Below are 72,089 nucleotides of genomic sequence, written 5' to 3'. Positions count from 1 at the left end.
GTCGTTGATCAGAGGAACATTGTGAGAATTTTCAGGTAAAACCCTAAAACAACCGTCAGGGACATCAGCAACCACCTCCAAAAGGCAGGAGTGAAGGCATCACCACCTACAGCTCACCGAAGAAGACTTCATGAACTAAAGTAGACGCCACACCAGGAGAGACGACTCATTAGTAAGAAGAATAGGAATACGACCCACAAACAAACCACTCAACGAGGTTGGAACGCCTGGAAAAGTTTCAGACGAGATCTGAATCGTACGAGGAGAGGTCCGGTTTAGGAGAAACATTTATAATTGAAGAAACAGGGACACTGAGGTGGACGTCCTGCGATGAGCAGAATCACATGAAACTTCAGGTGAACTCCTAATCCCTCAAATCCATCCCAGGAGGCGGAGCTTGGAAATGCTCCAAGACAGAGGAAAAACCTCCATAAAACCAGGCCAGGGCAGTTCTGATTAGTATTTAACCTTGTGGTCATTTTTGTGAGCAGAGCACTTCTGTGCTGTCAGACGAGTGGAAGATGGAAACATTCAGTCTTCTTTCCAGCTTCATGATTTTTACATATCTCCTTGGAAACGGAATGCTGGCTAATTCCTTGATTTTCATCCACCAAAACAATACTATCCTTGTGCTGTGTAGGCTAATTTCATTATATGATGTCACTACGCCCGTCGCAGCTGTTGTAAAGATGCCATGAGGAGGCAGAAAAGGCGGCTAAAGGATCGCTTTAAAAATACTCCTACACACGGTACGATTTTAGCGCCCGTACAAGATGATGGAACCTGGACCTGCTTAACCTCCGTTATGAAGTCCAGAATGCTACACACACTGAACCATGATGAGAACTGAGCTGGACAGGAAGGTTCTCTACTGACCACTAGGGTCCAGATCCAGACCTGCAGGTCCTCTACTGACCACTAGGGTCCAGATCCAGACCTGCAGGTCCTCTACTGACCACTAGGGTCCAGATCCAGACCTGCAGGTCCTCTACAGACCACTAGGGTCCAGATCCAGACCTGCAGGTCCTCTACCGACCACTAGGGTCCAGATCCAGACCTGCAGGTCCTCTACAGACCACTAGGGTCCAGATCCAGACCTGCAGTTCCATTATTATTTCATAAAACAAGGAAACAGCTGATGAGCGTAACAGCAGCAGCAGGACGTCACATGTAGGATTTATATTTGCAATATGAGTAACTGGAGAGACGCAGACATCCACAAGCTGCTCAGCCTCAGAGCCGAGGACACCATAAACCGGCGTACGTCCGGAACCACAAAGGATGATTGTGTTTGAACAACTGGACACAAAAATACACAAAAATAACAAACAGGGCGTACACCGATGCATCAGAGGTTAAACACCTCTGATGCCACGACTACGACTCTTCAGACTGATGGACGGTCTCACCTTGTGGAAAGCTTGCTCTGGATCTTTTTCCATATCCCAGATTTTCCGATGAAGCCGACTGGTAGGAGCTCCGTCTGCAGAACCAGCGTCCACACAGGGTTTATTGGATGTTTCCACGATTACAAGCAAAATCAAACACAAACAACTTCTCAAGGTATTTGTTGTGTTGTTTTTTTCTTCCAGAGGACATGGTTTTCTTACTTCATTGGAGCAGGTTCATTGTTGAAGTTGTCAGGTAGATCTTTGGAGACGTCACTCTTCGTAGACAGACAACTGGAGGCTGCAGAATTCACTCCTCTGAAGTAACGACCTCTGAAAAACCCAAAGATCCTGATCTTCACATCTTATCAGTCAATGATCACACAACTGACTCCTTCTGCACAAGGTAAGTAGGAACAAGGCAGGAACCAGGAACCGGGAACTTAACCGATAACCCATAGGAGACACATCACACCAAAAACAGCCTGAAATAGACAGACTTTCTTCTGATTGGTCAAGTATTCTCAATTTAGTTTTTTGTTCCATCCTTCTCTCATAAACATCTCACATTTAATATCCACAATAACTGAACTGAACTATAGGTCAGAAAATCTATATTTCTACTTTGTCGTCCTTATTTTCAAACTGAATCAGTCTTTACAATCCGTCAAACTGCCTTCAAAAACACAGCAGCAGGAAACTTCATGGCCTCAGCTTCTAACGGTGGCCTATTCCATCTATTCTAGTATTTATCAAGTCCTGCAGAAGCAGAGGTGATGAATCTCCTCCTTTTGTCTTTATTGACAGTAGTTTGTGCAACTTTTTGAAGTTAGATTTTACACAATAATAACGTGGGAGTTGACAGATGGAGATTCTTGTACAAGCAGGCATTTTTACAGACTTTTTTATACAATTACAAAACTAACACTTACAGTTTGTTTGTAGGGATCCAATCTACAAGGTGTACTGACAATAAATGACTATTCTATTATATTATAGTCTATATTCTAGGTGTGTCCTACTTAAAGTAAACTGAAATCAGGACTAAAAATGCTGACCATAATTCTTATATCTGGATACATTTCACACATTTTTAAGGTTTCCTAAAAACCAGAGAGAGAGAAGGAGGAAGTGGGAAATAACCCTACAAAGGGAGGGGTTTTCTGCCTCTGAATAATGAATACAATTGTAAATTGATAATATATAGATATATATATTAATAACGTAAAAAATAATTTGAATTATTACATGTTTAACATATAATAATTCAATTTTAGTATATAACTGATATTCTTATATACATATATTCCTACACACACACACACACACACACACACACACACACACACACACACACACACACACACACACACACACACACACAGAGAAAATATAAATTCATGATGAGTCATAAAATCAGTTAACAACAGTTGTCTTACTTTGTGTCTGAGGGTCCAGGTTCTTTACTGAATCCTGGAGGTCGTTCCATGGACCAGTCACTCTTCATAGAGAGACAGCTGGATCCTGGAGACTCTGGTCTCTGACTGCAGTACCGACCTCTGCAAACACAAATTCACATCAGTCACTCATAATATTGATGTTGACCACTGAAGACGATCTACACCAGGGGTCTCCAACCCTGGTCCCGAGAGTCCTGCATGTTTTAGATGTTTCCCTGCTTCAGCACAGCCTCATACAAATGACTGATACAAATGACTCTTCAATCTTGTGTCTTCCCTTCTGCCTTCAAGCAAGCTCGGGTCACCCCACTGCTGATAAACCAACGCTCAACCCTGCCCCGGTGGAAGACTACCGTCCGGTCCCACTGCTCACATCCCAACGTCCTGAATTCCCTGTTTCAGTAATTTCTAATGTCACTAACAATTACTAATGTCCTAAAACTGCTGCAGACTCTCCTGGACCAATCTGGAGAGGTGGTTTCATCCTGAACCAAACTCTGATCTCTGAACCAGCAGGACCACGCGGTTGAGGAACACAGAAGACACAGTTGTTGAAAAACAGGAACAAGACGGAGAAAGTGATGTTTGAAGAAACTAAAACATCAAATAAACCTCAGTCATAGAGTCATAAAATCAGTTAACAACAGTTGTCTTACTTTGTGTCTGAAGGTCCAGGTTCATTACTGAAGTATGGAGGTTCATATATGGACCGGTCACTCTTCATTGAGAGACAGATGGATCCTGGAGACTCTGGTCTCTCCTCCCCTTTCTCCACACAATCATCCATCTTCTGGACTTCAGTCATTCAGAGACATGAACCAGAAACACCGACCATCTTTGAATCTGTAGACAGAAACCTTATTAGAACTTTATTAGATTTTACATTCTTTCACCCACTTTACATGACTGACTTTGTCAAAACTCCTGAGGTGGAAAAAAGAGGTTTTACTGATACTGACGATAAGAGAGAATTGAAACTGAGTCGCCTCTAATTTGATGTCAATCTGTGAAGCCGAGTATTCGCCTGGAGAAGATATGTCCTGTTTCATTAAAAAGTCAAAGAACGATTGATGAAGTTATCCAAGAAACCACTTCTTCTCTGATTCACACTAAAGAGCACAAGCCTGAACGTTACCTTGTCGTGTTCAGTTTTTCTACACAAAAACATCAGTTTATTCTGGATCCAGTCATGAAGGTCAGTCTGAGATCAGCGGTGCGTTTCCCAAAACCACCGTTGATGACGACGATGTTCACCACTAACATAGTTGGACCCAGGCATGTAGGGATGGGAATTGATAAGATTTTATCGATTCCGATTCCATTTTCGATTCTGTTTAACGATTCGATTCTTTATCGATTCTCTTATCGATTCTCATTTGAAAAAAAGGAGAACAAACAGGTGGATTAGCATCAACTTTGTTTTATATCTTTGAACAAAAAAATACAAGTGAGGTCTTAAGACGTCCCCAGCCTTGGGCTCCTCGATGGTGCCAGGGGGTCCCCACAAAATTATTTTTAATATAAAATAATAATAATAAAATCAATATTATTCTGTAGAAATTAACTAAATACAACAAATTATTCTGTGGCAATTACACAAGAATATTCAGTAACATGTTCAACACCACAAACTTAGTCACTGCTCGGTGACATTCATCTATTCTGGCCTGATACTCTCCCCTGCCTTGATGAAAGGAGAAGCTAGCGGTAGACTTAGGGTTTCCACCTTTCAGAAATAGAAATAAGGAACACCCCGATTTCAGCAGCACAGGCGCCAAAAAAAAGGGACATCCCCAAAACTTCTAAAAAGCATAGAAATGTATTTATTTTATATGAAAAACAAAAAGCTTTGATTTAAAGTTTAAAGTGCTTTAATAGCATTGAACTTGCAGGACTGTACAGACAGCCAACCACACTGGTAACTGAAATAGCCTCCTATGCTACGTATCAGCCAAGATGTAGAATATAGCCTACAGGTGAAGAATATGGCGTAAAAGTCAATAATTCAACTTAAAAGGTGAAACTAATACATGTATATTACATAGTCTCATTACAGGCAAAGCAAGAAATGTTAAGCCTTTATTTGTTATAATTTTGATGATTGAATTGTTTATTGATTTCATAATATATTCTAATTTTTTGAAATTTTTTATTTTGGGTTTTCATAAACTGAGACATAATCACCAAAATTATAACAAATAAAGGCTTGAAATATCTCACTTTGCATGTAGTGGGAAATAATATATTTGTTTCACCTTAAGTTGAATTTACTACGAATGAAGTTTTGCAATATATTCAAATGTTCCGACCTTCACCTGTATATTATGACATAAATAAATAAGAGCATAATATGTGTCTGTATTGGTTCAATACGCAACGCAACTTTTAATTCCCAATTACGGAACAATTCCGTATTTCAAGGGACGGGTGGAAAGCCTGACGAAGGTTCACAAACACGGTTGTTAAGTTGTTTGGTTGTAACGACATATCTGGACCTGCGGGGAGAAGATTAGTTCCTGGTTGTTACTTTATCAATGATGGAAGTCGTAGTCGATGGCAGGTGGGAACCCACCGATAGAAGTTCACCTTTATCTTCCAGTCCATCATCCGGTTCACCTGGAAGAACATCTGCTGCTGTTGTTAACCTTTATGATGTTCCATTTGGACCATGAATGTTCTTAAACTCATTGTTTGTCTACTGATCATCCAGCTAAGGTGTTTCTGTCACTTTTAACTGTATTTTATTCGTAACAAAGCTTTAAACCTCAGTGTAATAGTAGATGTGTGATGTAGGGTGTTGGGAGGAAACGTTGACCAACCTGTGAGTGTGTCATGTGATCAGAGCCAGAATACTTGTTAAACATCCCAGACAGAATTCAAAGATATGAGCATAAAAATGAGTGAACGAACATGTGTCATGGTGAGCTACAGTCATGCTGGTATGTTAGGAGACTGGAAGCTAGCAGAAATGTTCCTGCTCTTAAAACAACCTCATTTACTGATTATTTCACAAAGATTTGATTGTAAATTGTTCTTCTGTTTTATTTGAAGTACTAATTTCTCGTCTACATCAAAACTAATTTAATAGCTGTTAATATCAGGGTATTTGTAATATCATGTATTCTGATGGATTTATTCCATCCATCCAATTTCTATAGCTGTTTAATCCTGTACAGGGTCATGGGGGTCTGTCTGCGGGCATCTATCCAGCTCATTACACCTGAAAGACAGGATTTATTGATTTATCTAAGATGTGATTTTATTGATAATCATGTTGTGGTGGTTGATATGGGACTGCTTTATGTAAAACCTTAAAGATAAACTCTTAAATTCTCTGCTGAAGGCAAATCAAACACATCTGGAAACATCGTTCATCATGTTCTGGGTCTCTGGAAAGCGCCTAGGTACAACTTCTGTTGTAATAGACGCTATATATAAATAAAATTGAATGGAATTGAATTGTTTCAACGTTGGAGCTTCAAACTAACATCGTTCAAACTTCCATAAAACAACAGTTTTCAATAGAAACAGTCTTTGAACAATATTCCGTTTTTCAGTATGAACTGTTCTGAAATCACCACATTCCATTTAACTGCATGTTCAAAATAATGCAGCAAAGTTTTGGGAACAAATTCAATCAAATCTGATCAAACAGTAATTTCCAGCTTGGAGAACCTCTATAAACCTTACGCATCTGTCTGTGGAGACAACGTGACGCAGCAGAAAAACCCTGGAAACAAGGTGGAAGTCTTTTTAACTCACAGAATACCCAAAGTAACACCTCTGGGAAGCATGTACATTGAATCCAACTTTGTGAGACTAAATACAGTTTACCGACATGTTAAAATGTAGATAAAACAAAAACCAGGAAGACAGGAAATGTTCAAAGACAGGAAGGTCATCACACACATCTGTCCAGCTGACCTTATGATGACCTTCTATACTTCTGTTATGTGTTTCCATCTGAACCCAAACCTCAGATCTCACTTCACACCTCCAACCAGAACCACAGAAATGACATTTAAACAGCAAAAGAAGAATGAACAAACACTAACCTGGTCTCCTCTGCTGCTCCGTCCACGTCAACATGGACTCTGAACTCTGAATACTTTTATGAGTTAGACTCAGAGATGCTCCTCCTCTCTACAGGTACAGGAAATCACGTGACTTTCGAGAAGAGTGCGCTCGTGTGTGTGTGTGTGTGTGTGTGTGTGTGTGTGTGTGTGTGTGTGGTATAGTCTTATCAAAGCTCCACCTGAAGTGTATCTATAGTGGGGGAGGGGGAGGGAGCAACCGCGAGACCAGAGGCCAACGAGGAAGAACCCGGAACCCAGACCACCAGCAACCCCACAGAGGGGAGAAGAGGGCGGGAGGAAAGCCACCGCCAGCGAGGCCCCCTCCACCTCGACTGGGGCCCCCACAATTTATTTTTTTTGGCAAATATTTTTATTGACTTTTTCAATTGCAGTACAAAGACACAAAACAGTACAAAACAGAACATGGCACATTAATATGTACAAATAAGCACTTGAAGAAATGTAGAGATTTAAGTGGTCTATTTTACTGTCGTGGTAACAGACTGATTCTCATCATGGCGTTTAAGGAAAAGAGAAGGATAACGCTAATGAGTGACCAACATGTACATACACAGCTGGAAACACATTGTGTACTTAGAGAACGCTCCCATGATCCAAAATGTGATCAGTGACCTTATTAGAAATAAACAAGAAGTTGCATATATAAAAATAAGAATAATTAAAGCTGCAAGCAGCGATGAACGGGCCCTCGCACTCACGGCCACCGCCCCCATAAGCATAACAGAAATGACACCACCCAAGACTTCCTATGTCAAACCATTCAAAAGATATAGCAGAAAAAAGGGACAACAAATCAGAAGAAGGGGGGGGGGGGTTAATTCAGGCCAATGAAGGTCAAGGACTCATTACAGAGTCCCATGACACCACCCACGACTCTCTATGTCAAAACATTTAAATGTTATAGCAGGAAATAGGGACAACCAATCAGAAGAAGGGGCGGGGCTAATTTTCACCAATTATGGTCAAGGACTCAATACCAAGTCCCATGACACAACCCACGACTCTCCATGTCAAACCATTCAAAAGTTATGGCAGAGAAAAGTTTTCTAGGGGGCGCTGTTGAGCCGTTAGGCCACGCCCATTAATGCAAACCATAAAATATCAAATTTATCGCCAGGCCTGGCTTGCATGCAAAATTTGGTGACTTTTGGAGAACTATCAAATATGGACCAATCAGATGAAGGGGACGCACGCTTTTTGGCATCTAGCGTCGCCACGGTAACACTTTTGAAAGAGAAAAGTAATGCGCGTAGTCGCAGGATAGAGACGCACATTTTGATGTATAACACACCTGGGTGCACGTTACGGTTCGGGCCGTATTAATTGCCGAAGGAATGGCATAAATTGCGCCAAAATTACACAATAAATTAAAAATGGCTGACTTCCTGTTGGGTTTGGGCCATGGCTCCAAGAGACTTTTCTTTAAGTTGTCCCATGATACAGGTGTGTACCGATTTTCGTGCATATACGTCAAACCGTATTGTGGGGCTTGAGGCACAAAGTTTTCTGGGGGGCGCTGTTGAGCCGTTAGGCCACGCCCATTAATGTAAACCATAAAATATCAAATTTTTCGCCAGGCCTGCCTTGCATGCAAAATTTGGTGACTTTTGGGGAACTATCAAATATGGACCAATCAGATGAAGGGGGGCGCGCTTTTTGCCGTCTAGCGTCGCCACATTAACACTTTTGAAAGAAAAAAGTAATGCGCGTAGTCGCAGGATAGAGACGCACATTTTGATGTATAACACATCTGGGTGCACGTTACGGTTCGGGCCGTATTAATTCTCGAAGGAATGGCTCATATTGCTCCAAAATTACGCGATTTATTCAGAATGTTTAAAATGGCCGACTTCCTGTTTGGTTTCGGCCACGGTGCCAAGAGACTTTTCTTTAAGTTGCGACATGATACAGGTGTGTACCGATTTTCGTTCATGTACGTCACACCGTATTCTGGGGCTTGAGGCGCAAAGTTTTTTCGGTCTGAACCAACCAGATGAAGGGTGGGCGCGCTTTTTGGCGTCTAGCGTCGCCACGGTAACGCTTTTGAAAGAGAAAAGTAATGCGTGTTGTCGCAGGATGGAGACGCACATTTTGATGTATAACACACTTGGGGGCACGTTACGGTTCGGGCCGTATTAACTGCCGAAGGAATGGCATCAATTGTGCCAAAGTGACACGATTAATTCCAAATGGCTGACTTCCTGTTCGGTTTCGGCCATGTCGCCAAGAGACTTTTCTTCAAGTTGTGTACTGATACAGGTGTGTAGCGATTTTCGTGCATGTACGTCAAACCGTATCGTGGGGCTTGAGTCACAAAGTTTTCCGGGGGGCGCTGTTGAGCCATTTTGCCACGCCCATTAATGTAAACCATTAAATATCAAATTTTTCGCCAGACCTGGCTTGCATGCAAAATTTGGTGACTTTTTGGGAACGTTTAGGGGGGCAAAAAGGCCATCCTTTCGTCAGAAGAAAAAGAAAAAGAAAAAAAATTCCTACAGATACAATAGGGCCTTCGCACTGAAGGTGCTCGGGCCCTAAAAAATATTTAATATAACTGTAGACTCCAGAAATTGCATAAAAGAGTCCTAAATCTTCTGAAATGTGTTATATTTCCCTTTAACAACATATGTAAGTTTCTCTAAAGCAAGGCATTGCAGTAATCCCTCAACACAACTCTGCCTACTTGGTCTGTGAACAGATTTCCATGACAGTGCAATTTTATGTGTAGCTTCTAGAAGACAAAATACCACCATCTTCTTCCTGCTAGCGTTCAAAGTACAGCTTGCAGGGAAGCAATCAAAAATACAAAGCTTGTGACAAAGAGGAAGTTGCTTCTTGATGAACAGAGATATAATTGTGATAATCTCTTTCCAAAATGTTTGAATGAGGGTACGTTCCCAGAGGCAGTGAAACAAGCTACCTTTCTGTATACCACACTTGACACAAGTTTCTGATGTATTACGGTAAATGCGGTGTAGTAACTCTGGTGTAATATATGTTATCATCACGCATTTATATTGTAGGAGTTTGAACCTTGTTTATTGTTTGTACTTGGCACCGGTGACATATATCCTACCATTCTTCTACAGTGATTCCTTCAATAAGGTCTGAACACCATGCTAATCTTTTATCCACTGAGGATTCTTTTGATGCAGCTATAATATTCTGATAGAATTTTGAGATTAGTCCAGCTGTACCATCATAGTTCAAAACTATGTTTTCTAAAGAATTTAGACCAGGAAGGTTGCTAATCAATAATTCCACCAATTAATTAGTCTGCCTGAGTTTCACCTTCCCTTATGACATTATGACCTTTAATTAAAAATATTCATATTTTAGATTGTAGTTCATCTTCTACCCTGTCAAACACAATGACAACTAGCGAAACTTGATATCAAAAGCATCCATAGTGAAAAGGAAAATAATATTCAAATGATGTCATTTTTGTTGCTTGCCAAATTGCCGAGCGCATGTGCCCCCACTCCCGGAAAAAAGTTCAGGCTCAGGATTTCTTTTTTAACTTTAAGCCTTGCACCTGTGAAGTAATGACAAAAGCTTGTAGGTGGAAAACTTTTGGAAATAGGAAAAACTGTCATTACAGTTAGTACTGTAATAAAGATCCATGTGTCAAATAAAATACATGCATTGTATTATATTTGGGGACTCTTATATTATTTAAATATACTTATACGAGGAAAAAGGTTCGTATTTGATTTTCCTTTTTTTGTTGTTTTGAATCGCTTTATAACCATGTGACGTAGACATAATCAATACAGGACTCAAATGAAAAAATAAATCAAGTCTTGTTTATTTATACAACACATTTAAAACAACCTCTGTTGACCAAAGTGTCGACCTACTAAAACCAATTTTAAGACACACTTCTTTATTCTTCATTTGAACACTTTTTATATTTTAAATAAATGTTTACATTGGAAACAATTATTTTTCTTGGGCATTTTTTTTGGACAAATGGGAGACAGAACCAGAAACTCTGATCTGTAACGTGATTTTGATTTGTTGACAGTGAACATAAGAAGTTTACATAAAGAAGTGAACACAGGATTGATGAAAATATAAAAGTTGAATTCAAGGAAAAAAAACAGGCCTGCGATAACAATGCTTCAAATACGGTTTAAAGCTCACATTTCTCCTTCAGCATTTGAGCTTTTTTTTGTTTTCTTTAATGTCAGAAAAATATGAAGAGGAACTGGATCAAAACAGAATTTGAGACAAGCAGCAAAAGCACAAAGTGACACCCTTTAAAAAAAACTATATGAATAAAAGAAAAAATAAACAGTGAATTCCCAAGTCTGATCACACATAAAATACAAATAAATGGTGAAAATTTCTAGTTTCATAAAATGAATTACTTTGTTGAGTTAGGGGTGCAACGATTGGTCGGCGTTGTCCACCAAAATAGATGATAAAATTGTCTTAGACCAGTGGTTCTCAAATGGGGGTACGCGTACCCCTGGGGGTACGTGAAGGCACTACAGGGGGTACGTGAGATTTTAAAATATACATATATTTAAAAAGTAGCATCCATGCAAAATCCTTTAAAAATAATTCATAAATAATTGAGGAAAATATAAGTCTAAATTCATAAAATGAATTTTATCTCCAGGAGTAGGCTATTCAACTTATTCTCCTAAAACCGCAGAGTATCCCCCACACCAGGATGGTTCCACCTAACCTGTCAAATGCCACCTGGCTTCACCTGTCAATCACTTGGACCAACGATGGAGTCGTGGTTGAAGCATAGCAGCAATATTTTTATGTTTAATAAATCAGTTACTGACTGATGGCACAGTGCTCTGTTTTAGCTCTTTTTTTTACAACCAAAAGTCCTTTGCGCTGGTTAGGGGGTACTTGGCTGAAAAAATATTTCACAGGGGGTACATCACTGAAAAAAGGTTGAGGACCACTGTCTTAGACGACTATTGTCGGCAAAAAAAATTAACAGAGTGAGGCATGTCCCTCCCTTTCTATCTATGCTGAGAATTGCACATGCGCTGTAGAGTACAACGCACGGTAAACAATATGGCAGCGACAGATGCAACATCACAGTCTGGCAGTAAAGATCATTCAAAGATGTATTTTTGAATGAAATTAATTAATTTATAATTAGTGCATCATTCAAACAATCTCATGCAAAATCTAAATAAAAATAAGAGCCATTTAATAATTTTGGGTCATAATCCGATTAGTCGACTAAGCATTTCAGTAGTAGTTGACGAATTGACAGAATAGTCGTTATTTGCAGCCCTAGTGTCACTATAGTCCCAATGTATGTAGAAATGAAGAAAATTAAGCCACTTTATTTTCTCTGCAAGAAAACCCCAACTCTCCATCCTGTCTCCCCTCCACTTGTCACGGGATGGATATATTTGATTAGTCATTGCAGCCATTATGAGGGACGGGCCCCCGTCATTTCAAAAGTTTGGACGCCCCAACATTTACCAGGTAAATGTCAGTCCACTCAAAGCCTCTTTCACCAAACAATCTATTCTACCTGATCAATAACAGTACATTCACATCATCGAAAGTCACCTCCAGGCTTTCCTGATTATCTACAGAAATTCACTGCACACAAACGTAAACAAAAGTATTTTAGAACCTGCTTCATCAACCGTCTTCGCCAAAAGTTTACGACGCAAATCTGAGACATAGTTTGTCTTCACTGGTACTTCTGGTTCTTGTCATGGCGGCAAGTTCTCTCAGTAGAATTTCTTCTGCAGAAACACACATGCAGGTACAAACACGTCAGTGAGACATCAACATACAACAATATCGGTTGTAAGACATAAAATAAGGTTTTCATATCTTTTTACCCGTACCTGTCTTCTTGCTGTAGAGAAAATAAAGTACAGTTACTCTTTTGACCATCAAAACGTCAAATGTCACAGTAATAGTTAGTCTTGAAATTATTTCATATTAGCTTCTATATAGACGTTACGGGGTTATTATGTTATCCCTCACTAACCTGAGTTCAGGCGAGGCAGCATCACAGCCAGAATTGCCAACAGTATGAACACCAAGAAGACAAGAGCGAGGTTCAGCATCCAACTGGATGGCTCTTCCGTGGAGAAAGCAGATAAAGAGATGTGACAATCTGCTGCCACCAGGTGGTAACTCACAGTACAGCAAGAACTGAGATACCGCGACCTCTCCTTACCTTCGACCTCCAGGATGAAGCTCTGCCTGATGGGCACTCTCAAGGACTGATGGGTGACGCTGCACGTAAACTGCCTCCCCGAAGACTTCAGAGACGCCTGCAGGTAAAAGAAAGCCGCCACGGAGAAGGTGCTGTCCGTGTTGTGTTTGTGGCTGGACATCAGGATATTCTCCAGCATCACGGGAAGCGGCGCACCGACCCGCTGACGCGACGCTCGCGGGTCCTGCTCATACCACGTAATGTCCACATCCAGAGGATAGTAGCTCTCTGCCTCACACATGATCTTCTGCTCCTTCCCCTCCTCCATCACCAGAGTGGGACCCACGTTGAGAGAAACCCGGGGCGGCTCTGAGGACACGAGGCACGACAATTATTACTGTTGATTAAAAAATTCATAATTATTTGTGCATGTGTGTATTTCCTTCTTTGCTGGTGTAATAACAGCAAAGCGTTCTGATTTTAATTTTCAATCTATGAGTAGTAAAGGATGAAAAGAAACAGTTTACCTACAGGCTTGCTGTTTTACTTTGCTATTAAAAGCACAATCTTATATTCCTGTTACACAATATAGTGTGTAACAGTATTAAAACAGTAAAGTAAATACTAATTATCCTCATAATGTAAGAAAGAAATACGTTTACTTGGTGATCTAAAAAAAATAAATGTTTTAAATCCTCACCTGTAACACAGGACACCTGAAAAATCTACTTTAATAGGCAAGGCAAGGCAAATATATTTATATAGCACAATTCAACACAAGGTAATTCAAAGTGCTTTACATTGACATTAAAAGCGGCAAGACATAATTAGACAGTAAATAACAAATGAGTTACGGTATTTTAAAAAATTAAGAATAATATGATAAGAAAAGAAGTAAAATGATAAAAAGCACAAGCTGTTAAAAATAAGGGCAGTAGACAGTAATACAGTGACAAAGCAATTGTACACTATTATTTCTGACCTTATCATGTGATAACTTGTAAAGAGCTTAAAAATCACTTTAATCAGTTATTGTTTTGACATTTTTGGGCCATTGACAAAACGAAGCACATAAACTTCTAATTTCAAGACAATGAAAACATAAATAATGTTTTGAATTTCTGTCAAATGATTGTCCTAAATGTTATTATGGCATTTTTATTTGGGGAATATTTTGTCTGTGACAGCTATTTAATCTGCATCTACTGGTAAAGGTAATAAAATCCAACAGATAACTTATTATATATTTATATGTAATTAATAATCATCACTCTGTGACTGTTAATCATGTCCTGCTCAAGGCTTCTTCTCTCCTAAAGGGGAGTTTTTACCTGCCATTGTTTATGTAATAATTGATCGGGGGTCATGTTCTGGCCCTGAAAGATCCTAGAGACAACTTGTGTTGCTTTATAAATAAAACTGAATTGAAATTGAAATCAGAGCTTTAAATATTAATAAGATCATTCAGATCATTGCTTAGTCTGTGACTAGGAATGGGCGATATTTTACCGTTCACGATATACCGTCAAAACAATTCGCCACGATAAGAATTTGTCATCTTGCGGTAAAAATGATAAAAATAAAAAGGAAGGAAGGAAGGAAGATATGAGCCTGAAAGAAATAAAGAAAGATAGATAGATATGAGCCTAAAAGAAAGAAAGATATCAGCCAGAAAGAAAGAAAGAAAGAAAGATATCAGCCAGAAAGAAAAAAAGAAAGAAAGAAAGAAAGAAAGAAAGAAAGAAAGAAAGAAAGAAAGAAAGAAAGAAAGAAAGAAAGAAAGAAAGAAAGAAAGAAAGAAAGAAAGAAAGAAAGAAAGAAAGAAAGAAAGAAAGAAAGATATGAGCCTGAAAGAAAGAAAGAAATGTTTCTGAAATGTGGTGATAGATTTATAGTTACAAAGTTGGAGTTGAATTGGTATTTTTTTTATCGTCATTTTTATCGTTATCGGGATAAATGCCAGAAATTATCGTGATACATTTTTTAGTCCATACCGCCCATCCCTATCTGTGACCTGTGACTTTTCTCCCACCTTCAATGTGCAGATTGACGTCCAGACTGGCAAACAGTGGAACGACAGACACGGAGCAAATGTAGGTTCCTTCGCTGATCATCTTGGTGAAAGGCAGCGTGTACGAGGCGTCTCCTCCCGCCAGGCCTTTCAGCGCCACACCGGAGCCGTGGGTCTGCCCTGAGCGGCTGACGTGGCTGAAGAGCCTGGACCTCTCTCCGCGGTGCTGCCGGTGCCACTCCAGCGTCACGTTCGGCCCGCGGTGATCAACGGCAAACTGGCAGTGGAGCTTTTGCTCCGACCTCAGGCGGGCGTTCACTACTGGAGTCTGGGTTTTGATCACCATGGCAACTGTGGAGAGAGACGGGACCAATACAGTGCTGCACAGAAACCCATTTACAACAGGACACAAGCTAACTTGTAAAAAAAAATAAAATGGTGATTGGTGAAGTTTGGGGAAATGCCTGTAAAACATACAGGACTGTCTCAGAAAATTAGAATATTGTGATAAAGTCCTTTATTTTCTGTAATGCAAAAATGTCATACATTCTGGATTCATTACAAATCAACTGAAATATTGTAGGCCTTTTATTATTTTAATATTGCTGATCATGGCTTACAGCTTAAGAAAACTCAAATATCCTATCTCAAAAAATTAGAATATTCTGGGAATCTTAATCTTAAACTGTAAGCCATAATCAGCAATATTAAAATAATAAAAGGCTTGCAATATTTCAGTTGATTTGTAATGAATCCAGAATGTATGACATTTTAGTTTTTTTAATTGCATTAGAGAAAATAAAGAACTTTATCACAATATTCTAATTTTCTGAGACAGTCCTGTATATTCAGTCAATTTTCATTTGGCAAAAAAGAGCCATAAGAATAATCAGTAGAAAACGATATAGTAGACTATAGTATTCTGCAAATTTTGTTTAAAGCTCATAAAAAAAACTTTACCAATCAACATTTAGAAAAGATTTGAAAAAAGAGAAAGCAAGTATAACTTAAAATGAACAGAGATCTTTAAAAAAAACAAGATTCAGGACTAAATTGATGGAACATTGTGTTTCTGTGAAAGGAATCAGTTTATGGAACAATCTGAACCAAGAAACCAAAGAATCCAAATCAGAGACCAAAATACATGCCTGATCTGTTAGTTCCTATGAAGCTCCCAGACCCCTGAGGTTCATCTGGATCTGGTTTGTTGTGGTTCCCAAGAACCAGAACCAAGCAAGGTGAGGCAGCGTTCAGTTATTCTGCTCCTCACCGGTGGAACAAACTTCCTGTAGACCTGAGGTCTGCTCCAACTGTAGATCCTTTAAATCAGGCCTAAAAACATTACTGTTTACTGAAGCGAACTCTTAAATTAAATACTGCTGGACTCTACTGCCCTTATTTTTAACAACTTGTGCTTTTTATTATTTTACCTCTTTTCTTATCATTTTATTTCATTTAGTTGGTATTTAAGCATAAATAAATAAAATAAATACTCTCTGAAAACTGCAAATGAGCAGAGGTGTCAAGTAACGAAGTACAAATACTATTGTAGTGTTTCTAAATATGTTATGTGCAATTAAAAATATGGTGCTACCTAATTTGTTTTGGTGCTACTAAATGAAAAGCTAGGTGGCACCAGTGCTACCTGTGAAAAAGTTAGTCTGGAGCCCTGCCTACCACAGTAAGTCCCACCACACATCTCTTGATCTCTCTCCACTTGGTACAGACACATCTATGGTATATCGCACTTGGAAATGTAGCCCCACCATCTGCTCTGTCTCACAGGTTCCAGAGACCATTCTTGATGTAACACCTCAGGCGGGGTTACCTGGGTTCTGCACAAATAAATCAGAACCGTCTTCGTGGCTCCGCAGAGGGTACCAGACAACTCTGGCAGGCGTTTCGGACGTCATAACCCCCACAGATCACTCAGTAAATGGCTCCTCATTCAAATTGACAATCCAATTACCAGACCCCCCTTCCATTCCTCCATTAACAAGAACCTTTTCAACTATCGATCAACAAGTGTTGAACATTCGTGTTTTAATTCAATTCAGTTCATTAAACTTTTTGGTTTCTTTCTTCATATCTGACGCATATTCAAGCGTTTTGTGCAGTTTGTGGTAAAATGAGAGTTTAATCTATGTCAGTATTACAATAAATAAAAGAAAGAGAGTGTGAAATGATCTCTCTTGTGAAATAAAAGTCAGATTTGTGCTGATGGTGAACAAGAGAATAAAAAGTGCCTTGTGATGGTCGGTGACGCTCCTGGTACTGAGACTAATCACAGACAAACATTTATTAACCACAGTAAACTGAACAAGAGAAAAGATCCAAGTTTTACTGAAGAATTTTGACTTTCTTTGAAGTGTTAACAATCATCTTAATATCCAGAAAACATTTACAATATTTACTGGAACAAACACTGAGGAACATTCATTGACCAAGTCAAGTTCATTTGTGTTTAGTGTTTCATGAACAAACGCTGCTATTTCCACGGATCTATTCACTCTCTCTCTTCATCAGTGACGCGGAGAGAAACTTTAAGAACCTGACGAAGCTGAAAACACAACAACAACAAAGGAAAACTTGGAATGAAACTGAAACATGTAAATAAAAAGAAAACACCGGGGGAGTCACGTGACTCGGTGGGGGAGATGGCTGCTCTGCTGAGCAGCTCCGCCACGGCAGCATAAGACATTTATCCATCAGTACATTAGTAGTAGGCTCCTCCGACACTAGAACTCATCCAGACCTTAGACAAAGTACTTGAGGAACAATGTTGAAAGAAACTCAAGTTCAAATTAAAGGCTACATTTTGATGTACTTTTTTTTAATAATATAAAATAATATAATAACAATAAAGAATTTTTGACTTAACATGAACTAAATTAATATATGAGAAGTTTGTAGAACGCTGGAATTCAGAAACTATGTACATCTTCATCTTCATCTTCTTCATCATCACGGTCCAGTCAGAGTTTGTCCACACAAACTGGTTCTGCTTGAACCTCTGAGGACCATCAGGACACGTCTCATCCTCTCAGCACAAACACCGTCATGTTCACTCTCACCATCTCCAGCTGGAAAGAAAAAGAAGAAAGAAGAGAGGAGATAAAGTGTTTGCAGAGACTCCCTCCATCAGCTGTCAGTCAGTGATGCAGCACATCCAGGACTTCAGAGTGTTCAGAGCTGCAGTGGAGCAGTCTGTACATCCTGGAAGGCTGTCAGCTGGAATACACCTTTATTTATGGACACATGAACACAAACACAACACCGGTCCACAACCAACATCTGGATCATCTGATCCTGAAGCCTGTCATCATCCTCCTCTCACAGCTTTACTGGGGAAAGCAGCCGCTGAGAAGCTGCAGCTTCACTGGAAACACTGGATCTTTGATTTGATATCAGCTGGATTTAGTAGAAAACTGCTGGAAGCAGCAGGACCGACTCCAACCTCCACTGACCTGAAAGTCTGCAGCTGGTAGTCTGGACTCTCCACCAGGTCAGACAGCTGCTTCACATCTGCAGCCTGCAGGTTGTTGGATCTCAGGTCCAGATGTTTCAGATGGGAGGGGTTGGACTTCAGAGTTGAGACCAGAGAAGAACAGCTGATCTCTGACAGACCGCAGTTCTTCAAGCTGCATAAAGACACCAGAGAAGAAGAAACCAGAGCAGTCAGATGGTCAGTGTGGATCAGCAGGAGATCAGCCTGATGTCTGCAGGTTAGTGTCAACACAACTTTCACATCACATTCATCTGAACACACAAATAAAACATGTCTGACCTCAGAGTCTCCAGTCTGCAGTCTGGACTCTCCAGGAAACCACACAGATGTTTCACTCCTGAATCCTGCAGGTCCCTGTTCCAGCTCAGGTCCAGATGTTTCAGGTGGGAGGGGTTGGACTTCAGAGTTGAGACCAGAGAAGAACAGCTGATCTCTGACAGACCGCAGCCCTCCAACCTGAATAAAGAATAAAAGATCTGAGCTGAAGCCACCAGCATGCAGGTTCCAACAGTCCAACAGAACCAGTGAAAAAGAGCTTCATCAATATTCATGACATCATGCTGCTGCTCCAATAAAGACGTAGTGACTTCAGCTCTTCAGCTCTGCAGCTCCACCAGTGGATCCATCCAGACAAACTCATGTTGTGCAGACAAATGATTGAAGTTTCCACACAAACAAACATGTCAGGAGGAATTCTGGGACAAACGTCAATTCATTTGTATGAAGGAAAATGAAGCATTTGTTTGAATGTCAGAGACACAAAAACATGATGAACTGATGTCTAATATTTCATGTAGTAAAACTAGTTTCAAGTGTTGAACAAGCAGATGAACAACTTGTTACTGGAACATGTTGTGTTTGAATATCTCAGTCGGTACAAACGTTAGAATCTCAGTGTTGTCACAGAAGCAGGGCTGGATACGTTACCATGGTGATCTCTGGTGTGCAGCTAACCTGGTCTGGACCAGAATAACAAGCAGGACTTCTTCCTCCTGCTGCTTCATCTGATCAGTCAGCTGTCTCTCTGATCAATCAATCATTTCATCAACACTTGTTCATCATCTTCTGTGTGTTTGTTTCCTCATTTTCATCATCAACATTTACAGATAAATTGCAATTCATCATCATCATCATCATCATCATCATCATCATCATCATATTACAGGCTCCACATAGATGAGAATTAGAAAGGTGATGGCAACTTTAATTTACTTTTCTTACTTCAACACATGTGTATTTATATTTTTTTTTTTGTATATATATTTATATTTCCTGTTTCTTATTTTATTTTTTGTTTTTTACATAGTCTTTACATGTGTGCACTTTTATGGACCTGCTGCCTAGTCTCATTATATCATTATAACGACAATAAAGGCTTTCTATTCTATTCTATTTACACTCTGAAAACCATAAAAAGACATTACTTGTTGCACCTTATGTCTTGCTGTCACCTGGGTGAAATGATCTTAACAGACGTATTCAGACATGATAGTAAAAACCTAGAAAAAGATGTTTTCCATGTTCAGAGTTCTATATTTGGTAAACTTGTATTTGTTGAAATGAAATTTAACGGTAGTCAAAGGAAGCCAACGTTGGTTTGACTGATTTCAGCCACAGTAAGAAGTTATTCAGTAAATGAGCTCTACAGCTCATATGTTGGACTACTACACATTCAGTCTGTCCACTATTGTCCGTCAGACCCTCTGAGTTTATTAACAGCGTCTGGAGGACGTTTTTGAACGTATCAGCTGTTTAAGCTCCTCGTAGGTTTCCATTAGAAGCTGTTGTTCACTCGGTGAAACATCAGCAACACTCGTCCTCCATTTCTGAATCAGGACATCTGGGACCGACCTCACGGTCTGCTTAAGGAAGACGTCAACGTGCACGTACCAGGATTAGTTCAACCTGGCTTGACATAGCTGCACCTTCTCATCCTGGATCGTCTTCCTGCAGCGGAATCATCCAGGATGAACTCAGGAGGATATGTCAAGCCTTTCTCACACATCCTGGACTTCTTCTTTCTACTTTCATGCAACAAACCTCCCAACTGTCCCAGAAAAACTACATCAAGATGATCAGTGATGAAACTAATCCAACCGTGGAAAACATTTGAAAAAGCAGCAGAGAAAAGCAGCTGGAGATGACTTTGGAGGTCTGGAATACAATATGTAATCCTGGATCAATCTGGGAACTATATATTCAGTTGGTTCCTTAAAATACCTTAAGATCAAGATATAATTGACATTTTTCTGAATAGAATACTACTTATAAAAATCACATTTCAAGTATTACCTATTTAAATGTTGGTTAATATGTATTTTTCTTATTTCCCAGTAAATTCTTGTTTGTTCAGATGTTTCATTCCAAGTTCAGACACATCTCTGGTTGTTCAGTTGACCTGTCTGACACATTCAGATGTTTAGTTTTCATGTAATAAATCAGAAGAGGAAGTTTAAGGAGAAACAAACTGTTGGAGGACTAAAGCAGAGAATAAGAAACCAGAGCAGTCAGATGGTCAGTGTGGATCAGCAGGAGATCAGCCTGATGTCTGCAGGTTAGTGTCAACACAACTTTCACATCACATTCATCTGAACACACAACTAAAACATGTCTGACCTCAGAGTCTCCAGTCTGCAGTCTGGACTCTCCAGGAAACCACACAGATGTTTCACTCCTGAATCCTGCAGGTCGTTGTAACTCAGGTCCAGATGTTTCAGATGTTTCAGATGGGAGGGGTTGGACTTCAGAGTTGAGACCAGAGAAGAACAGCTGATCTCTGACATCCTGCAGCTCTCCAACCTGAATAAAGAATAAAAGATCTGAGCTGAAGCCACCAGGATGCAGGTTCCAACAGTCCAACAGAACCAGTGAAAAAGAGCTTCATCAATATTCATGACATCATGCTGCTGCTCCAATAAAGACGTAGTGACTTCAGCTCTTCAGCTCTGCAGCTCCACCAGTGGATCCATCCAGACAAACTCATGTTGTGCAGACAAATGATTGAAGTTTCAACACAAACAAACATGTCAAGAGGAATTCTGGGACAAATGTCAACTCATTAATTTGTATGAAGGAAAATGAAGCATTTGTTTGAATGTCAGAGACACAAAAACATGATGAACTGATGTCTAATATTTCATGTCATAAAACTAGTTTCAAGTGTTGAACAAGCAGATGAACAACTTGTTACTGGAACATGTTGTGTTTGAATATCTCAGTCGGTACAAACGTTAGTATCTCAGTGTTGTCACAGAAGCAGGGCTGGATACGTTACCATGGAGATCTCTGGTGTGCAGCTAACCTGGTCTGGACCAGAATAACAAGCTGGACTTCTTCCTCCTGCTGCTCCATCTGATCAGTCAGCTGTCTCTCTGATCAATCAATCATTTCATCAACACTTGTTCATCATCTTCTGTGTGTTTGTTTCCTCATTTTCATCATCAACAATTACAGATAAATTAAAATTCAGCATCATCATCATCATCATCTTACAGGCTCCACATAGATGAGAATTATAAAGGTGATGGCAGCTTTAATTCACTTTTCTTACTTCAACACACGTGTATTTATATTTCGTTTTTTGTATATATATTTATATTTCCTGTTTCTTATTTTATTTTTTGTTTTTTACATAGTCTTTACATGTGTGCACTTTTATGGACCTGCTGCCTAATCTCATTATATCATTATAACGACAATAAAGGCTTTCTATTCTATTTACACTCTGAAAACCATAAAAAGACATTATTTGTTGCACCTTATGTCTTGCTGTCACCTGGATGAAATGATCTTAACAGACGTATTCAGACATGATAGTAAAAACCTAGAAAAAGATGTTTTCCATGTTCAGAGTTTTATATTTGGTAAACTTGTATTTGTTGAAATGAAATTTAACGGTAGTCAAAGGAAGCCAACGTTGGTTTGACTGATTTCAGCCACAGTAAGAAGTTATTCAGTAAATGAGGTCTACAGCTCATATGTTGGACTACTACACATTCAGTCTGTCCACTATTGTCTGTCAGACCCTCTGAGTTTATTAACAGCGTCTGGAGGACATTTTTGAACGTATCAGCTGTTTAAGCTCCTCGTACGTTTCCATTAGAAGCTGTTGTTCACTCGGTGAAACATCAGCAACACTCGTCCTCCATTTCTGAATCAGGACATCTGGGACCGACCTCACGGTCTGCTTAAGGAAGACGTCAACGTGCACGTACCAGGATTAGTTCAACCTGGCTTGACATAGCTGCACCTTCTCATCCTGGATCGTCTTCCTGCAGCGGAATCATCCAGGATGAACTCAGGAGGATATGTCAAGCCTTTCTCACACATCCTGGACTTCTTCTTTCTACTTTCATGCAACAAACCTCACAACTGTCCCAGAAAAACTACATCAAGATGATCAGCGATGAAACTAATCCAACCGTGGAAAACATTTGAAAAAGCAGCAGAGAAAAACAGCTGGAGATGACTTTGGAGGTCTGGAATACAATATGTAATCCTGGATCAATCTGGGAACTTTATATTCAGTTGGTTTCTTAAAAGACCTTAAGATCAAGGTATAATTGTAATTTTTTTGAATAGAATACTAATTATAAATATAACATTTCTAGTATTACGTATTTAAATGTTGGAACAAATGTATTTTTCTTATTTCCCTGTTAATTCTTGTTTGTTCAGATGTTTTATTACAAGTTCAGACACATCTCTGGTTGTTCATTTGTTCCTGTCTGACACATTCAGATGTTTAGTTTTCATGTAATAAATCAGAAGAGGAAGTTTAAGGAGAAACAAACTGTTGGAGGACTAAAGCAGAGAAGAAGAAACCAGAGCAGTCAGATGGTCAGTGTGGATCAGCAGGAGATCAGCCTGATGTCTGCAGGTTAGTGTCAACACAACTTTCACATCACATTCATCTGAACACACAACTAAAACATGTCTGACCTCAGAGTCTCCAGTCTGCAGTCTGGACTCTCCAGGAAACCACACAGATGTTTCACTCCTGAATCATGCAGGTTGTAGTTGTTACTCAGGTCCAGATGTTTCAGATGGGAGGGGTTGGACTTCAGAGTTGAGACCAGAGAAGAACAGCTGATCTCTGACAAACTGCAGCTCTTCAACCTGAATAAAGAATAAGAGATGTGAGCTGAAGCCACCAGGATGCAGGTTCCAACAGTCCAACAGAACCAGTGAAAAAGAGCTTCATCAATATTCATGACATCATGCTGCTGCTCCAATAAAGACGTAGTGACTTCAGCTCTTCAGCTCTGCAGCTCCACCAGTGGATCCATCCAGACAAACTCATGTTGTGCAGACAAATGATTGATGTTTACACACAAACAAACATGTCAGGAGGAATTCTGGGGCAAATGTCAACTCATCCATTTGTATGAAGGAAAATGAAGCATTTGTTTGAATGTCAGAGACACAAAAAGATGATGAACTGGTGTCCAATATTTCATGTCGTAAAACTAGTTTCAAGTGTTGAACAAGCAGATGAACAACTTGTTACTGGAACATGTTGTGTTTGAATATCTCAGTCGGTACAAACGTTAGAATCTCAGTGTTTGCACAGAAGCAGGGCTGGATACGTTACCATGGAGATCTCTGGTGTGCAGCTAACCTGGTCTGGACCAGAATAACAAGCAGGACTTCTTCCTCCTGCTGCTCCATCTGATCAGTCAGCTGTCTCTCTGATCAATCAATCATTTCATCAACACGTGTTCATCATCTTCTGTGTGTTTGTTTCCTCATTATCATCATCAACAATTACAGATAAATTACAATTCAGCATCATCATCATCTTACAGGCTCCACATAGATGAGAATTATAAAGGTGATGGCAACTTTAGTTGACTTTTCTTACTTCAACACCCGTGTATTTATATTTATTTTTTTGTATATATATTTATATTTCCTGTTTCTTATTTTATTTTTTGTTTTTTACATAGTCTTTACATGTGTGCACTTTTATGGACCTACTGCCTAATCTCATTATATCATTATAACGACAATAAAGGCTTTCTATTCTATTCTATTCTATTTACACTCTGAAAACCATAAAAAGACATTATTTGTTGCACCTTATGTCTTGCTGTCACCTGGATGAAATGATCTTAACAGACGTATTCAGACATGATAGTAAAAACCTAGAAAAAGATGTTTTCCATGTTCAGAGTTTTATATTTGGTAAACTTGTATTTGTTGAAATTAAATTTAACGTTAGTCAAAGGAAGCCAAGGTTGGTTTGACTGATTTCAGCCACAGTAAGAAGTTATTCAGTAAATGAGCTCTACAGCTCATATGTTGGACTACTACACATTCAGTCTGTCCACTATTGTCTGTCAGACCCTCTGAGTTTATTAACAGCGTCTGGAGGACATTTTTGAACGTATCAGCTGTTTAAGCTCCTCGTACGTTTCCATTAGAAGCTGTTGTTCACTCGGTGAAACATCAGCAACACTCGTCCTCCATTTCTGAATCAGGACATCTGGGACCGACCTCACGGTCTGCTTAAGGAAGACGTCCACATGCACGTACCAGGATTAGTTCAACCTGGCTTGACATAGCTGCACCTTCTCATCCTGGATCGTCTTCCTGCAGCGGAATCATCCAGGATGAACTCAGGAGGATATGTCAAGCCTTTCTCACACATCCTGGACTTCTTCTTTCTACTTTCATGCAACAAACCTCCCAACTGTCCCAGTAAAACTACATCAAGATGATCAGTGATGAAACTAATCCAACCGTGGAACATTTGAAAAAGCAGCAGAGAAAAGCAGCTGGAGATGACTTTGGAGGTCTGGAATACAATATGTAATCCTGGATTAATCCGGGAACTTTATATTCAGTTGTTAAAAATACCTTAAGATCAAGATATAATTGACATTTTTTTTAATAGAATACTACTTATAAAAATCACATTTCTAGTATAACCTATTTAAATGTTGGTTAATATGTATTTTTCTTATTTCCCAGTTAATTCTTGTTTGTTCAGATGTTTTGTTCCAAGTTCAGACACATCTCTGGTTGTTCAGTTGTTCCTGTCTGACACAATCAGATGTTTAGTTTTTATGTCAGAAATCATAAGAGGACGTTTAAGGAGAAACAAACTGTTGGAGGACTAAAGCAGAGAAGAAGAAACCAGAGCAGTCAGATAGTCAGTGTGGATCAGCAGGAGATCAGCCTGATGTCTGCAGGTTAGTGTCAACACAACTTTCACATCACATTCATCTGAACACACAAATAAAACATGTCTGACCTCAGAGTCTCCAGTCTGCAGTCTGGACTCTCCAGGAAACCACACAGATGTTTCACTCCTGAATCCTGCAGCTTGTAGTTCTCACTCAGGTCCAGATGTTTCAGATGTTTCAGATGGGAGGGGTTGGACTTCAGAGTTGAGACCAGAGAAGAACAGCTGATCTCTGACAGACCGCAGCCCTTCAACCTGAATGAAGGATAAAAGATGTGAGCTGAAGCCACCAGGATGCAGGTTCCAACAGTCCAACAGAACCAGTGAAAAAGAGCTTCATCAATATTCATGACATCATGCTGCTGCTCCAATAAAGACGTAGTGACTTCAGCTCTTCAGCTCTGCAGCTCCACCAGTGGATCCATCCAGACAAACTCATGTTGTGCAGACAAATGATTGAAGTTTCCACCCAAACAAACATGTCAGGAGGAATTCTGGGACAAATGTCAACTCATTCATTTATATGAAGGAAAATGAAGCATTTGTTTGAATGTCAGAGACACAAAAACATGATGAACTGATGTCTAATATTTCATGTAGTAAAACTAGTTTCAAGTGTTGAACAAGCAGATGAACAACTTGTTACTGGAACATGTTGTGTTTGAATATCTCCGTCGGTACAAACGTTAGAATCTAAGTGTTGTCACAGAAGCAGGGCTGGATACGTTACCATGGAGATCTCTGGTGTGCAGCTAACCTGGTCTGGACCAGAATAACAAGCAGGACTTCTTCCTCCTGCTGCTCCATCTGATCAGTCAACTGTCTCTCTGATCAATCATTCATTTCATCAACACTTGTTCATCATCTTATGTGTGTTTGTTTCCTCATTTTCATCATCAACATTTACAGATAAATTAAAATTCAGCATCATCATCATCATCATCATCATCATCTTACAGGCTCCACATAGATGAGAATTATAAAGGTGATGGCAACTTTAGTTTACTTTTCTTACTTCAACACCCGTGTATTTACATTTAGTTTTTTGTATATATATTTATATTTACTGTTTCTTATTTTATTTTTTGTTTTTCACATAGTCTTTACATGTGTGCACTTTTATGGACCTGCTGCCTAATCTCATTACATCATTATAACGACAATAAAGGCTTTCTATTTTACTCTATTTACACTCTGAAAACCATAAAAAGACATTATTTGTTGCACCTTATGTCTTGCTGTCACCTGGATGAAATGATCTTAACAGACTTATTCAGACATGATAGTAAAAACCTAGAAAAAGATGTTTTCCATGTTCAGAGTTTTATATTTGGTAAACTTGTATTTGTTGAAATTAAATTTAACGTTAGTCAAAGGAAGCCAAGGTTGGTTTGACTGATTTCAGCCACAGTAAGAAGTTATTCAGTAAATGAGCTCTACAGCTCATATGTTGGACTACTACACATTCAGTCTGTCCACTATTGTCTGTCAGACCCTCTGAGTTTATTAACAGCGTCTGGAGGACATTTTTGAACGTATCAGCTGTTTAAGCTCCTCGTACGTTTCCATTAGAAGCTGTTGTTCACTCGGTGAACCATCAGCAACACTCGTCCTCCATTTCTGAATCAGGACATCTGGGACCGACCTCACGGTCTGCTTAAGGAAGACGTCCACGTGCACGTACCAGGATTAGTTCAACCTGGCTTGACATAGCTGCACCTTCTCATCCTGGATCGTCTTCCTGCAGCGGAATAATCCAGGATGAACTCAGGAGGATATGTCAAGCCTTTCTCACACATCCTGGACTTCTTCTTTCTACTTTCATGCAACAAAACACCCAACTGTCCCAGTAAAACTACATCAAGATGATCAGTGATGAAACTAATCCAACCGTGGAACATTTGAAAAAGCAGCAGAGAAAAGCAGCTGGAGATGACTTTGGAGGTCTGGAATACAATATGTAATCCTGGATCAATCCGGGAACTTTATATTCAGTTGTTAAAAATACCTTAAGATCAAGATATAATTGACATTTTTTTTAATAGAATACTAATAAAAATCACATTTCTAGTATAACCTATTTAAATGTTGGTTAATATGTATTTTTCTTATTTCCCAGTTAATTCTTGTTTGTTCAGATGTTTTGTTCCAAGTTCAGACACATCTCTGGTTGTTCAGTTGTTCCTGTCTGACACAATCAGATGTTTAGTTTTTATGTCAGAAATCATAAGAGGACGTTTAAGGAGAAACAAACTGTTGGAGGACTAAAGCAGAGAAGAAGAAACCAGAGCAGTCAGATGGTCAGTGTGGATCAGCAGGAGATCAGCCTGATGTCTGCAGGTTAGTGTCTACACAACTTTCACATCACATTCCTCTGAACACACAACTAAAACATGTCTGACCTCAGAGTCTCCAGTCTGCAGTCTGGACTCTCCAGGAAACCACACAGATGTTTCACTCCTGAATCCTGCAGGTTCTGGTTCCCGCTCAGGTCCAGATGTTTCAGATGTTTCAGATGGGAGGGGTTGGACTTCAGAGCTGAGACCACAGAAGACCAGCTGATCTTTGACAGACTGCAGTTCTCCAACCTGAATAAAGAATAAGATGTGAGCTGAAGCCACCAGGATGCAGGTTCCAACAGTCCAACAGAACCAGTGAAAAAGAGCTTCATCAATATTCATGACATCATGCTGCTGCTCCAATAAAGACGTAGTGACTTCAGCTCTTCAGCTCTGCAGCTCCACCAGTGGATCCATCCAGACAAACTCATGTTGTGCAGACAAATGATTGAAGTTTCCACCCAAACAAACATGTCAGGAGGAATTCTGGGACAAATGTCAACTCATTCATTTATATGAAGGAAAATGAAGCATTTGTTTGAATGTCAGAGACACAAAAACATGATGAACTGATGTCTAATATTTCATGTAGTAAAACTAGTTTCAAGTGTTGAACAAGCAGATGAACAACTTGTTACTGGAACATGTTGTGTTTGAATATCTCCGTCGGTACAAACGTTAGAATCTAAGTGTTGTCACAGAAGCAGGGCTGGATACGTTACCATGGAGATCTCTGGTGTGCAGCTAACCTGGTCTGGACCAGAATAACAAGCAGGACTTCTTCCTCCTGCTGCTCCATCTGATCAGTCAACTGTCTCTCTGATCAATCATTCATTTCATCAACACTTGTTCATCATCTTATGTGTGTTTGTTTCCTCATTTTCATCATCAACATTTACAGATAAATTAAAATTCAGCATCATCATCATCATCATCATCATCATCTTACAGGCTCCACATAGATGAGAATTATAAAGGTGATGGCAACTTTAGTTTACTTTTCTTACTTCAACACCCGTGTATTTACATTTAGTTTTTTGTATATATATTTATATTTACTGTTTCTTATTTTATTTTTTGTTTTTCACATAGTCTTTACATGTGTGCACTTTTATGGACCTGCTGCCTAATCTCATTACATCATTATAACGACAATAAAGGCTTTCTATTTTACTCTATTTACACTCTGAAAACCATAAAAAGACATTATTTGTTGCACCTTATGTCTTGCTGTCACCTGGATGAAATGATCTTAACAGACTTATTCAGACATGATAGTAAAAACCTAGAAAAAGATGTTTTCCATGTTCAGAGTTTTATATTTGGTAAACTTGTATTTGTTGAAATTAAATTTAACGTTAGTCAAAGGAAGCCAAGGTTGGTTTGACTGATTTCAGCCACAGTAAGAAGTTATTCAGTAAATGAGCTCTACAGCTCATATGTTGGACTACTACACATTCAGTCTGTCCACTATTGTCTGTCAGACCCTCTGAGTTTATTAACAGCGTCTGGAGGACATTTTTGAACGTATCAGCTGTTTAAGCTCCTCGTACGTTTCCATTAGAAGCTGTTGTTCACTCGGTGAACCATCAGCAACACTCGTCCTCCATTTCTGAATCAGGACATCTGGGACCGACCTCACGGTCTGCTTAAGGAAGACGTCCACGTGCACGTACCAGGATTAGTTCAACCTGGCTTGACATAGCTGCACCTTCTCATCCTGGATCGTCTTCCTGCAGCGGAATAATCCAGGATGAACTCAGGAGGATATGTCAAGCCTTTCTCACACATCCTGGACTTCTTCTTTCTACTTTCATGCAACAAAACACCCAACTGTCCCAGTAAAACTACATCAAGATGATCAGTGATGAAACTAATCCAACCGTGGAACATTTGAAAAAGCAGCAGAGAAAAGCAGCTGGAGATGACTTTGGAGGTCTGGAATACAATATGTAATCCTGGATCAATCCGGGAACTTTATATTCAGTTGTTAAAAATACCTTAAGATCAAGATATAATTGACATTTTTTTTAATAGAATACTAATAAAAATCACATTTCTAGTATAACCTATTTAAATGTTGGTTAATATGTATTTTTCTTATTTCCCAGTTAATTCTTGTTTGTTCAGATGTTTTGTTCCAAGTTCAGACACATCTCTGGTTGTTCAGTTGTTCCTGTCTGACACAATCAGATGTTTAGTTTTTATGTCAGAAATCATAAGAGGACGTTTAAGGAGAAACAAACTGTTGGAGGACTAAAGCAGAGAAGAAGAAACCAGAGCAGTCAGATGGTCAGTGTGGATCAGCAGGAGATCAGCCTGATGTCTGCAGGTTAGTGTCTACACAACTTTCACATCACATTCCTCTGAACACACAACTAAAACATGTCTGACCTCAGAGTCTCCAGTCTGCAGTCTGGACTCTCCAGGAAACCACACAGATGTTTCACTCCTGAATCCTGCAGGTTCTGGTTCCCGCTCAGGTCCAGATGTTTCAGATGTTTCAGATGGGAGGGGTTGGACTTCAGAGCTGAGACCACAGAAGACCAGCTGATCTTTGACAGACTGCAGTTCTCCAACCTGAATAAAGAATAAGATGTGAGCTGAAGCCACCAGGATGCAGGTTCCAACAGTCCAACAGAACCAGTGAAAAAGAGCTTCATCAATATTCATGACATCATGCTGCTGCTCCAATAAAGACGTAGTGACTTCAGCTCTTCAGCTCTGCAGCTCCACCAGTGGATCCATCCAGACAAACTCATGTTGTGCAGACAAATGATTGAAGTTTCCACACAAACAAACATGTCAGGAGGAATTCTGGGACAAATGTCAACTCATTCATTTATATGAAGGAAAATGAAGCATTTGTTTGAATGTCAGAGACACAAAAACATGATGAACTGATGTCTAATATTTCATGTAGTAAAACTAGTTTCAAGTGTTGAACAAGCAGATGAACAACTTGTTACTGGAACATGTTGTGTTTGAATATCTCCGTCGGTACAAACGTTAGAATCTAAGTGTTGTCACAGAAGCAGGGCTGGATACGTTACCATGGAGATCTCTGGTGTGCAGCTAACCTGGTCTGGACCAGACTAACAAGCAGGACTTCTTCCTCCTGCTGCTCCATCTGATCAGTCAGCTGTCTCTCTGATCAATCATTCATTTCATCAACACTTGTTCATCATCTTCTGTGTGTTTGTTTCCTCATTTTCATCATCGACATTTACAGATAAATTAAAATTCAGCATCATCATAATCTTACATCCTCCACATAGATGAGAATTATAAAGGTGATGGCAGCTTTAGTTTACTTTTCTTACTTCAACACCCGTGTATTTATATTTAGTTTTTTGTATATATATATTTCCTGTTTCTTATTTTATTTTTTGTTTTTTACATAGTCTTTACATATGTGCATTTTTATGGACCTGCTGCCTAATCTCATTATATCATTATAACGACAATAAAGGCTTTCTATTCTAATTACACTCTGAAAACCATAAAAATACATTATTTGTTGCACCTTATGTCTTGCTGTCACCTGGATGAAATGATATTAACAGACGTATTCAGACATGATAGTAAAAACCTAGAAAAATATGTTTTCCATGTTCAGAGTTTAATATTTTGTAAACTTGTATTTGTTGAAATGAAATTTAACGGTAGTCAAAGGAAGCCAACGTTGGTTTGACTGATTTCAGCCACAGTAAGAAGTTATTCAGTAAATGAGCTCTACAGCTCATATGTTGGACTACTACACATTCAGTCTGTCCACTATTGTCTGTCAGACCCTCTGAGTTTATTAACAGCGTCTGGAGGACATTTTTGAACGTATCAGCTGTTTAAGCTCCTCGTACGTTTCCATTAGAAGCTGTTGTTCACTCGGTGAAACATCAGCAACACTCGTCCTCCATTTCTGAATCAGGACATCTGGGACCGACCTCACGGTCTGCTTAAGGAAGACGTCAACGTGCACGTACCAGGATTAGTTCAACCTGGCTTGACATAGCTGCACCTTCTCATCCTGGATCGTCTTCCTGCAGCAGAATCATCCAGGATGAACTCAGGAGGATATGTCAAGCCTTTCTCACACATCCTGGACTTCTTCTTTCTACTTTCATGCAACAAACCTCCCAACTGTCCCAGAAAAACTACATCAAGATGATCAGCGATGAAACTAATCCAACCGTGGAAAACATTTGAAAAAGCAGCAGAGAAAAGCAGCTGGAGATGACTTTGGAGGTCTGGAATACAATATGTAATCCTGGATCAATCTGGGAACTTTATATTCAGTTGGTTCCTTAAAAGACCTTAGGATCAAGATATAGTTGACATTTTTCAGAATAGAATACTAACTATAAAAATTACATTTCTAGTATTACCTATTTAAATGTTGGAACAAATTTATTTTTCTTATTTCTCAGTTAATTCTTGTTTGTTCAGATGTTTTATTCCAAGTTCAGACACATCTCTGGTTGTTCAGTTGTTCCTGTCTGACACATTCAGATGTTTAGTTTTCATGTAATAAATCAGAAGAGGAAGGTTAAGGAGAAACAAACTGTTGGAGGACTAAAGCAGAGAAGAAGAAACCAGAGCAGTCAGATGGTCAGTGTGGATCAGCAGGAGATCAGCCTGATGTCTGCAGGTTAGTGTCAACACAACTTTCACATCACATTCATCTGAACACACAACTAAAACATGTCTGACCTCAGAGTCTCCAGTCTGCAGTCTGGACTCTCCAGGAAACCACACAGATGTTTCACTCCTGAATCCTGCAGGTTGTGGTTCCCGCTCAGGTCCAGATGTTTCAGATGTTTCAGATGGGAGGGGTTGGACTTCAGAGTTGAGACCAGAGAAGAACAGCCGATCTCTGACAGACTGCAGCTCTCCAATCTGAATGAAGAATAAAAGATGTGAGCTGAAGCCACCAGGATGCAGGTTCCAACAGTCCAACAGAACCAGTGAAAAAGAGCTTCATCAATATTCATGACATCATGCTGCTGCTCCAATAAAGACGTAGTGACTTCAGCTCTTCAGCTCTGCAGCTCCACCAGTGGATCCATCCATACAAACTCATGTTGTGCAGACAAATGATTCCAGTTTTCACACAAACAAACATGTCAGGAGGAATTCTGGGACAAATGTCAACTCATTCATTTATATGAAGGAAAATTAAGCATTTGTTTGAATGTCAGAGACACAAAAACATGATGAACTGATGTCTAATATTTCATGTAGTAAAACTAGTTTCAAGTGTTGAACAAGCAGATGAACAACTTGTTACTGGAACATGTTGTGTTTGAATATCTCCGTCGGTACAAACGTTAGAATCTCAGTGTTGTCACAGAAGCAGGGCTGGATACGTTACCATGGAGATCTCTGGTGTGCAGCTAACCTGGTCTGGACCAGACTAACAAGCAGGACTTCTTCCTCCTGCTGCTCCATCTGATCAGTCAGCTGTCTCTCTGATCAATCATTCATTTCATCAACACTTGTTCATCATCTTCTGTGTGTTTGTTTCCTCATTTTCATCATCAACATTTACAGATAAATAACAATTCAGCATCATCATCATCATCATCACCTTACAGGCTCCACATAGATGAGAATTAGAAAGGTGATGGCAGCTTTATTTCACTTTTCTTACATCAACACATGTGTATTTATATTTTTTTTTTTGTATATATATTTATATTTCCTGTTTGTTATTTTATTTTTTGTTTTTTTACATAGTCTTTACATGTGTGCACTTTTATGGACCTGCTGCCTAATCTCATTACATCATTATAACGACAATAAAGGCTTTCTATTCTATTCTATTCTATTTACACTCTGAAAACCATAAAAAGACATTATTTGTTGCACCTTATGTCTTGCTGTCACCTGAATGAAATGATCTTAACAGGCTTATTCAGACATGATAGTAAAAACCTAGAAAAAGATGTTTTCCATGTTCAGAGTTTTATATTTGGTAAACTTGTATTTGCTGAAATTAAATTTAACGGTAGTCAAACGAAGCCAACGTTGGTTTGACTGATTTCAGCCACAGTAAGAAGTTATTCAGTAAATGAGCTCTACAGCTCATATGTTGGACTACTACACATTCAGTCTGTCCACTATTGTCTGTCAGACCCTCTGAGTTTATTAACAGCGCCTGGAGGACATTTTTGAACGTATCAGCTGTTTAAGCTCCTCGTACGTTTCCATTAGAAGCTGTTGTTCACTCGGTGAAACATCAGCAACACTCGTCCTCCATTTCTGAATCAGGACATCTGGGACCGACCTCACGGTCTGCTTAAGGAAGACGTCAACGTGCACGTACCAGGATTAGTTCAACCTGGCTTGACATAGCTGCACCTTCTCATCCTGGATCGTCTTCCTGCAGCGGAATCATCCAGGATGAACTCAGGAGGATATGTCAAGCCTTTCTCACACATCCTGGACTTCTTCTTTCTACTTTCATGCAACAAACCTCCCAACTGTCCCAGAAAAACTACATCAAGATGATCACTGATGAAACTAATCCAACCGTGGAAAACATTTGAAAAAGCAGCAGAGAAAAGCAGCTGGAGATGACTTTGGAGGTCTGGAATACAATATGTAATCCTGGATCAATCTGGGAACTTTATATTCAGTTGGTTTCTTAAAAGACCTTAAGATCAAGATATAATTGACATTTTTCTGAATAGAATACTACTTATAAAAAGCTAATTTCTAGTATTACGTATTTAAATGTTGGTTATATGTATTTTTCTTATTTCCCAGTTAATTCTTGTTTGTTCAGATGTTTTATTCCAAGTTCAGACATATCTCTGGTTGTTCAGTTGTTCCTGTCTGACACATTCAGATATTTAGTTTTCATGTAATAAATCATAAGAGGAAGTTTGAGGAGAAACAAACTGTTGGAGGACTAAAGCAGAGAAGAAGAAACCAGAGCAGTCAGATGGTCAGTGTGGATCAGCAGGAGATCAGCCTGATGTCTGCAGGTTAGTGTCAACACAACTTTCACATCACATTCATCTGAACACACAACTAAAACATGTCTGACCTCAGAGTCTCCAGTCTGCAGTCTGGACTCTCCAGAAAACCACACAGCTGCTTCATAGCTGAATCCTTCAGGTGTTTCTCACTCAGGTCCAGTTGTTTCAGATCAGAGGGGTTGGACTCCAGAACTGAGACCAGAGAAGAACAGCTGATCTCTGACAAACTGCAGCGCTCCGACCTGATCAAAGAATAAAACACAGATAAAACTCTAGATGAGGGTTTTGTCCACATCAGATCAGAGGACAGCAGGGTGGTGTGGTGGGAACACTGGAGCTTCACAGTCACAAGGTTCCTGGTTCAAATCCCAGCTCGGTTCTTCCCTCATGTTCACTCAGAAACAACTCCGTCAGGGTTCTTGATGTTTCCACATTAAACGCAGGACTGAGATACTTCGTCTCTTTGATTAGATTATAATTTTCAATGTCGGCCAACACTGTACAAGATTTACGTTCAGGAACGTGGTCACAAAGTATTCTAGAATAGTGGAGAGTACTCTGATTACTATCGCTGGGATCATGGAGACCCTGTATGGAGTTGGGAATGCAGGACTGGATTTAACTGGTTCTGTTGCTGCCATCAAATTCAACATTTAGCAATGTTTGGTATTTTTATCAGAATGATTATGATTAGCATATTCTGTTAATGATGGATGAAACACAAATGATAGACGCATCACAATCAAACAGAAGCAAATTTACTGAGAATAAGAGGTTCTGGTAAACATACAGGACCTGCATCATCCAACTGATAGTAATAAGAGTACTAAATACTATTTTGAGAATTATCTTTAAAATATTCTTGAAAGTAAACAAAGTACTTTGTTGTTCAGAATGACAAACTACAAAGTACTGAGTGAGCTGATTATACGTCTTACTTTTAGCTCAGCAGAGTCATAGATGTGACTTATTTTACAGTCTTTGGAGCATCTTCATGAAGGAAACCAGTTTGGTCTTGTTAGTTGTGTGATGTGGTATATGACATAACGATGCTGAAGATCTTCTGCTTCATGATCTGGTGTCAAATGTCTGAGTGAGCAGCGGCAGGAAGAGCTGGTGGTGGTTTCACTGGATGAGAACTTTATCTACTTATTACAGATAACTATTTTAATGGAATAAAGGGGGGAGAACGTCTACTGTAAGAGATACAGCGGTACCGACAAACCCCAACCTCACACCCACAGTCTCGCCTGCAGCTAGTGCAAAATTCCGCAGCAAGAATTCTGACCCGCTCAAATAGGAGGTCACACATAACCCCTATTCTCAAAGCTCTTCATTGGCTGCCAGTTTCCTCTAGGGTCAATTTTAAAATTCTGGTTTTAACTTTCAGAGCTTTGCATGGTCAGGCTCCATCTTACATCAGCAATCTGATCCAGCCCTACACCCCAGCTCGGGCTCTGAGGTCTGTGGATCAGAATCTGCTGATGGTTCCTCGTACTCGCTTCCGGACCAGAGGAGACCGATCCTTCCAGGCCGTTGCTCCCAGGCTTTGGAACGCTCTTCCACTCTCTCTGCGTTCCATGGAGTCTGTTGACTCCTTCAAAAGGCAACTAAAGACCTTTTTATTTGTGCAAGCTTTTGCCTAATTGTCTTGGGGCTGTTATGATCGTAAATTTGTTGTCTTGGCCTTTTAATCTCAAATTTGTATGTATCTCTTAACTGTTATTTTAACTGTGAAGCGCTCTGTGACCATGGTCTGTGAAGGGCGCTGTACAAATAAAGTTTACTTACTTACTTACTTACTTACTTACTTACTACAGCGGGTCCATGAAGGAACCTTCTGGAGGGAGATGAAGAGTTTCCTGCCTCTCTCCCTGCCAGCTGATCACCCTCATCATCCTCACCTCTTCCTGTTCCTATTTAAACACGACTCCAGGTCTCACTCTCTGCCAGATTGGGTTTGTGGTCTCCCTGCAGATACCGGTCTCCAGCAGTTCTCCTGTGACTGCTATGCTGGACCAGATCTGTGTCCTTGGACCTGGTTTTAAGGCCCAGCATTGATCGGTACCTCTATCTGAGCTTATCTGCCTGTCTTCGGTTCTGACCCTGGCCTGCTGTTCCTGGATCTGTGTTCGGCATCACAACTGAACTGCAGACCCTCCTGGCCTCTGGACCGGTGGCCCGTCCCTGCATCTCGCCTCTGCTGATCCCCTCTGATTCATATTTGGGTCAATAATTATTTAGATGAGGACTCTTTACGCCTGGTCAGCTGTCACTTCAGCCCTGTCCGCTCAAACCTTAAAACAGTTAGTTAGTTTACCGTCAGCCAAAAGCCGTCTTCCTTCAGACATGTGTGATCTCTGACTGTGTTCAGCGTGGGAGGAGGTCTGTCTCTGCCAGACTTGTGGTTTCATAGATGATTTAAAAGATGAACATGTAACTCAGTTTTAAACTTTTAGAGTCAGAAAAGCATCATATGGCCCTTTAAAAGTGATGAACCCAGAAGTGACATCTCCCTGAGTGAGCAGGAACACACATGTATGATGGTGAGTGAAGTTCAGACGATAAACACCTGAAACTCCTTCACCTGGACTGACGGTGTCTTCTCTGTTTGAGGAGACCCAAATCAATTTAACCGACCTGAGAGTCTGCAGCTGGTAGTCTGGACTCTCCACCAGGTCAGACAGCTGCTCCACATCTGAATTCTTCAGCTTGTAGTTGAATCTCAGGTCCAGATGTTTCAGACGGGAGGGGTTGGACTTCAGAGCAGAGACCAGAGAAGAACAGCTGATCTCTGACAGACCGCAGCACTGCAAGCTGCACAAAGACACCAGAGAAGAAGAAACCAGAGCAGTCAGATGGTCAGTGTGGATCAGCAGGAGATCAGCCTGATGTCTGCAGGTTAGTGTCAACACAACTTTCACATCACATTCATCTGAACACACAACTAAAACATGTCTGACCTCAGAGTCTCCAGTCTGCAGTCTGGACTCTCCAGGAAACCACACAGATGTTTCACTGCTGAATCCTGCAGCTTGTTCCCGCTCAGGTCCAGATGTTTCAGATGTTTCAGATGGGAGGGGTTGGACTTCAGAGCTGAGACCAGAGAAGAACAGCTGATCTCTGACATCCTGCAGTCCTCCAACCTGAACAAAAAGTAAAACATGTTGAAGTCTCATCGGAGATGTGTTTATTCAAATATCAACTTTGTCATCAGGTCCATGTGGGTCACCACTGTATCTGGACTTTATAAAACAGGTTTTACAGTTTTGTTACATCCATGATGTCGGTTCCTGGTTGTTCCTCTGACATGTTCACCTTTACTGAACATCCTGAGGTTCTCTGGTCGAGGTCTGACACTAGATTAAGATGAAAACACCAACATACACACCAATCTTTTTGATTAGTGTTGATGTTAAAATATTGTTCAAAGCAGCAGTTTAGAGATCAGAAGCTGATCTAGCAACAATTATCAACACCAGAATGGATCTGTGGAGACAGCTGGATTTTTACATCATGTGTCAGTTTTATATCATTTATGCAGGATTCCTGAGGTTTTTATCATAATGATCTTTTTTATGTTAAAAAGAGTTAAAATTATGTTTTCTGAGAGCAGAAGGATAAGACATTAAAATACTTTATTTTTTAGTAATGTGTCCTTTATAATTTGACTTAAGTTGCAAACACCTAATAATTCTGTTAAAACTTACTTTTACTTTACTCTCTTACTTTTAGTTAAAGATAAGAATGATTGATTAAAGTTACTAAGATGTTACTTCCATCTACGTAACATCAATCGCCTCCGCCCTTCCCTTACCCCCCACACTGCTGCCATCCTTGTTCACACCTTTGTCACTTCCCGCTTGGACTATTGCAACTCTCTCCTCTTCGGCCTCCCCCACCGATCCCTCCATAAACTCCAACTGGTCCAGAATTCAGCTGCCCGCATCATAACTCGGACCCGCTCTATCCATCACATCACTCCTGTCCTCCAACAGCTCCACTGGCTCCTGGTTCAGTTCTGCATCCAATTCAAGGTCATCCTGTTTACATTCAAGGCCATCCACAACCTCGCCCCCCATATCTGTCTGATCTCCTCCATGTCCACACTGCCTCCCGAGCCCTAAGATCCTCCTCCTCCACATAACTATCTGTCCCCCCCGCCCGCCTCACCACCATGGGGAGCAGAGCATTCAGCCGCTCTGCTCCTCGTCTCTGGAACTCATTACCCTCCCAACTCAGAAACATTGATTCATTCCTTCTTTTCAAATCACAATTCAAAACTCAACTGTTCAAGACTGCCTACCTCATTTAATGTTCATGTCTTCTTTATTTCTTACCTCTGCTGTTTTTAAATGTTTTTTTTTTTTTTAATGTGTTCTGCTGGTTTTATTTTTTAACGTGTTGTGTACGGCGACTTTGAGTGCCAAGAAACGTGCCTTTAAAAATAAAATGTATTATTATTTATGTAATGATGCACTAACGCTGCCCATAAACATTCACAAACCCTCACGATCATAATAAAATCACAACTCTTAACGGAACGCAACACAAAGCAAAGAACAGCAATCCCCATAATGCAATGCAGTTTAAATCGGAAGAAATGCCCCCAAATAAATTATTTTTTCCAGGCCTCAACTTTTAACAGGATTATCTCCAGCTCACAGCAGATTTGTTTTTAAATTGGTTTTACTTGTTTTTGCAAGTTCCTTGTTAAGATGAACGGTTTTTAATGGATAATTCTCTTCATTATCATATTCAAATAGATGTAGGTGAGGGAGGAGACAGGGCAGAGTGTTGTGATCCGGCATATATGCTCAAATCCACGTTGATTGTGATGTTCAAAGAAGCGTGCATGGATTTGGGCGTACACAGTTTTGAGAATCTGAATTTCTTTTAGCGTACGCAAGAATTCCATGCATGGATTCATGTTGAAATCCACGCACTCTTTGTACATGAGGCCCCTGCTCTCTTTCAGTCCTGGCTGGTTGTCAGTCTGCACGCCTTCCAATCATCTTCAGGATTCTCTGTTTTCTGTTAGAGGCCTTTTTCTGGGTTTTGATGTTTTGTTAAAATAAAGGACTTTCCTGCCATCTGTCAACTTTGGGTTTCCTGCATTTGAGTTCTGTAATATCAACTCATGACAAAACCTGCAGCTGTTTTAAAACAAGTTCAGACTCAGGAAACGGCAGATTACAAACACAAGAAAGTATAAAGTACTTTCTACTTTGGCCTGATGTGCTCGGCTAATGTCTAATAAACTTTTTAAGGTTATTCTTTCTTTTATACTAAACTGGTTTCTCTCTTTACATCTAAAAATATTCTTATATAACAATCTTCAGACTTTTATAGACACAGAACCTTTCTAAAACAAATAAACATTTTTTCATATCAGATATTAAATACTTCATGAATATGTTTTGAATTAAACTAGTTTTGTCACATCTTTGGAGGATGATAACTGGATAAATGTGGAAACATCTCCAATGGACTGACCTCAGAGTCTCCAGTCTACAGTTTGGACTCTCCAGTCCACCAGACAGAACCTTCACTCTTGAATCCTGCAGTTTCTTGTTCTGACTCAGGTCCAGTTCTGTCAGATGGGAGGGGTTGGACTTCAGAGCGGACGCAACAACTTCACAGTGAGTCTTTGAGAGATAACAACCAACAAATCTGTGATGAGAGAAAATATGATGTCAGTTCTAATAAAGTCTGAGTTAAAGCCAGACTGAACACATCTGATAACTTCTGCAGTATTTGTCTGGATCTGCAGATGAAGGAGGGAACCGGCTTCGTTAACGTCTTTCAGAGTCCTCTGAAAACATCTGATTTAGGACATAAACTCATTTATTCTTGGACATTTTTCACTCTGAACATCTTGAACGAAGTGTGGACCTGAACCTTTATCAAGTATCCAGATAAAATATCTTCAAGCTTTTAAGCTATATTTAGTATTTTTCTGACTAGTTTTTCTTGTATTTTGTGTTCAGGTCTCTTAAAGAAGACTTTGGTCTCACAGAGACTTCAGCATTGATCAGAGATTGATTAAGAAGTTCTCGTATGAAGCTGTAAACATCTTCATGCTGCTCTCCTCTACAGCAACAACACAAACACCTGTCACCTTCTGTCTCAGACAAACTTTCATTCATAATTAATGAAGCTGCACTCGTGAAATTCAGCACTCAGAGCTTTTCCATCTAGACTCTCAGTCTGGTACGACCAGCAGTTTATGGAGGATCATGGGATTTCAAGCCTTCATATCTGTGTCGAGGCCTCTTGGATGAGAGGTGAAAAGTCTTCAGGAACCAAAAACAAGTCCAACTGCTTTCCTCTTAAAGTCTGTGGAAAGTAACCCCCCCACCCACAGGAGTTACAGGACGGTGCAGGAGATCCCAGAACCAGAGTTACTAGAATTAAGGTCTCTAACCAAGTACACGTGTCCACAAAACCCCCCAGTGGTTCTGATGTTTCATCTTTCTCCATTACATAGATTAATCTCTGAGCAGCAAAAACATCAACTAGATCAAGTGTTCGAAACATGAACCTCTGGTTGAGGTGACTTGAGGTGACCCAGAAAAAAACAAAATCATCAGATTTCAAAAGTTTTCATTTGAAGATCAAAACAAGATTTAAAGAACTAAACTGCTAATTTACACTATCTGATGGTGTTATTGATCACATCTGGACTCACCGAGCCTTTCTGCAGTTCCTCACAGCTGGAATCAGTCTCAGTCGATCCACTGGTCTTGTTGTCTTGTACTTGTCCAGGTCCAACTCATCCAGAACCTCCTCTGACATCTGCAGCATGTAGGCCAGAGCTGAACACTGGATCTTAGAGAGTTTCTTCTTTGACCTGTTCTCTGACTTCAGGAACTCTTGGATCTGCTGATAAACTGAGAGGTCATTCATCTCCATCAGACACTGGAAGATGTTGATGATTCTGTCAGGAGACCTGCTCTTAGTGATCATCTTCTTCAGGTTGTTGATGACTCTCTTGATGGTTTTTGGACCATTCTCCGTCTGGTTCAGCAGACCTCCTAACAGTCTCTGGTTGGACTCCACAGAAAGACCATGAAGGAAGCGAACAAACAGGTCCAGGTGGCCATTTTTACTCTTCAGGGATTTCTGCATGACTCTCTCCAGGAAGTCATCCAGAGTTGAATATATGTAGTTTCTTCCCAGGAAGTTCTTCAGCACATCTGTGTTCCTGGTGGAGTAACAGTGGAGCATGTAGACTGCAGCCAGGAACTCCTGGATGCTCAGATGAACAAAGCAGTAGACGGGTTTTTGGAAGATCTCACACTCTCTCCTGAAGATCTGGGTACAAACTCCTGAGAACACCGAGGCCTCAGTGACATCAAGACCACACTGCTCCAGGTCTTCTTGGTAGAACATGATGTTTCCTTTCTTCAGATGTTCAAACGCCAGCCTCCCCAGCTTCAGGAGAACGTCCCTGTCAGCCTCCATCAGCTCCTGTGGACTCGTCTCATGTCCCTCCTGGTACTTGTTCTTCTTCCTCTTCGTCTGGACCAGCAGGAAGTGGGAGAACATGTCAGTCAGGGTCTTGGGCAGCTCTCCTCTCTGCTCTGTGGTCAACATGTGGTCCAGAACTGAAGCAGTGATCCAGCAGAAGACTGGGAGTTTACACATGATGTGGAGGGTTCTGGATGTCTTCATGTGGGAGACGATGCTGCTGGACCGCTCTTCATCCCTGAACCTCCTCCTGAAGTATTCCTCCTTCTGGCCGTCGGTGAAGCCTCGTACTTCTGTTAACCTGTCAATGTGTTTCTGAGGGATCTGATAGGCTGCTGCAGGTCTGGAAGTTATCCAGATGAGAGCTGAGGGAAGCAGGTTCCCCTGGATGAGGTTGGTCAGCAGCACGTTGACCGATGAGCTCTGTGTGACATCAGACACGACCGGTCCGTTGTTGAAGTCCAGGGAACGTCTGCTTTCATCCAGGCCGTCAAAGATGAACAACGGTTTCCCGGCAGCCAGCTGCTCTGCTGTGAGCTTCTGTAACGATGGATGGAAAACCTGGATCAGCCTGAGAAGACTGAACTGCTCATCTCTGATCAGGTTCAGCTCCCTGAACGAGAGCAGAATCACCACGGTGACGTCTTGGTTCTCCGAGCCCTCGGCCCAGTCCAGAGAGAACTTCTGAACCGAGAAAGTTTTCCCAACACCAGCGACGCCGTTAGTCAGAACCACTCTGATGGCTCCATGTTGGTCAGGTAAGGCTTTAAAGATGTCCTGGCACCTGATTGGAGCGTCATGGAGGCTCTTCATCCGGGGCGCTGTCTCCAGCTGCCTCACCTCATGTTGGGTATCAACCTCTTCACTCAGTCCCTCTGTGATGAAGAGCTCTGTGTAGATCCTGTTGAGGGGGGTTCTACTTCCTGTTTCATCAATTCCTTCAGTCACATGTTCACATCTGCTCCTCAGACTGATCTTATGTTCATCTAGGACCTCCTGCAGACCGGCATCTGCTGAAATAAAGAATGAAGAGGAGGTCAGAGAGATAGAAACTCCTACTGAGTCAGTGATGGGGGGCCTCCAGGAGCTAAAACAACCTGGTTTAAGAACCGGTTTGACCGCTCAGTCCACCCATGCCGGTGAAGGGTCAAGACCACATAAGCTTTATTGCCCTGCAGACTGCAGGTACCGTTCAAGAATGTGGAAAACATAAACACTGGTCACTGCCGGGACAACCATCTGAAACCCCCCCAAGACGAAGGTCACCACGGATGTATTGGGTAACAGACATCGAACTGTGGAAAACATCGGTCGTTGATCAGAGGAACATTGTGAGAATTTTCAGGTAAAACCCTAAAACAACCGTCAGGGACATGAGCAACCACCTCCAAAAGGCAGGAGTGAAGTCATCACCATCTACAGCTCACCGAAGAAGACTTCATGAACTAAAGTAGATGCCACACCAGGAGAGACGACTCATTAGTAAGAAGAATAGGAATACGACCCACAAACAAACCACTCAACGAGGTTGGAACGCCTGGAAAAGTTTCAACAAGATCTGAACCGTACGAGGAAAGGTCCAGTTTAGGAGAAACATTTATAATTGAAGAAACAGGGACACTGAGGTGGACGTCCTGCGATGAGCAGAATCACATGAAACTTCAGGTGAACTCCTAATCCCTCAAATCCATCCCAGGAGGCGGAGCTTGGAAACGCTCCAAGACGGAGGAAAAACCTCCACAAAACCAGGCCAGGGCAGTTCTGCGTAGTATTTAACCTTGTGGATCATTTTTGTGAGCAGAACACTTCTGTGCTGTCAGACAAGTGGAAGATTGAAACATTCAGTCTTCTTTCCAGCTTCATGATTTTTACATATCTCCTTGGAAACGGAATGCTGGCTAATTTCTTGATTTTCATCCACCAAAACAATACTATCCTTGTGCTGCGTAGGCTAATTTCATTATATGATGTCACTACGTCCGTCGCAGCTGTTGTAAAGATGCCATGAGAAGGCAGAAAAGGCAGCTAAAGGATCGCTTTAAAAATACTCCTACACACGGTACGATTTCAGCGCCCGTACAAGATGATGGAACCTGGACCTGCTTAACCTCCGGTATGAAGTCCAGAATGCTACACACACTGAACCATGATGAGAACTGAGCTGGAACACCAACGTTCACACTCCCGGTTGAGCCCAATGAGGAACAAAGAAAACAGGCAGGTCCTCTACTGACCACTAGGGTCCAGGTCCAGACCTGCAGGTCCTTTACTGACCACTAGGGTCCAGATCCAGACCTGCAGGTCCTCTACAGACCACTAGGGTCCAGATCCAGACCTGCAGGTCCTCTACAGACCACTAGGGTCCAGATCCAGACCTGCAGGTCCTCTACAGACCACTAGGGTCCAGATCCAGACCGGAAGTTCCATTATTATTTCATAAAACAAGGAAACAGCTGATGAGCGTAACAGCAGCAGCAGGACGTCACATGTAGGATTTATATTTGCAAGATGAGTAACTGGAGAGACACAGGCATCCACAAGCTGCTCAACCTCAGAGCCGAGGACGCCATAAACCGGCGTACGTCCGGAACCACAAAGGATGATGGTGTTTGAACAACTGGACACAAAAATACACAAAAATAACAAACCGGGGGTACGCCGATGCATCAGATGTTTTAAAAACCTCAGATGCCACGACGACTCTTCAGACTGATGGACGGTCTCACCTTGTGGAAAGCTTGCTCTGGATCTTTTTCCATATCCCAGATTTTCCGATGAAACCGACTGGTAGGAGCTCCGTCTGCAGAACCAGCGTCCACACAGGGTTTATTGGATGTTTCCACGATTACAAGAAAAATCAAACACAAACAAGTTCTCAAGGTATTTGTTGTGTTGTTTTTTTCTTCCAGAGGACATGGTTTTCTTACTTCATTGGAGCAGGTTCATTGTTGAAGTTTTCAGGTAGATCTTTGGAGACGTCACTCTTCGTAGACAGACAACTGGAGGCTGCAGAATTCACTCCTCTGATGTAACGACCTCTGAAAAACCCAAAGATCCTGATCTTCACATCTCATCAGTCAATGATCACACAACTGACTCCTTCTGCACAAGGTAAGTAGGAACAAGACAGGAACCAGGAACCGGGAACTTAACCGATAACCCATAGGAGACACATCACACCAAAAACAGCCTGAAATAGACAGACTTTCTTCTGATTGGTCAAGTATTCTCAATTTAGTTTTTTGTTCCATCCTTCTCTCATAAACATCTCACATTTAATATCCACAATAACTGAACTGAACTATAGGTCAGAAAATCTATATTTCTACTTTGTTGTCTATATTTTCAAACTGAATAAATCTTTACAATCCGTCAAACTGCCTTCAAAAACACAGCAGGAAACTTCATGGCCTCAGCTTCTAACGGTGGCCTATTCCATCTATTCTAGTATTTATAAAGTCCTGCAGAAGCAGAGGTGATGAATCTCCTCCTTTTGTCTTTATTGACAGTAGTTTGTGCAACTTTTTGAAGTTAGATTTTACACAACAATAACGTGGGAGTTGACAGATGGAGATTCTTGTACAGGCAGGTGTTTTTACAGACTTTTTTTATACACTTACAAAGCTACATTTACGGTTGGTTTGTAGGGATCCAATCTACAAGGTGTACTGACAATAAAGGACTATTCTATTCTATTATAGCCTGTTCTAGGTGTGTCTTTCTACTTAAAGTAAACTGAAATCAGGATTAAAAATGCTGACCATAATTCTTATATCTGGATACATTTCACACATTTTTAAGGTTTCCAAAATCCAGGGAGAGTAGGAAGTGAGAAATAACCCTACAAAGGGAGGGGTTGTCTGCCTCTGAATAATGAATAGAATTGTAAATAAATTATAGATATATATATATATTTATATATATAAATAATTTGAATTGTTACATGTTTGACATATATTCTTATATACATATATTCCTACACACACACACACACACACACACACACACACACACACACACACACACACACACACACACACACACACACACACGCACACACACACACACACACACACACACACACACACACACAAACACACACACACACACACACAGAAAATATAAATTCATGATGAGTCATAAAATCAATTAACAACAGTTGTCTTACTTTGTGTCTGAAGGTCCAGGTTCTTTACTGAACCATATAGGTTGGTGCATGGACCAGTCACTCTTCATAGACAGACAGCTGGATCCTGGAGACTCTGGTCTCTGACTGCAGTAACGACCTCTGCAAACACAAATTCACATCAGTCACTCATAATATTGATGTTGACCACTGAAGACGATCTACACCAGGGGGTCTCCAACCCTGGTCCCCGAGAGCCAGTGTCCTGCAGGTTTTAGATGTTTCCCTGCTTCAGCACAGCCTCATACAAATGACTGATAAGAATGACTCTTCAATCTAATTTCTTCCTTTGTGCCTTCAAGCAAGCTCGGGTCACCCCACTGCTGATAAACCAACGCTCAACCCTGCCCAGGTTGAAGACTACCGTCCGGTCCCACTGCTCCCATCCCAACGTCCTGAAATCCCTGTTTCAGTAATTTCTAATGTCAACAACGAGTACTAATCTCCTAAAACTGCTGGAGGACCACGTGGTTGGACCACGTGGTTGAGGAACACAGAAGACACCGTGGTTGTAAAACAGGAACAAAAAGGAGTAAGTGAAGTTTGAAGAAACTAAAACTTCAAATAAACCGGCACATACAGAAAGTATAGAGTCATAATGAGTCATAAAATCAGTTAACAACAGTTGTCTTACTTTGTGTCTGATGGTCCAGGTTCATTACTGAAGTATGGAGGTTCATATATGGACCGGTCACTCTTCATAGAGAGACAGATGGATCCTGGAGACTCTGGTCTCTCCTCCTCTTTCTCCACACAATCATCCATCTTCTGGACTTCAGTCATTCAGAGACATGAACCAGAAACACAGACCATCTTTGAATCTGTAGACAGAAACTTTATTAGAACACCACCAAGTCATGAAACACATTCTTTCACCCACTATTCCTGAATGACTTTGTCAAAACTCCTGAGGTGGAAAAAAGAGGTTTTACTGATACTGACGATAAGAGAGAATTGAAACTGAGAGTCGCCTCTAATTTGATGTCAATCTGTGAAGCCGAGTATTCGCCTGGAGAAGATATGTTCTGTTTCATTAAAAAACTCAAAGAAAGACTGATGAAGTTATCCAGGAAACCATTTCTTCTCTGATTCACACTAAAGAGCACAAGCCTGAACGTTACCTGCTCGTGTTCAGTTTTCTACACAAAAACATCAGAGTTTATTCTGGATCCAGTCATGAAGGTCAGTCTGAGATCAGCGGTGCGTTTCCCAAAACCACCGTTGATGACGATGTTCACCACTAACATAGTTGAACCCAGGCAGGTAGGGATGGGAATTGATAAGATTTTATTGATTCCGATTCCATTTTTGATTCTGTTTAACGATTCGATTCTTTATCGATTCTCTTATCGATTCTCATTTGAAAAAAAGGAGAACAAACAGGTGGATTAGCATCAACTTTGTTTTATATCTTTGAACAAAAAAATACAAGTGAGGTCTTAAGACGCCCCCAGCCTTGGGCTCCTCGATCGTGTGCCAGGGGGTCCCCACAAAATTATTTGTAATATAAAATACGGTATGTATTTAATATAAAATAATAATAATAATATCAATATTATTCTGTAGAAATGAACTAAATACAACAAATTATTCTGTGGCAATTACACAAGAATATTCAGTAACATGTTGAACACCACAAACTTAGTCACTGCTGGTGACATTCATCTATTCTGGCCTGGGTCAAACTCTTCCCTGCCTTGATGAAAGGAGAAGCTAGCGGTAGACTTAGGGTTTCCACCTTTCAGAAATAGAAATAAGGAACACCCCGATTTCAGCAGCACAGGCGCCAAAAAAAGGGACATCCCCAAAACTTCTAAAATGCATAGAAATGTATTTATTTTATATGAAAAACAAAATGCTTTGATTTAAAGTTTAAAGTGCTTTAATAGCATTGAACTTGCAGGACTGTACAGACAGCCAACCATACTGGCAACTGAAATAGCCTCCTATGCTATGTATCAGCCAAGATGTAGAATATAGCCTACAGGTGAAGAATATGGTGTAAAAGTCAATAATTCAACTTAAAATGTGAAACTAATACATGTATATTACATAGTCTCATTACAGGCAAAGCAAGATATGTTAAGCCTTTATTTGTTTGTTTATTGATTTCATAATATATTCTAATTTTTTGAGATTTTTTATTTTGGGTTTTCATAAACTGAGACATAATCACCAAAATTATAACAAATAAAGGCTTGAAATATCTCACTTTGCATGTAGTGGGAAATAATATATTTGTTTCACCTTAAGTTGAATTTACTACGAATGAAGTTTTGCAATATATTCAAATGTTCCGACCTTCACCTGTGTATTATGACATAAATAAATAAGAGCATAATATGTGTCTGTATTGGTGCAATACGGAACGCAACTCTTAATTCCCAATTACGGAACAATTCCGTATTTCAAGGGACGGGTGGAAAGCTTGACAAAGGTTCACAAACACGGTTGTTAAGTTGTTTGGTTGTAACGACATATCTGGACCTGCGGGGAGAAGATTAGTTCCTGGTTGTAACTTTATCAATGATGGAAGTCGTAGTCGATGGCAGGTGGTAACCCACCGATGGAAGTTCACCTTTATCATCCAGTCCATCATCCGGTTCACCTGGAAGAACATCTGCTGCTGTTGTTAACCTTTATGAGGTTCCATTTGGACCATGAATGTTCTTAAACTCATTGTTTGTCTACTGATCATCCAGCTAAGGCATTAGTTTGTGTATCTGTCACTTTTAACTGTATTTTATTCGTAACAAAGCTTTAAACCTCAGTGTAATAGTAGATGTGTGATGTAGGGTGTTGGGAGGAAACGTAGACCAACCTGTGAGTGTGTCATGTGATCAGAGCCAGAATACTTGTTAAACATCCCAGACAGAATTCAAGGATATGAGCATAAAAATGAGTGAACGAACATGTGTCATGGTGAGCTACAGTCATCCTGGTATGTTAGGAGACTGGAAGCTAGCAGAAATGTTCCTGCTCTTAAAACAACCTTATTTACTGATTATTTCACAAAGATTTGATTGTAAATTGTTGTTCTGTTTTATTTGAAGTACTAATTTCTCGTTTACACCATAACTAATTTAATAGCTGTTAATATCAGGGTATTTGTAATATCATGTATTCTGATGGATTTATTCCATCCATCCAATTTCTATAGCTGTTTAATCCTGTACAGGGTCATGGGGGTCTGCGGCAGTGGTGGACAGTAACGGAGTAAATTTACTTGAGTACTGTACTTAAGTACATATCCAGAGGATTTGTACTTTACTTGAGTATTAGATTTCTTTGGTACTTATTACTCTTACTTGAATACATTTCCAAGACAAATATTTTTACTTTTACTCGAGTACATTTCTAGGAAGGCTGAAAAGTACTCGTTACTTTCAGGTCTGCTCTTTTTTCTTCTTCCCTAAAATCCTATTGGACACAAGCTGTTTTTGTCAAAGGAGGAGACCTATCACAGTGCACGCTCTCCACTGGGATGTACGTAAAGCAGAAATACGTCAAGCCTCCTCAAAACGATACCGCCAAAGTAGCCTGCGTTTGTCAAGACAGAGCCGCAACAATGGCTACGCCTGCGTCAGGAGAAGAAAGACAATCCACTGAGTCGTCTGAGTCTGATAATGAGCCGGACTCGGAGCAGGGACTTTCACAAAATCCTTGGCCGTATCTTAACTCAATGTTTGAGTTCCACCGAGTAAAAAACGAGGGCACAGACAAACCACAGACATTTATTTTCAAATGTTTATTGTGTCTGCCGAAGCAGAACTACCTCTCTGCTTTCAACAACTCAACATCTAATTCTCAGAAACAAGAGTTAAAAGATCCTTAAATTAATTTAGAAAAAATATAGTAATTTACTGATGTGGAAAATAAGAAATTTACTTTTACTCTTACTCTTACTTTTACTTGAAGTAAATTTAAAAGCATTTACTTTTGGATACTTAAGTACCTTTAAAAGCAAGTACTTTTCTACTCTTACTCGAGTAATATTTTGACTGAGCTACTTTTACTTGTAACAGAGTAAATTTTGACCAGTAGTATTTGTACTCTTACTCAAGTACTAGGGTCGAGTACTCTGTCCACCTCTGGTCTGCGGGCATCTATCCAGCTCATTACACCTGAAAGACAGGATTTATTGATTTATCTAAGATGTGATTTTATTGATAATCATGTTGTGGTGGTTGATATGGGACTGCTTTATGTAAAACCTTAAAGATAAACTCTTAAATTCTCTGCTGAAGGCAAATCAAACACATCTGGAAACATCGTTCATCATGTTCTGGGTCTCTGGAAAGCGCCTAGGTACAACTTCTGTTGTAATAGACGCTATATAAATAAAATTGAATTTAATTGAATTGTTTCAACGTTGGAGCTTCAAACTAACATCGTTCAAACTTCCATAAAACAACAGTTTTCAATAGAAACAGTCTTTGAACAATATTCAGTTTTTCAATATAAACTGTTCTGAAATCACCACATTCCATTTAACTGCATGTTCAAAATAATGCAGCAAAGCTTTGGGAACAAATTCAATCAAATCTGATCAAACAGTAATTTCCAGCTTGGAGAACCTCTATAAACCTTACACATCTGTCTGTGGAGACGACGTGACGCAGCAGAAAAACCCTGGAAACAAGGTGGAAGTCTTTTTAACTCACAGAATACCCAAAGTAACACCTCTGGAAGCCACTCACTCACTCATTCATCTTCTTCCGCTTATCCGTTACCGGGTCGCGGGGGCAGCAGTCTCAGCAGAGATGCCCAGACTTCCCTCACCCAGACTCTTCCTCAAGCTCCTCCGAGGGGAGTCCGAGGCGTTCCCAGGCCAGCCGAGAGACATAGTCTCTCCAGCGTGTCCTGGGTCTTCCCCGGGGTCTCCTCCCAGAGGGACATGCCTGGAACACCTCCCTAGGGAGGAGGGACATGCCTGGAACACCTCCCTAGGGAGGCGTCCAGGAGGATCCGGTACAGATGCCCAAGCCACCTCAGCTGACTCATCTCAATGTGAAGGAGCAGCGACTCGACTCCGAGCTCCTCCCGGGTGACCGAACTCCTCACCCTATCTCTAAGGGAGCGTCCAGCCACCCTGCGGAGGAAACTCATCTCGGCCGCTTGTATCCGCGATCTTGTCCTTTCGGTCACTACCCAAAGTTCATGACCATAGTTGAGGGTAGGTGCGTAGATTGACCGGTAAATCGAGAGCTCTGGGAAGCATGTACATTAAATCCAACTTTGTGAGACTAAATACAGTTTACCGACCTGTTAAAATGTAGATAAAACAAAAACCAGGAAGACAGGGAATGTTCAAAGACAGGAAGGTCATCACACGTCTGTCTAGCTGACCTTATGATGACCTTCTATACTTCTGTTGTGTTTCCATCTGAACCCAAACCTCAGATCTCACTTCACACCTCAGCTGAACTCCAACCAGAACCACAGAAATGACATTTAAACAGCAGAAAAAGAATGAACAAACACTAACCTGGTCTCCTCTGTTGCTCCGTCCACATCAACATGGACTCTGAACTCTGAATACTTTTATGAGTTAGACTCAGAGATGCTCCTCCTCTCTACAGGTACAAGAAATCATGTGACTTTCGAGAAGAGTCGTGTGTGTGTGTGTGTGTGTGTGTGTGTGTGTGTGTGTGTGTGTGTGTGTGTGTGTGTGTGTGTGTGTGTGTGTGTGTGTGTGTGGTATAGTCTTATCAAAGCTCCAACTGAAGTGTATCTATAGTGGGGGAGGAGGAGGGAGCAACCGCGAGACCAGAGGCCAACGAGGAAGAACCCGGAACCCAGGCCACCAGCAACCCCACAGAGGGGAGAAGAGGGCGGGAGGAAAGCCACCACCAGCGAGGCCCCCCCCACCTCCCCCGCCAGGCGGGGCCCCCACAATTTTTTTTTTTTGGCAAATATTTTTATTGACTTTTTCAATTGCAGTACAAAGACACAAAACAGTACAAAACAGAACATGGCACATTAATATGTACAAATAAGCACTTGAAGATATTCCAAATGTAGAGATTTAATTGGTATATTTTACTGTTGTTGTAACTGACTGATTCTCATCATGGCGTTTAGGGAAAAGAGAAGGATAACGCTAATGAGTGACCAACATGTACATACACAGCTGGAAACACATTGTGTACTTAAAGAACGCTCCCATGATCCAAAATGTGATCAGTGACCTTATTAGAATAAACAAGAAGTTGCATTTATAAAAATAAGAATAAAAAATATTTAATATAACAGTAGACTCCAGAAATTGCATAAGGGAGCCCTAAATCTTCTGAAATGTGTTATATTTCCCTTTAACAGCATATGTATGTTTCTCTCAAGCAAGGCATTGCAGTAATCCCTCAACCCAACTCTGCTTACTTGGTCTGTGAACAGATTTCCATGACAGTGCAATTTTATGTTTAGCTTCTAGAAGACAAAATACCACCATCTTCTTCCTGCTAGCGTTCAAAGTACAGCTTGCAGGGAAGCAATCAAAAATACAAAGCTTGGAACAAAGAGGAAGTTGCTTCTTGATGAACAGAGATATAATTGTGATAATCTCTTTCCAAAATGTTTGAATGTGGGTACGTTCCCAGAGGCAGTGAAACAAGCTACCTTTCTGTATACCACACTTGACACAAGTTTCTGGTGTATTAGGGTAAATGCGGTGTAGTAACTCTAATGTAATATATGTTATCATCGCGCATTTATATTGTAGGAGTTTGAACCTTGTGTTTATTGTTTGTACTTGGCACCGGTGACATATATCCTGCCACTCTTCTACAGTGATTTCTTCAGTAAGGTCTGAACACCATGCTAATCTTTTATCCACTGAGGATTCTTTTGATGCAGCTATAATATTCTGATAGAATTTTGAGATTAGTCCAGCTGTACCATCATAGTTCAAAACTATGTTTTCTAAAGAATTTAGACCAGGAAGGTTGCTAATCAATAATTCCACCAATTAATTAGTCTGCCGGAGTTTCACCTTCCCTTATGACATTATGACCTTTAATTTAAAATATTCATATTTTAGATTGTAGTTCATCTTCTACCCTGTCAAACACAATGACAACTAGCGAAACTTGATATCAAAAGCATCCATAGTGAAAAGGAAAATAATATTCAAATGATGTCATTTTTGTTGCTTGCCAAATTGCCGAGCGCATGTGCCCCCACTCCCGGAAAAAAGTTCAGGCTCAGGATTTTTTTTTTTTTTTAACTTTAAGCCTTGCACCTGTGAAGTAATGACAAAAGCTTGTAGGTGGAAAACTTTTGGAAATAGGAAAAATTGTCATTACAGTTAGTAATAACGATCCATGTGTCAAATAAAACACATACATTGTATTATATTTGGAGACTCTTATATTATTTGAATATACTTATACGAGGAAAAAGGTTCGTATTTGATTTTCCTTTTTTTGTTGTTTTGAATCGCTTTATAACCATGTGACGTAGACATTTGAAATCAATACAGGACTCAAATGAAAAAATAAATCAAGTCTAGTTTATTTATACAACACATTTAAAACAACCTCTGCTGACCAAAGTGCTGTACTTACTAAAACCAATTTTAAGACACACTTCTTTATTCTTCATTTGAACACTTTTTATATTTGAAATAAATGTTTACATTGGAAACACTTATTTTTCTTGGGCATTTTTTTTTTGGACAAATGGGAGACAGAACCAGAAACTGATCTGCAACGTGATTTTCATTTGTTGACAGTGAACATAAAAAGTTTACATAAAGAAGTGAACACAGGATTGATGAAAATATAAAAGTTGAATTCAAGGAAAAAAACCAGGCCTGCGATAACAATGCTTCAAATACGGTTTAAAGCTCACATTTCTCCTTCAGCATTTGAGCTTTTTTTGTTTTCTTTAATGTCAGAAGAAATATGAAGAGGAACTGGATCAAAACAGAATTGAGACAAGCAGCAAAAGCACAAAGTGACACCCTTTAAAAAAAACTATATGAATAAAAGAAAAAATAAACAGTGAATTCCCAAGTCTGATCACACATAAAATACAAAAAAATGATGAAAATTTCTAGTTTCATAAAATGAATTACTTTGTTGAGTTAGGGGTGCAACGATTGGTCGGCGTTGTCCACCAAAATAGATGATAAAATTGTCTTAGACCAGTGGTTCTCAAATGGGGGTACGCGTACCCCTGGGGGTACGTGAAGGCACTACAGGGGGTACGTGAGATTTTAAAATATACATATATTTAAAAAGTAGCATCCATGCAAAATCCTTTAAAAATAATTATTTCATAAATAATTGAGGAAAATATAAGTCTTAATTCATAAAATGAATTTTATCTTCAGGAGTAGGCTATTCAACTTATTATCCTAAAACCGCAGAGTATCCCCCACACCAGGATGGTTCCACCTAACCTGTCAAATGCCACCTGGCTTCACCTGTCAATCACTTGGACCAACGATGGAGTCGTGGTTGAAGCATAGCAGCAATATTTTTATGTTTAATAAATCAGTTACTGATGGCACAGTGCTCTGTTTTAGCTCTTTTTTTTACAACCAAAAGTCCTTTGCGCTGGTTAGGGGGTACTTGGCTGAAAAAATATTTCACAGGGGGTACATCACTGAAAAAAGGTTGAGGACCACTGTCTTAGACGACTATTGTCGGCAAAAAAATTAACAGAGTGAGGCATGTCCCTCCCTTTCTATCTCTGCTGAGAATTGCACATGCGCTGTAGAGTACAGCGCACGGTAAACAATATGGCAGCGACAGATGCAACATCACAGTCTGGCAGTAAAGATCATTCAAAGATGTATTTTTGAATGAAATTAATTAATTTATAATTAGTGCATCATTCAAACAATCTCATGCAAAATCTAAATAAAAATAAGAGCCATTTAATAATTTTGGGTCATAATCCGATTAGTCGACTAAGCATTTCAGTAGTAGTTGACGAATTGACAGAATAGTCGTTAGTTGCAGCCCTAGTGTCACTATAGTCCCAATGTATGTAGAAATGAAGAAAATTAAGCCACTTTATTTTCTCTGCAAGAAAACCCCAACTCTCCATCCTGTCTCCCCCCCACTTGTCACGGGATGGATATATTTGATTAGTCATTGCAGCCATTATGAGGGACGGGCCCCCGTCATTTCAAAATGACTAGTTTGGACGCCCCAACATTTACCAGGTAAATGTCAGTCCACTCAAAGCCTCTTTCACCAAACAATCTATTCTACCTGATCAAAAACAGTACATTCACACCATTGAAAGTCACCTCCAGGCTTTCCTGATTATCTACAGAAATTCACTGCACACAAACGTAAACAAAAGTAGTTTAGAACCTGCTTCATCAACCGTCTTCGCCAAAAGTTTAAGACGCAAATCTGAGACATAGTTTGTCTTCACTGGTACTTCTGGTTCTTGTCATGGCGGCAAGTTCTCTCAGTAGAATTTCTTCTGCAGAAACACACATGCAGGTACAAACACGTCAGTGAGACATCAACATACAACAATATCGGTTGTAAGACATAAAATAAGGTTTTCATATCTTTTTACCCGTACCTGTCTTCTTGCTGTAGAGAAAATAAAGTACAGTTACTCTTTTGACCATCAAAACGTCAAATGTCACAGTAATAGTTAGTCTTGAAATGATTTCATATTAGCTTCTATATAGACGTTACGGGGTTATTATGTTATCCCTCACTAACCTGAGTTTAGGCGAGGCAGCATCACAGCCAGAACGGCCAACAGTATGAACACCAAGAAGACAAGAGCGAGGTTCAACATCCAACTGGATGGCTCTTCCGTGGAGAAAGCAGATAAAGAGATGTGACAATCTGCTGCCACCAGGTGGTAACTCACAGTACAGCAAGAACTGAGATACCGCGACCTCTCCTTACCTTCAACCTCCAGGATGAAGCTCTGCTTGATGGGCACTCTCAAGGACTGATGGGTGACGCTGCACGTAAACTGCCTCCCCGAAGACTTCAGAGACGCCTGCAGGTAAAAGAAAGCCGCCACGGAGAAGGTGCTGTCCGTGTTGTGTTTGTGGCTGGACATCAGGATATTCTCCAGCATCACGGGAAGCGGCGCACCGACCCGCTGACGCGACGCTCGCGGGTCCTGCTCATACCACGTAATGTCCACATCCAGAGGATAGTAGCTCTCTGCCTCACACATGATCTTCTGCTCCTTCCCCTCCTCCATCACCAGAGTGGGACCCACGTTGAGAGAAACCCGGGGCGGCTCTGAGGACACGAGGCACGACAATTATTACTGTCGATTAAAAAATTCATAATTATTTGTGCATGTGTGTATTTCTTTACTTGCTGGTGTAATAACAGCAAAGCGTGTTGATTTTAATTTTCAATCTATGAGTAGTAAAGGATGAAAAGAAACAGTTTACCTACAGGCTTGCTGTTTTACTTTGCTATTAAAAGCACAATCTTATATTCCTGTTACACAATATAGTGTGTAACAGTATTAAAACAGTAAAGTAAATACTAATTATCCTCATAATGTAAGAAAGAAATACGTTTACTTGGGTGACCTAAAAAAAAAAAATGTTTTAAATCCTCACCTGTAACACAGGACACCTGAAAAATCTACTTTAATAGGCAAGGCAAATTTATTTATATAGCACAATTCAACACAAGGTAATTCAAAGTGCTTTACATTGACATTAAAAGCGGCAAGACATAATTAGACATTAAATAACAAATAAGTTACGGTATTTAAAAAAATTAAGAATAATATGATAAGAAAAGAAGTAAAATGATAAAAAGCACAAGCTGTTAAAAATAAGGGCAGTAGACAATAATACAGTGACAAAGCAATTGTACACTATTATTTCTGACCTTATCATGTGATGATAACTTTTAAAGAGCTTAAAAATCACTTTAATCAGTTATTGTTTTGACCTTTTTGGGCCATTGACAAAACGAAGCACATCAACTTCTAATTTCAAGACAATGAAAACATAAATAATGTTTTGAATTTCTGTCAAATGCTTGTCCTAAATGTTATTATGGCCTTTTTATTTGGGGCATATTTTGTCCGTGATAGCTTATTAATCTACATCTACTGATAAAGGTAATAAAATCCAACAGATACCTTATTATATATTTATATGTAATTAATAATCATCACTCTGTGACTGTTAATCATGTCCTGCTCAAGGTTTCTTCTCTCCTAAAGGGGAGTTTTTACCTGCCATTGTTTATGTAATAATTGATCAGGGGTCATGTTCTGGCCCTGAAAGATCCTAGAGACAACTTGTGTTGCTTTATAAATAAAACTGAATTGAAATTGAAATCAGAGCTTTAAATATTAATAGGATCATTCAGATCATTGCGTAGTCTGTGACCTGTGACTTTTCTCCCACCTTCAATGTGCAGATTGACGTCCAGACTGGCAAACAGTGGAACGACAGACACGGAGCAAATGTAGGTTCCTTCGCTGATCATCTTGGTGAAAGGCAGCGTGTACGAGGCGTCTCCTCCCGCCAGGCCTTTCAGCGCCACACCGGAGCCGTGGGTCTGCCCTGAGCGGCTGACGTGGCTGAAGAGCCTGGACCTCTCTCCGCGGTGCTGCCGGTGCCACTCCAGCGTCACGTTCGGCCCGCGGTGATCAGAGCGATGGATAAAACAGAGTGGCGACAACTTTTGTTCTCGCCGCCAGAGCGGTCACGTGGTTCATGGAAGCCCCGCGAGTTCCAAAACAAAGCCGCGCTGTCATGTTAGTCTATGGGACAGACAGCAGTGAGCTCGTTTTTGACCGGTAAATATTAAAATAAACCGTACACAAGTACATTTGCAGCTGATAATGAATCACTGGGAATACATCAATGTCAGTTACGTGTATTGAATGGCTGGATCACAACTAAAAGCGTAATCAGACAAGCTTTTCTGTGTTATTTTGGGGGGGAGGGAAAACTTCACTTCATGGATTGCAGAAAAATTAACAATTGAACTCTAATCTGGTGCAATGTATCTCTTGTGTAGCTACATGAGATTAATGTAAGCGATTTATTAAGAGCAAGTTATATCAGTGAGAACAAGTAAAATAATTAAAAGAAAATGTATGAAGGCTCTTACATCACAGAAAAATATGTTTTTCATTACAGAAGAACAATTTTATTTAACAGAGACTATTCCAGCATTAGGACAGCAGAACAAAGGTGGGGCTACGAAATGTCTTTTCTTACAGTGGAACACAAGCTGCTTTTACACACTTACAGAGAATATGAGCATATATTTGATTAGAATACCTGCTAAGGGGCAAGATGGACCATTAAACCTTTAATATGTAATCAGTGTAATAATAATAATAATACATTTTATTTGTAAAGCACTTTTCATAAAATAATCTTAAAGTGCTAACATAAACAAAGGGAATAAAATCAAGACACATAAAAGACCAGGAGTAAAAAGCATAAAAACGTCTATAAAAGACCAGGGAAAGCCTTCCTGAACAAAACAGTTTTAAGCCCCTTTTTAAAAAGATGTCCAGTGTAGTGTTTGACCCAACAAAATAAAAGTGTCAATTAAATATACACACCACTACAAAGTATTCACCTACACTGTGTGCACAATTTGTTAGGAAAGTTGTATTTTTTAAGTTTTATTTTATTATTTAACAACTGTGCTCTCAGTCAATCAGAAATGTTAATAATAATAATCAAGGTGACATCTGACAAGCTTTTTTTTTTAAATATTTATTATTGTATGTAGAACAGTGATCATACCATGGTTGGCTGTGCAGCATTTGGGTGCACAAGATTATTTTGCTGCTTATGTAATTTATAGGCAGTACTGGAGTTGAGGGGGGATGAGGGGGGATGGCATCCCCTCCTGAAATAAAAAGGGTCCAAATCATCCCCCCTGTAAAACTGCCTTCCCCCCTTTCCATCCCATATGTCATTTCATCAATGAATGTGGTTTTACTGCTATTTCAACATTTAGAGTCATCACCAGAAAAATAACACCAGAAAAATAACTTATTTAACAATTTTCACCTGTTTCAAGTAAATTTTCACTTGAAATAAGTAGAAAAATCTGCCAGTGGGACAAGATTTAATCTTGTTCCACTGGCAGATTTTTCTACTTCTACTTTTTCTACTTTCTACTCTTTCTACTACTGAAAACCTACTTGAAACAGATGAAAATTGTTGTTTTTTCCAGTGATGAGTCTTGTTTTAAGTGTAATGAGATTTTTTTACTAAAATGAGACATTTTAACTAGAAATAAGACAAATATTCTTGTTAAGATTGTGAGTTTTTGCAGTGATCCATGTTACTTATCCTGTGAAGGACAGAGTCATATTGATAAGTTCAGAAAAGTGTTTTTTATTGTTGTGTTTTGATGTATTTGATGTAAGCCCAGTGGATATTTAAAGCTTACAGAAGGCTGCATTTAACTGCTGCTATGTCATTCCTGCAGTATTTCTGCAGCTGTTTTGGTCACTGCTATTATTTGTAATATATTATATTATTTGTAATCAGCACAAATTATCTGTCCCCATATGATAAAATCCACCATCCCCCCTGATTGTTTTTTACAACTCGAGTACTGTTTACAGCTACCCCACTTGTGGAGTCTATCGACAGCAGAAACTTCACAAGGCTCGTTCAGGATTACCTTTAAAATAATTAAACTCAACATCCCATATAAACATGTAATTTGTTTTTAAATCAGAGGTTAACAATATAAATAATTCAGTGGTAACCGGTGATCTACTGCCGCAGTGTTTAAACCACTGTGCAATGTTTTGGCCTATTAAATGTATGAATTTAAAAATTGAAAAAATTCATATCTAACATAAAAAACGCCTCCGATATAATAACTACACATAATGACTTAAAATTGGTCGGTATTTCATCGCCTTAACTCAGGAGTTTCTCGACGTGCGGCCACTGAAATCAACGGGATCCAACGGGATCGACGCCACTTATGGAACTATAGAGGGCTCCATAACCCGGAAGTGCGGGTTACAACGGAGTCCTATGGAACTGTCGCCACTCTGTTTTATCCATCGCTCTGGCGGTGATCAACGGCAAACTGGCAGTGGAGCTTTTGCTCCGACCTCAGGCGGGCGTTCACTACTGGAGTCTGGGTTTTGATCACCATGGCAACTGTGGAGAGACACGGGACCAATACAGTGCTGCACAGAAACCCATTTACAACAGGACACAAGCTTACTTTGTAAAAAAATAAATAAAAAGGGTGATTGGTGAAGTTTGGGGAAATGCCTGTAAAACATACAGGACTGTGTCAGAAAATTAGAATATTGTGATAAAGTCCTTTATTTTCTGTAATGCAAAAATGTCATACATTCTGGATTCATTACATATCAACTGAAATATTGCAAGCCTTTTATTATTTTAATATTGCTGATCATGGTTTACAGCTTAAGAAAACTCAAATATCCTATCTCAAAAAATTTGAATATTCTGGGAATCTTAATCTTAAACTGTAAACCATAATCAGCAATATTAAAATAATAAAAGGCTTGCAATATTTCAGTTGATTTGTAATGAATCCAGAATGTATGACTTTTTTTTTTTTTAATTGCATTACAGAAAATAAAGAACTTTATCACAATATTCTAGTTTTCTGAGACAGTCCTGTATATTCAGTCAATTTTCATTTTGCAAAAAAGAGCCATAAGAATAATCAGTAGAAAACGATATAGTAGACTATAGTATTCTGCAAATTTTGTTTAAAGCTCATAAAAAAACTTTACCAATCAACATTTAGAAAAGATTTGAAAAAAGAGAAAGCAAGTATAACTTAAAATGAACAGAGATCTTTAAAAAAACCAAGATTCAGGACTAAATTGATGGAACGTTGTGTTTCTGGGAAAGGAATCAGTTTATGGAACAATCTGAACCAAGAAACCAAAGAATCCAAATCAGAGACCAAAATACATGCCTGATCTGTTAGTTCCTATGAAGCTCCCAGACCCCTGGGGTTCATCTGGATCTGGTTTGTTGTGGTTCCCAAGAACCAGAACCAAGCAAGGTGAGGCAGCGTTCAGTTATTCTGCTCCTCACCGGTGGAACAAACTTCCTGTAGACCTGAGGTCTGCTCCAACTGTAGATCCTTTAAATCAGGCCTAAAAACATTACTGTTTACTGAAGCGAACTCTTAAATTAAATACTGCTGGACTCTACTGCCCTTATTTTTAACAACTTGTGCTTTTTATTATTTTACCTCTTTTCTTATCATTTTATTTCATTTAGTTGGTATTTAAGCATAAATAAATAAAATAAATACTCTCGGAAAACTGCAAATGAGCAGAAGTGTCAAGTAACGAAGTACAAATACTATTGTAGTGTTTCTAAATATGTTATGTGCAATTAAAAATATGGTGCTACCTAATTTGTTTTGGTGCTACTAAATGAAAAGCTAGGTGGCACCAGTGCTACCTGTGAAAAAGTTAGTCTGGAGCCCTGCCTACCACAGTAAGTCCCACCACACATCTCTTGATCTCTCTCCACTTGGTACAGACACATCTCTGGTATATCGCACTTGGAAATGTAGCCCCACCATCTGCGCTCTCACAGGTTCCAGAGACCATTCTTGATGTAACACCTCAGGCGGGGTTACCTGGGTTCTGCACAAATACATCAGAACCGTGTTTGTGGCTCCGTAGAGGGTACCAGACAACTCTGGCAGGTGTTTCGGACGTCATAACCCCCACAGATAACTCAGTAAATGGCTCCTCATTCAAATTGACTATCCAATTACCAGACCCCCCTACCATTCCTCCATTAACAAGAACCTTTTCAACTATCGATCAACAAGTGTTGAACATTCGTGTTTTAATTCAGTTCAGTTCATAAAACTTTTTGGTTTCTTTCTTCATATCTGACGCATATTCAAGCGTTTTGTGCAGTTTGTGGTAAAATGAGAGTTTAATCTATGTCAGTATTACAATAAAAGAAAGAGAGTGTGAAATGATCTCTCTTGTGAAATAAAAGTCAGATTTGTGCTGATGGTGAACAAGAGAATAAAAAGTGCCTTGTGATGGTCGGTGACGCTCCTGGTACTGAGACTAATCACAGACAAACACTTATTAACCACAGTAAACTGAACAAGAGAAAATATACAAGATTTACTGAAGAATTTTGACTTTCTTTGAAGTGTTAACAATCATCTTAATATCCAGAAAACATTTACAATATTTACTGGAACAAACACTGAGGAACATTCATTGACCAAGTCAAGTTCATTTGTGTTTTGTGTTTCATGAACAAACGCTGCTATTTCCACGGATCTCTTCACTCTCTCTCTTCATCAGTGACGCGGAGAGAAACTTTAAGAACCTGACGAAGCTGAAAACACAACAACAACAAAGGAAAACTTGGAATGAAACGGAAACATGTAAATAAAAAGAAAACACTGGGGGAGTCACGTGACTCGGTGGAGGAGATGGCTGCTCTGCTGAGCAGCTCCGCCACGGCAGCGAAAGACATTTATCCATCAGTACATTAGTAGTAGGCTCCTCCGTACTAGAACTCATCCAGACTTTAGACAAAGTGCTTGAGGAACAATGTTGAACGAGCCTCAAGTTCAAATTAAAGGCTACATTTTGATGTACTGTTTTTTACCAATAATATAATAACAATAAAGACTTTTTGACTTAACATGAACTAAATGAATATATGAGAAGTTTGTAGAACGCTGGAATTCAGAAACTAGGTACATCTTCATCTTCATCTTCATCATCATCATCACGGTCCAGTCAGAGTTTGTCCACACAAACTGGTTCTGCTTGAACCTCTGAGGACCATCAGGACACGTCTCATCCTCTCAGCACAAACACCGTCCTGTTCACTCTCATCTTCTACATCTGGAGAGAAAAAGAAGAAAGAAGAGAGGAGATAAAGGAGTGTTTGCAGAGACTCCCTCCACCAGCTGTCAGTCAGTGATGCAGCACATCCAGGACTTCAGAGTGTTCAGAGCTGCAGTGGAGCAGTCTGTACATCCTGGAAGGCTGTCAGCTGGAATACACATTTATTTCTGGACACATGAACACAAACACAACACCGGTCCACAACCAACATCTGGATCATCTGATCCTGAAGCCTGTCATCATCCTCCTCTCACAGCTTTACTGGGGAAAGCAGCCGCTGAGAAGCTGCAGCTTCACTGGAAACACTGGATCTTTGATTTGATATCAGCTGGATTTAGTAGAAAACTGCTGGAAGCAGCAGGACCGACTCCAACCTCCACTGACCTGAAAGTCTGCAGCTGGTAGTCTGGACTCTCCACCAGGTCAGACAGCTGCTTCACATATCCAGCCTGCAGGTTGTTCCAGCTCAGGTTCAGATGTTCCAGATGGGAGGGGTTGGACTTCAGAGCTGAGACCAGAGAAGAACAGCTGATCTCTGACAGACCGCAGCGCTCCAACCTGAATAAAGAATAAAAGATCTGAGCTGAAGCCACCAGGATGCAGGTTCCAACAGTCCAACAGAACCAGTGAAAAAGAGCTTCATCAATATTCATGACATCATGCTGCTGCTCCAATAAAGACGTAGTGACTTCAGCTCTTCAGCTCTGCAGCTCCACCAGTGGATCCATCCATACAAACTCATGTTGTGCAGACAAATGATTGAAGTTTCCACACAAACAAACATGTTAGGAGGAATTCTGGGACAAATGTCAACTCATTCATTTGTATGAAGGAAAATGAAGCATTTGTTTGAATGTCAGAGACACAAAAACATGATTAACTGATGTCTAATATTTCATGTCATAAAAACTAGTTTCAAGTGTTGAACAAGCAGATGAACAACTTGTTACTGGAACATGTTGTGTTTGAATATCTCAGTCGGTACAAACGTTAGAATCTCAGTGTTGTCACAGAAGCAGGGCTGGATACGTTACCATGGAGATCTCTGGTGTGCAGCTAACCTGGTCTGGACCAGAATAACAAGCAGGACTTCTTCCTCCTGCTGCTCCATCTGATCAGTCAGCTGTCACTCTGATCAATCAAACATTTCATCAACACTAGTTCATCATCTTCTGTGTGTTTGTTTCCTCATTATCATCATCAACATTTACAGATAAATTAAAATTCAGCATCATCTTCATCATCATCATCTTACAGGCTCCACATAGATGAGAATTATAAAGGTGATGGCAGCTTTATTTCACTTTTCTTACTTCAACACCTGTGTATTTATATTTCGTTTTTTGTATATATACATTTATATTTCCTGTTTCTTATTTTATTTTTTGTTTTTTACATAGTCTTTACATATGTGCACTTTTATGGACCTGCTGCCTAATCTCATTACATCATTATAACGACAATAAAGGCTTTCTATTCTATTCTATTTACACTCTGAAAACCATAAAAATACATTATTTGTTGCACCTTATGTCTTGCTGTCACCTGGATGAAATGATCTTAACAGACTTATTTAGACATGATAGTAAAAACCTAGAAAAAGATGTTTTCCATGTTCAGAGTTTTATATTTTTTAAACTTGTATTTGTTGAAATTAAATTTAACGGTAGTCAAAGGAAGCCAACGTTGGTTTGACTGATTTCAGCCACAGTAAGAAGTTATTCAGTAAATGAGCTCTACAGCTCATATGTTGGACTACTACACATTCAGTCTGTCCACTATTGTCTGTCAGACCCTCTGAGTTTATTAACAGCGTCTGGAGGACATTTTTGAACGTATCAGCTGTTTAAGCTCCTCGTACGTTTCCATTAGAAGCTGTTGTTCACTCGCTGAAACATCAGCAACACTCGTCCTCCATTTCTGAATCAGGACATCTGGGACCGACCTCACGGTCTGCTTAAGGAAGACGTCAACGTGCACGTACCAGGATTAGTTCAACCTGGCTTGACATAGCTGCACCTTCTCATCCTGGATCGTCTTCCTGCAGCGGAATCATCCAGGATGAACTCAGGAGGATATGTCAAGCCTTTCTCACACATCCTGGACTTCTTCTTTCTACTTTCATGCAACAAACCTCCCAACTGTCCCAGAAAAACTACATCAAGATGATCAGCGATGAAATTAATCCAACCTTGGAAAACATTTGAAAAAGCAGCAGAGAAAAAGCAGCTGGAGATGACTTTGGAGGTCTGGAATACAATATGTAATCCTGGATCAATCTGGGAACTTTATATTCAGTTGTTTTATTAAAAGACCTTAAGATCAAGATATAATTGACATTTTTCTGAATAGAATACTACTTATAAAAAGCTAATTTCTAGTATTACCTATTTAAATGTTGGTTAATATGTATTTTTCTTATTTCCCAGTTAATTCTTGTTTGTTCAGATGTTTTATTCCAAGTTCAGACACATCTCTGGTTGTTCAGTTGTTCCTGTCTGACACATTCAGATGTTTAGTTTTCATGTAATAAATCAGAAGAGGAAGTTTAAGGAGAAACAAACTGTTGGAGGACTAAAGCAGAGAAGAAGAAACCAGAGCAGTCAGATGGTCAGTGTGGATCAGCAGGAGATCAGCCTGATGTCTGCAGGTTAGTGTCAACACAACTTTCACATCACATTCATCTGAACACACAAATAAAACATGTCTGACCTCAGAGTCTCCAGTCTGCAGTCTGGACTCTCCAGGAAACCACACAGATGTTTCACTCCTGAATCCTGCAGGTTCTGGTTCAAGCTCAGGTCCAGATGTTTCAGATGTTTCAGATGGGAGGGGTTGGACTTCAGAGTTGAGACCAGAGAAGAACAGCTGATCTCTGACAGACCGCAGTACTTCAACCTGAATGAAGAATAAAAGATGTGAGCTGAAGCCACCAGGATGCAGGTTCCAACAGTCCAACAGAACCAGTGAAAAAGAGCTTCATCAATATTCATGACATCATGCTGCTGCTCCAATAAAGACGTAGTGACTTCAGCTCTTCAGCTCTGCAGCTCCACCAGTGGATCCATCCAGACAAACTCATGTTGTGCAGACAAATTATTCCAGTTTCCACACAAACAAACATGTCAGGAGGAATTCTGAGACAAATGTCAACTCATTCATTTGTATGAAGGAAAATGAAGCATTTGTTTGAATGTCAGAGACACAAAAACATGATGAACTGATGTCTAATATTTCATGAAGTAAAACTAGTTTCAAGTGTTGAACAAGCAGATGAACAACTTGTTACTGGAACATGTTGTGTTTGAATATCTCCGTCGGTACAAACGTTAGAATCTCAGTGTTGTCACAGAAGCAGGGCTGGATACGTTACCATGGAGATCTCTGGTGTGCAGCTAACCTGGTCTGGACCAGAATAACAAGCAGGACTTCTTCCTCCTGCTGCTCCATCTGATCAGTCAGCTGTCTCTCTGATCAATCATTCATTTCATCAACACTTGTTCATCATCTTCTGTGTGTTTATTTCCTCATTTTCATCATCAACATTTACAGATAAATTACAATTCATCATCATCATCATCATCATCTTACAGGCTCCACATAGATGAGAATTAGAAAGGTGATGGCAGCTTTAATTCACTGTTCTTACTTCAACACACATGTATTTATATTTATTTTTACACTCTGAAAACCATAAAAAGACATTATTTGTTGCACCTTATGTCTTGCTGTCACCTGGATGAAATGATCTTAACAGACTTATTAAGACATGATATCAAAAACCTAGAAAAAGATGTTTTCCATGTTCAGAGTTTTATATTTGGTAAACTTGTATTTGTTGAAATTAAATTTAACGGTAGTCAAAGGAAGCAAACGTTGGTTTGACTGATTTCAGCCACAGTAAGAAGTTATTCAGTAAATGAGCTCTACAGCTCATATGTTGGACTACTACACATTCAGTCTGTCCACTATTGTCTGTCAGACCCTCTGAGTTTATTAACAGCGTCTGGAGGACATTTTTGAACGTATCAGCTGTTTAAGCTCCTCGTACGTTTCCATTAGAAGCTGTTGTTCACTCGGTGAAACATCAGCAACACTCGTCCTCCATTTCTGAATCAGGACATCTGGGACCGACCTCACGGTCTGCTTAAGGAAGACGTCAACGTGCATGAACCAGGATTAGTTCAACCTGGCTTGACATAGCTGCACCTTCTCATCCTGGATCGTCTTCCTGCAGCGGAATCATCCAGGATGAACTCAGGAGGATATGTCAAGCCTTTCTCACACATCCTGGACTTCTTCTTTCTACTTTCATGCAACAAACCTCCCAACTGTTCCAGTAAAACTACATCAAGATGATCAGTGATGAAACTAATCCAAACGTGGAAAACATTTGAAAAAGCAGCAGAGAAAAGCAGCTGGAGATGACTTTGGAGGTCTGGAATACAATATGTAATCCTGGATCAATCTGGGAACTTTATATTTAGTTGGTTTCTTAAAATACCTTAAGATCAAGATATAATTGACATTTTTCTGAATAGAATACTAATTATGAATATCATATTCTACTATTACCTATTTAAATGTTGGAACACATTTATTTTTTACTTATTACCCAGTTAATTCTTGTTTGTTCAGATGTTTTATTCCAAGTTCAGACACATCTCTGGTTGTTCAGGTGTTCCTGTCTGACACATTCAGATTTTTAATTATTATGTCAAGAATCAGAAGAGGAACTCTAAGGAGAAACAAACTGTTGGAGGACTAAAGCAGAGAAGAAGAAACCAGAGCAGTCAGATGGTCAGTGTGGATCAGCAGGAGATCAGCCTGATGTCTGCAGGTTAGTGTCAACACAACTTTCACATCACATTCATCTGAACACACAACTAAAACATGTCTGACCTCAGAGTCTCCAGTCTGCAGTCTGGACTCTCCAGGAAACCACACAGATGTTTCACTCCTGAATCCTGCAGCTTGTTGTCACTCAGGTCCAGATGTTTCAGATGTTTCAGATGGGAGGGGTTGGACTTCAGAGTTGAGAGCAGAGAAGAACAGCTGATCTCTGACAGACTGCAGTTCTCCAACCTGAATAAAGAATAAAAGATGTGAGCTGAAGCCACCAGGATGCAGGTTCCAACAGTCCAACAGAACCAGTGAAAAAGAGCTTCATCAATATTCATGACATCATGCTGCTGCTCCAATAAAGACGTAGTGACTTCAGCTCTTCAGCTCTGCAGCTCCACCAGTGGATCCATCCAGACAAACTCATCATCATCATCATCTTACAGGCTCCACATAGATGAGAATTATAAAGGTGATGGCAACTTTAGTTTACTTTTCTTACTTCAACACCCGTGTATTTATATTTATTTTTTGTATATATATTTATATTTCCTGTTTCTTATTTTATTTTTTGTTTTTTACATAGTCTTTACATGTGTGCACTTTTATGGACCTGCTGCCTAATCTCATTATATCATTATAACGACAATAAAGGCTTTCTATTCTACTCTATTTACACTCTGAAAACCATAAAAAGACATTATTTGTTGCACCTTATGTCTTGCTGTCACCTGGATGAAATGATCTTAACAGACTTAATCAGACATGATAGTAAAAACCTAGAAAAAGATGTTTTCCATGTTCAGAGTTTTATATTTGGTAAACTTGTATTTGTTGAAATTAAATTTAACGGTAGTCAAACGAAGCCAACGTTGGTTTGACTGATTTCAGCCACAGTAAGAAGTTATTCAGTAAATGAGCTCTACAGCTCATATGTTGGACTACTACACATTCAGTCTGTCCACTATTGTCCGTCAGACCCTCTGAGTTCATTAACAGCGTCTGGAGGACGTTTTTGAACGTATCAGCTGTTTAAGTTCCTCCTACGTTCCCATTAGAAGCTGTTGTTCACTCAGTGAAACATCAGCAACACTCGTCCTCCATTTCTGAATCAGGACATCTGGGACCGACCTCACGGTCTGCTTAAGGAAGACGTCAACGTGCACGTACCAGGATTAGTTCAACCTGGCTTGACATAGCTGCACCTTCTCATCCTGGATCGTCTTCCTGCAGCGGAATCATCCAGGATGAACTCAGGAGGATATGTCAAGCCTTTCTCACACATCCTGGACTTCTTCTTTCTACTTTCATGCAACAAACCTCCCAACTGTCCCAGAAAAACTACATCAAGATGATCAGCGATGAAACTAATCCAACCTTGGAAAAAAATTGAAAAAGCAGCAGAGAAAAGCAGCTGGAGATGACTTTGGAGGTCTGGAATACAATATGTAATCCTGAATCAATCCGGGAACTTTATATTCAGTTGGTTTCTTAAAAGACCTTAGGATCAAGATATAGTTGACATTTTTCTGAATAGAATACTACTTATAAAAATCACATTTCTAGTATTACGTATTTAAATGTTGGTTAATATGTATTTTTCTTATTTCCCAGGTAATTCTTGTTTGTTCAGATGTTTTATTCCAAGTTCAGACACATCTCTGGTTGTTCAGTTGTTCCTGTCTGACACATTCAGATGTTTAGTTTTCATGTAATAAATCAGAAGAGGAAGTTTAAGGAGAAACAAACTGTTGGAGGACTAAAGCAGAGAAGAAGAAACCAGAGCAGTCAGATGGTCAGTGTGGATCAGCAGGAGATCAGCCTGATGTCTGCAGGTTAGTGTCAACACAACTTTCATATCACATTCATCTGAACACACAACTAAAACATGTCTGACCTCAGAGTCTCCAGTCTGCAGTCTGGACTCTCCAGGAAACCACACAGACGTTTCACTCCTGAATCCTGCAGGTAGTTGCTGCTCAGGTCCAGATGTTTCAGATGTTTCAGATGGGAGGGGTTGGACTTCAGAGTTGAGACCAGAGAAGAACAGCTGATCTCTGACAGACTGCATTCCTTCAACCTGAATAAAGAATAAAAGATGTGAGCTGAAGCCACCAGGATGCAGGTTCCAACAGTCCAACAGAACCAGTGAAAAAGAGCTTCATCAATATTCATGACATCATGCTGCTGCTCCAATAAAGACGTAGTGACTTCAGCTCTTCAGCTCTGCAGCTCCACCAGTGGATCCATCCATACAAACTCATGTTGTGCAGACAAATGATTGAAGTTTCCACACAAACAAACATGTCAGGAGGAATTCTGGGACAAATGTCAACTCATTCATTTGTTTGAAGGAAAATTAAGCATTTGTTTGAATGTCAGAGACACAAAAACATGATGAACTGATGTCTAATATTTCATGAAGTAAAACTAGTTTCAAGTGTTCAACAAGCAGATCAACAACTTGTTACTGGAACATGTTGTGTTTGAATATCTCAGTTGGTACAAACGTTAGAATCTCAGTGTTGTCACAGAAGCAGGGCTGGATACGTTACCATGGAGATCTCTGGTGTGCAGCTAACCTGGTCTGGACCAGAATAACAAGCAGGACTTCTTCCTCCTGCTGCTCCATCTGATCAGTCAGCTGTCTCTCTGATCAATCATTCATTTCATCAACACTTGTTCATCATCTTCTGTGTGTTTGTTTCCTCATTTTCATCATCAACAATTACAGATAAATTAAAATTCATCATCATCATCTTACAGGCTCCACATAGATGAGAATTAGAAAGGTGATGGCAACTTTAGTTTACTTTTCTTACTTCAACATGTGTATTTATATTTATTTTTTTGTATATATATTTATATTTCCTGTTTCTTATTTTATTTTTTGTTTTTTACATAGTCTTTACATGTGTGCACTTTTATGGACCTGCTGCCTAATCTCATTACATAATTATAACGACAATAAAGGCTTTCTATTCTATTCTATTTACACTCTGAAAACCATAAAAATACATTATTTGTTGCACCTTATGTCTTGCTGTCACCTGGATGAAATTATCTTAACAGACGTATTCAGACATGATATTAAAAACCTAGAAAAAGATGTTTTCCATGTTCAGAGTTTTATATTTGGTAAACTTGTATTTGTTGAAATGAAATTTAACCTTAGTCAAAGGAAGCCAACGTTGGTTTGACTGATTTCAGCCACAGTAAGAAGTTATTCAGTAAATGAGCTCTACAGCTCATATGTTGGACTACTACACATTCAGTCTGTCCACTATTGTCTGTCAGACCCTCTGAGTTCATTAACAGCGCCTGGAGGACATTTTTGAACGTATCAGCTGTTTAAGCTCCTCGTACGTTTCCATTAGAAGCTGTTGTTCACTCGGTGAAACATCAGCAACACTCGTCCTCCATTTCTGAATCAGGACATCTGGGACCGACCTCACGGTCTGCTTAAGGAAGACGTCAACGTGCACGTACCAGGATTAGTTCAACCTGGCTTGACATAGCTGCACCTTCTCATCCTGGATCGTCTTCCTGCAGCGGAATCATCCAGGATGAACTCAGGAGGATATGTCAAGCCTTTCTCACACATCCGGGAC

General features: G+C 39.9%; 3 protein-coding genes and 1 long non-coding RNA gene across 4 annotated transcripts; all 4 read right to left on the bottom strand.

The window, feature by feature from the left end:
- Positions 1-12,665: 12,665 nt before the first annotated feature.
- On the bottom strand, positions 12,666-15,499 carry LOC133456422 (tapasin-like). Its single transcript, XM_061734897.1, has 5 exons — positions 15,135-15,499; positions 13,124-13,471; positions 12,932-13,024; positions 12,786-12,796; positions 12,666-12,680 (listed from the first exon to the last, which is right to left on the bottom strand). Exons 1-5 carry the CDS (start codon positions 15,457-15,459, stop codon positions 12,666-12,668), a joined length of 792 nt encoding a protein of 263 aa, XP_061590881.1. The 5' UTR covers positions 15,460-15,499.
- A 2,465-nt stretch (positions 15,500-17,964) lies between these two features.
- Positions 17,965-52,312, bottom strand: LOC133457462 (NACHT, LRR and PYD domains-containing protein 12-like). Its single transcript, XM_061736778.1, has 13 exons — positions 52,280-52,312; positions 47,426-47,612; positions 46,774-46,893; positions 45,533-45,643; positions 45,332-45,405; positions 41,824-43,618; positions 40,629-40,805; positions 38,096-38,278; positions 25,880-26,065; positions 23,563-23,739; positions 18,901-19,077; positions 18,581-18,754; positions 17,965-18,196 (listed from the first exon to the last, which is right to left on the bottom strand). Exons 2-13 carry the CDS (start codon positions 47,572-47,574, stop codon positions 18,184-18,186), a joined length of 3,336 nt encoding a protein of 1,111 aa, XP_061592762.1. The 5' UTR covers positions 47,575-47,612; positions 52,280-52,312; the 3' UTR covers positions 17,965-18,183.
- Positions 52,313-56,220: 3,908 nt separating this feature from the next.
- LOC133456421 (tapasin-related protein-like) lies at positions 56,221-62,293 on the bottom strand. The gene is made up of 6 exons (XM_061734896.1): positions 62,239-62,293; positions 58,163-58,447; positions 56,679-57,026; positions 56,487-56,579; positions 56,341-56,351; positions 56,221-56,235 (listed from the first exon to the last, which is right to left on the bottom strand). Exons 1-6 carry the CDS (start codon positions 62,291-62,293, stop codon positions 56,221-56,223), a joined length of 807 nt encoding a protein of 268 aa, XP_061590880.1.
- A 582-nt stretch (positions 62,294-62,875) lies between these two features.
- On the bottom strand, positions 62,876-64,179 carry LOC133457463 (uncharacterized). The gene is made up of 2 exons (XR_009783860.1): positions 64,021-64,179; positions 62,876-63,633 (listed from the first exon to the last, which is right to left on the bottom strand). It is a non-coding gene; the product is annotated as an uncharacterized LOC133457463 (long non-coding RNA).
- Between the last annotated feature and the right edge of the window lie 7,910 nt (positions 64,180-72,089).

This window comes from Cololabis saira, chromosome 12 (assembly GCF_033807715.1).
Source record: "Cololabis saira isolate AMF1-May2022 chromosome 12, fColSai1.1, whole genome shotgun sequence".
In the NCBI taxonomy this organism is placed as follows: domain Eukaryota; kingdom Metazoa; phylum Chordata; class Actinopteri; order Beloniformes; family Belonidae; genus Cololabis; species Cololabis saira.
Note: the sequence above shows the minus strand (reverse complement) of the source record. Positions and strands in the feature narration are given on the sequence as shown.

Coding starts and splice junctions, on each gene's coding strand:
- LOC133456421 (XM_061734896.1), bottom strand. CDS start 62,293: ATGTGTCTGTACCAAGTGGAGAGAGATCAAGAGATGTGTGGTGGGACT. Junction 57,027..58,162: donor CGTCAATCTGCACATTGAAG/GTGGGAGAAAAG, acceptor TCGTGTCCTCAG/AGCCGCCCCGGGTTTCTCTC. Junction 56,580..56,678: donor CTTCATCCTGGAGGTTGAAG/GTAAGGAGAGGT, acceptor TCTCCACGGAAG/AGCCATCCAGTTGGATGTTG.
- LOC133457462 (XM_061736778.1), bottom strand. CDS start 47,574: ATGACTGAAGTCCAGAAGATGGATGATTGTGTGGAGAAAGAGGAGGAG. Junction 45,406..45,532: donor AATGAACCTGCTCCAATGAA/GTAAGAAAACCA, acceptor CTGGTTCTGCAG/ACGGAGCTCCTACCAGTCGG. Junction 38,279..40,628: donor TGTAGACTGGAGACTCTGAG/GTCAGTCCATTG, acceptor CTTTTTGTTCAG/GTTGGAGGACTGCAGGATGT.
- LOC133456422 (XM_061734897.1), bottom strand. CDS start 15,459: ATGGTGATCAAAACCCAGACTCCAGTAGTGAACGCCCGCCTGAGGTCG. Junction 13,472..15,134: donor CGTCAATCTGCACATTGAAG/GTGGGAGAAAAG, acceptor TCGTGTCCTCAG/AGCCGCCCCGGGTTTCTCTC. Junction 13,025..13,123: donor CTTCATCCTGGAGGTCGAAG/GTAAGGAGAGGT, acceptor TCTCCACGGAAG/AGCCATCCAGTTGGATGCTG.